Raw genomic sequence first — 72,089 nt, forward strand, 5'->3', positions numbered from 1 at the left:
TACATGCTTTTCCTTCTGCTTCTTTCCAAAATAGACTTAATGTTCCAAGCTGAAACATCTGCTTTCAATAAAATCCTTGTGTATTTGTCCCATCAAATGCACTTGTAATATGTAATTTCTCTTTTGTTTGCAGCTATTTCCATATTTTTTCCGTGTTGTTGTTTCAGACTTATAAAAAAGGAAGTTAAATCCTTTGTCCATCTGAGTCATTTTGTCATTTTCCTTGGGATGGTGAAACTCAAAGTTTGGAGTAAAGTGCAATAAACATTTATGACCTGGTCCGAGATGTTCACGTGGGATGCATGAAGTCTGAATGAGATCTGCCACTACAGTAGTAGGCCTGTTCCTGACAGAAGAGTGTAAAGAAGGGATTACATCCTAATTCCTTTGGCTTCACCTGGTATGGGGAAACCAGTGTGTCACTCTGAAGTTTGCCTCTGCAGGCACAGTTGTGCAATAAGAGGGCATTTGTACAACAGAAAGCAAAGACTTCAGTATAAAGCAAACATCATGGTGATTTGTTTTCCCACAGCACAGAGAAAAGACACAGATGTTCCTTTTATCTCTTCTCATTTCAGCCAATTTTGCATTTTAGGGAGAAAAATCAAGGACATCAGGTATTTTGACTTCATTAGAAGAGGAAATGGGAGAAGCTTTTTGGTAGCTCCATCTGACCACTTGCACTGGCTCAGGAGGGGTTTTGGCAAAGTTAAAAGAGGACTAGAGACATATTTCTGTCCCTTTTGCAAAGAAAAGTCTTCCAAATATTCTTTGTCTTCATATCCATGCCAAAGCTAATAAATCAGCCAGAGAGTGATAAAGGGTCAAGCTGAATGTGGTAGTGTGTACACGCAGACTTTTCAAGGGATTCCAGGAAACTTATGTATAAAGATGAGACAAAAGCAAAACGCAGCCTGCCAGACAAACAAAAATTCAATTTCAATGCCTTTTTTTTTTTTTAATTCTATACCAATTCAGCTTTCAGTGAAAGTAGCTGTGCAAATAAAGCTCAGAAATAATTTACAGTTGCACCTGAAAGTCCGATGTTTCTTTATTTTTCCTTTTTATTTCTTCATGGCTTCTACCTCCCACCAAATTATTTTAATTACGTAGTTGCAGACTAAGTAGGCAGTTGCCTGGGACTATCACAGCTTTAATACCTACATTTCCTCTGAGAAGATTGCAGATCATTTTGTTGAAAGGAACAAGGAATTATTTAGGGCATTCACTGAGCAGCAGCTGCTAATTCCCCTTCCTTCCCCTGTACAGTCCCAGAAGGATCAGCAAATTCAGTCTTTAAGCCATGTCTCCAACTTCTCTTTCCCTCCTCCCTGAACATTATCAATGATTCAACCCCACATCAACTCTGCAACCTGTCTCCCTAACTTTCCCATAGCACAGAACAATTTTAATGCAACACTCTTGGAGTAGGTAAATATAACTTTTCTCATGTTTTTGAGAAGGCAAACCAAGATCCAAATAAATATTCAGATTTCCTGAAGACTTTTAGAATCCTGGAAAGGAAAATAAAAGAGACCTTTTTCTTTTTTGTTTAATTTACCCAGTATAGATTATGTTGTCTGTTGGTCTTTTGTTCTGCACTAAGTTAGATGATTTCATTCTCCAAGGCTACACTCCAGAAACTATAAAAACCTGTAACATTTATTTAAAAATACTTTTAGTATTTCCTGCTAATCAGTCTCAAATTTGCTGGAGTTTACCTATCACTATATATTTATACTGTATAATGTGCTTGTTATGTTGATTTCATCTGTACTACTCCATGCAGCCACAGTCTTCATGGTGAATTACATTTTTTGAGACCTTTATCTGTAAACATTCCTATAACATGCTGCCATTTGCCAAGTATCTTGAATTTAGTTTTTCTGGTTTTCTTTGCATGTGTACAAACAAAATTGAAGAAATAAGACATAAAAACTGCGAATCAGCTGACAAAGAAAGGGTTAACACGAGTTTTTGTATTTTTTTTCAGTTTTCTGGAAAGAATCAGAAATTACAGTCCTGACTCTTGTTTGCATTAAAAATTAATCATAATCAACAGAAAAATTAAGATAGTTTCATTACATTATTTGAATGCTTTCCTAAATCAAAAGTCTAAACATAATTTTTTGTAACAGGCCTGTGTATAATGTGAATGGATTATCTTTACAACTCATTCATACCATGATCACCTGATCTTGTGTCACATCTAAATCTCAGGAGTTAGTGTACCCATCACTTCTGGAAGTGACCAAAATGTCATATTCCTGTGGCAAATAAGAATATAGTGAGCAAAGCTGGAGGCAGTAGCTTGTCTAGTTGATGCTTTTGATATTTTTGGTTTTCCTTATTCGTAACTGCTTTTCAGTTTTATTTTTCAATAAATTAAAAAGAATGTTTTGCAGTTATACACCACATTTCCTTCCAATGTTACTCTCTTTTAGTGTGATTAGAATTTTACATTGTGTTAATGCTTTTTACTAAGAAGCACATTAATTGTATCATCTAGTTTCAATTAGCTCTAATAGAGTGCATGTATAACTGCAAAGTCTATTGTGCATATCCTCACATAGATGGAGAAATGGAGTAAAAGCTATTATTTTGGTGTCCTGATAAATTATGTTCCATATTATGTTAGATTAACAAAATGCATGACTAATGTCCCATGTACACATGAGCTGTGACAGCATTTCTGAGTGTTAATAAGTCTGAGCACTGGCTGATGTCCAGTTTCTTTTTTTATGGTAAATGCAAATTAAGCCCACATCTTCTCATTATATTTTGTAATTTAGTTCTAAATGCTCAAATCTAGTCATTGTTGTTGACAACTTTTGTACTGTAGCTCTCCAGATTGAATTAAAAGTAATAATAAAAATAAAGTAATGATTATATCTAGATTGGAGCCTGAAGATAGTTGTTCTTTCTGAAAGCACATTGCAAAATTGCGCATAAACAAATTAGTTGCTGAAGGCAGCACTTGTTTGAAGCACAGTGGACTTAGAGATACTGAATTTTTTTGCAAACTTCACCAGTATTCAAACCAACAAAGAGATTTCTCTGTGCAATAGAACATGAGTATCAGAAAATTGTTACCATTTTGTTATACAAAGAAAAACCTTGGTTTTTGCATCTGTGGGGTACTACTGAGACTAACAACATGGAAGCGTGCTGAGAGCACTGACATCAGAATAAGGATATGGTTGGCTGTGACCCTGCAAGACACATCAAATAGCAATTGCAAGAACCATTTAGAGACCCTCAGATAGCGCAAACTGATCCATTCCCTACCACCAGTACTAGGAGGACCATGATGCTTTTCTTAGACATAAAGCAGCTGAAAACTTTGCTTCTTTTTCTTGTGAATCTGAGATCATAACATCATAGAATCATCGAATGGCCTGGATTGGAAGGCACCTTAAAGATCATACAGTTACACCCTGCCTGCCATGGACAGGGATACCTTTCACTAGACCAGATTTCTCAGAGCTCCATCCAGCTTCACCTTGAACACTTGAACAGGAATGGGGCATCCACAGTTTCTCTGAGAAACCTGTTCCAGTGCCTCATCACCCTCACAGTAAAAAATTTTTGCTTTCTTCCAAACCTGGATGGTACTTGATTTGCAGAAGCATTGCGTAATGCCGGTTCATAAAATAGTTGTCATAGCTTGGGCTGCTCAGGTCAACTCTGGACACAGACATGATGTACGTACAAATATGACTAGTACAAGGTATACACCGGACATGGTGTCTGGAATATTTGGTTTCTGGACAGAAAATAGTACTGTCCTTAGCATGTGCCATTGATTTCAGGTTCATGTTTTAATGGCATTCTTTTGTTTTTCTAATGTGACTACAATCTTAGACAGATGTTCTTAAAATATTTACTGACTCCTGGAGTCCCTGTGCAGTAAAGAAGTGGGACCAAAGGACAACCTCATTTGTTTGAGAGGCAGACCAGTTCTTGGATTGACCGGAGACTGTAGTGAATCTTTACATGCAGAGAACAAGCATTTAGGTCTTTAACCTGGTGCAAATAAATATATGAAGCTGGGCATTTTACACAAGTTGAAAACTGTGCTTTGAATCTATAGCTGAAGCCATCCTAAGTACAATGTAGATGAGAGGCAGATGCAGTGGGTACAGTAAGACTGGGAAGCAGTGCACCTATGATTGTGGTATAGGATACAGAAGTTATTAATTTTGCACTGTATTTTGTAATCCAGCATTGTGTGATGCAAAATACTGCTTCCTTTATAGTGCAATAGACATGCTCAGGCTGCTTCAAAGTATATTTGTGATCCAAAATTCTAGGCGTGCCACGTATGAAAGGCATAAAAAATCATAGTGCTTTTCCTTGAGTTTCCTTGATTTGGCAATGGTTTTTCCTTGGTTTGGCAATGCTTAAAAAGACTATGTCTAATGGTAAGGCCAGAGCCAGCCCTACAAGCCACCCCGGTAAGACTGTTCAACCCATGTCTAAATATTTGACAGCTGGGCCATAACATACAGTGACTTATTATTTATTATTAGTCTGTACCTATCTGACATTAGTGAACATTGCAAACAACCCAAAGAATGAGGTCAATTATACACATATGTCCCCAAAAGGCTCATCTTTGAAACGTCTTCACAGTTGATTGGTGAATGATGAACAAATTAGCAAATTGAATCTGATAGAGTAATACTTCACTAGCAATTCTTAACCATTTTTTCATGTCAATATGATTTGAAAGAATATAGAACAGTAAGGGGGAAAAAGGATAGAAATACAGGTTATTCTATGGGCAAGTATTCCCAGCTACTTAAAGGACAAGTCAAAGATAGAAATAACTGTTTTAATAATAAAGAGATACTGCACATTGTAGAGGTAGCAAATTATTTCAGAGACAATACAGTTGTTGGAATTTAACTATTTGACAGAGAACAGAATCTCTGAAGGGCTTCTGTGTGTCTGTTGGTGGAACTATAATTGAAGCAATGAATAGGCCAGAGCTTACTGAGACTAATTAACCACATCACCTGTCCTGCATTAATGTTACCGCTCTTAAGGCTTTTAACTGTGAATGTTTTCCTCAAGAGGAACATATATAGTTTTCCAAGAACTCTTTTCTTCCCAGTCTGCTTAAGTGTCTAAATATTACCTAAGAGTAGACTCATCACCTTTATCTAGGGAAAAATAAGCCTCTGGAGGGACTGTTTCAACTCCTCCTAAAATGGATCTAAGATTAACTGGTCTCATCATGGCTAGGCTTCACGAACGAAGATTTGGGATTAACTGGTCTATAAAAGTGTCATTTCTCATCACTGGCTTTAGGAGAAAGCTAGGGTGATTAATGACTTATATGTCTTTTGAGATAAAACTTACCATTGGTATATTTTCATTTAAGAATAGTACACAAACAGTCCCAAATAATGGCAGAAGTAATGGCTCTATTTGTATTCTAGGAAATTGTCGTTGAGATAAGAATGGACAGATCTGCTCTATTTTCTTTTAGACTGTTCTGCGAAAGAATACTTTCCTGTGATTAAGTTCTGGTCTGTTTCTAAGTAAAAATACTAACTATTATGTTTTATGACAGATCTATTATGTTTTATGACAGATTCATTCATGGAGAGACCACCTTTTTTTTTTTCCTTACATTGTAAGTTGTCTTAAATATGTAGCAGAGACTTTAGCATTCTAGTAATGAACATTTCTGATTTGAACAGTTGTGATAGAATCTGAATATATGGACTGGGATTATCTATAAAGGTGAAAAGGAGGGCCATGTTTTCTTCCTCGAAGATTACAGACCCTTTGCTTATGGTGGACAAAGTTTTTGGAAGTAATCACTGTAATTAAATCGAGAAATCATACACAGGTTTCACTTTATACCAGGAACCTATTCCAGCTAAACATCCAAAGTTAGTTGTTCCTATTGAAAATCACATCTAAATAGACCAAATCTGAAAACATCTAGCTGAAATACACGTCTCTGTTATCTAGTTCACCTATAACATATAGGTTATCATACATAATATTTATTATTTTAGAGATGCATCCCCTGCTAAAAATTCAATGTTTCTTTCTATCAACTAGCCACAAGACATAGGCTCTGATTAATCAGTGGGTATCTTTGCATGTGAATCCACATGACATTCCTTGAAATAATTTTGAATACTTCTATTTTATTCCTGTATTACATTTCTATAATGCTCCAAATCTATTAATTTTATGAACTTCCCTCCCTCTTTTCAAAAACATTTTTGCTTATTTTATTACAGAACCTACCTTCATAGTTAAACATCAAAGAACTATCACAGCAAATATATAAATGCTTAATAATCATAGTCTAGAGCTATAAATATTAATGAGATCATTAATCTGAATTCAAGCACTGCTTTGTGTTTCTTCCTTTCCTTTTCACTGTAAAATCTTATTGGAGTCAGAATTTTCTAAATCCTGGTCTACAATCCTTTTTTTACTATTTAAAATTACATATTGCACTCTATGTTGCTAATCCTATTTTACAGTATTATGCTTTTTATAGGAGCAAGTGATTGTGATTTAAAGAGCATTGAAATTCTGATTATGTTAAAAGTTGTGACATATCAAGTAAGGAGATGAAAAGGGAAGTCTTCAGGGCAGAAAGGGCAGTCTTATCTGATGTAGGTGAACCAGATAGAAAAAAATATTTCATGGTTTTTTAATAGAATGATTTCACAGTCATATAAGAACACTTGCACTGGAAGTCCTTCATTAAAAGCAGTCCTGTATGACTTATGTTTTAAAACTCTAGAGTCTGAGAAGTGATAGCTTCCCACCACAACCAGAAGAAAATTATTTTATTTTACTGAAATAATTAACTCAAATCCTATTTAAATTTATGAAATGGAAATGGAGGACTCCAAGTCAATTGGCAGCATATTTTGTTTAGCATCAAAACTAGCAAATCAAGGAAAACAGTTGCAAATTCTGTATCTGTAATGACATTTTCTTTTATCTGCCTTTTCTGTTTGGGTGCATAGGTCTTCTGAGCAAGAACTGCCTGTGCCTGCATATTGATATAGTACCTAACTCAAAGTATCTTCTAAGTGGTGCTTTTAATAAAAATAGTAAACTGTTGTCTGAAAACCTGTTTTGAAGTAAAAGTTTGGATCAAAAACTTTTCCTGATTATATCCTAGAGTAAACTTTGATTTTGGAAATTTCTAGAGTAATTTTTTAATAGATTGAGAAAGGTAAGGTTTCTATCTTGCATTTGAGCATACGCAGTTACACAAACCCTTGTGTGGGTCTTAGATTATTTTTTCTTCTATTGTCAGAAGAATATTAATGTTCAATATTTTAATTGTCAGCTGAATACTACCTTATTTTAGTTATACATATGCTCCATGAAAAGAAGCATCCATCCTTTTAAGTATGGGCTCTCCCTGATATGAGTTAGAAATATATTAAAATAATATCTTTCCTCAGTTATTGTCCTGAATCACCCCCTATGACTGAAGGCCTATTTCTGATCTCTTTGGAATTCTTCCTGTTTCTATCAGCTCAGGAAACACGTCTCACCACTCATTCTCTCAAGATCAGTAACCTAGGCCATTTTACCATTCAGTTGTCTGAGAAGAACTGAAGCTGCTAGACACAACTGAGTGGGAGGGATTCTAATGCTGGTGAAGTGTTTTCCTATATTTTGCTAGAGTTAGAAGCTCAGTTTTCTCAGACAAGCCACAGGCAGCAGTTGGGTTTACATAGATTCATTTCCACTTATCCTTTGTAACATATTGTTATTGCCAGCTTTGTCTTTTCTGATAATAAGTAACTTGAGATCCTCATGTTAATTTTTTGGAGTGGTATAGAGTAGAGGTAATTTTGAGTCTGCTTCTTTTTTAGGTTCCCACAAACAGATGTCCTTTATGCTTTATTAGTTTCTCTCTGGGAACTGTGCTGATGAAATGAATTAGCAGTTTATTGCATGTTAGCATTGTCATCACATACAAGTTTGTTAGTGTGTGATATCCACCATGTGCATTGATCCAGGACAACATGCAGTACCATGCTTGCTTTTTTTTATTAATTCATACTCTGTAGAAGGGAACATGGCAAAGATTGCAGCAATGTGGAAGGTTTGAAAGGGCTGGCATGAACTAAACGGTAATAAAGGAATAACCCTGGCAATTAAGAGGACAGGAAAAAGGCAGGAAAGTAATTTTTGTCCCTGTCTGCAAAATTTCTGAATTTCTATTCAAAACCAAATGAAATTAAGTTTCTAGAGCATTTTTGTCATTTGCCTTCATAGTGGAAAAAACCTGTATCACCAAAAATTATGCTCCTGCAAGGCCAAAACCCGTGATCAAGAAGCTATGGAGCTGTGTGCGATTATATCCCTGGTCATTTTACCCAATGAAAGGATTATATGTCATCATCCTACATGTCATATTCATGCCCTGCTTATTTCCTTCATCCTTATTTCAAGAATAAGTCAGAAATCTCTCCTGAACTTAAGAGAAAAGTCAAAAGAGCAAAATTTGATGTTGATCAAGCTTGTGAGTAAAAAGCATTTGGATTCTGAAAAAAATTGTATTTCTGCAATGAAAACATTTTGTTGAAAATTCTCTGCATCTCATAAAGTCCTTACTTCAGAGCTATATGTCATTGCTGAATTCTGTATTGAAAGAATGAAACAAATGAAAATATATATTAACACCCTCCTCTAACCAACTGAGCTAATCTCAGGGTCCCATGTACACAGTGTCACGTTCACTTTGTGAGAACACAAGCCAAATTCAAAGAAGCTGAATATTCATATTTTATAAGGTAAACAAAATAGAAACTGCATTATATCTGAACAGCTTACATCAAGAGAGTCTGTAAAGTATTTGTGTGTTAGCTGGCACTTGAACTGTCTGGTTCTAATTACTTGCACTCTGTAACATTTTACCTTCATATTTGCAGTAACATTTCTTCCTTCAGTATGGAATCATAGAATCATAAAATATCTTGAGTTGGAAGGATCATCCAAGTCCAACTCCAGGCCTTGCACAGGACAGCTCCCAGAATCACATCACGTGCCTGAGAGCATTGTCCAGGCGCTTCTTGAACTCTGTCAGGCGTGGTGCTGTGACCACTTCCCTGGGGAGCCTGTTTCAGTGCCCAAACACTCTGTGGCTGAAGAAGCTTTCCTTAACCTATCCTAAACCTCCTCTGGCACAGCTTCTTTCTGTTCCCTCAGGTCCTGTCACTGGTCACCAGAGAGAAGAGATCAGTGCCTGCCCCTCCACTTCCCCTCATGTAGGCTGCTATGAGGTCTCCCCTCAGCCTCCTCTTGTCCAAGTTGAACAAACCAAGCCAGCACAGTGGCTCCTCATATGGCTTCCCCTCAGGGCCCTTCACCATCTTTGTTGCCCTCCTTTGGACACTCTCTAATAGCTTTATGTCTTTCTTATGTTGTGGCATCCAAAACTGCACACAGTGCTCAAGGTGAACCACTACAGTATCAATTCTGAGTATGAACTGGAGATTTTGTTTAACTTCTTGTGCCTATACATAGTAAGATCCTTACTGTAGTGGATTCATTAATTTGAAAAGAAAATTATGTTATATTTTAAAGGTAGATTCAAACAGTTATATTAAAAATAAAGCAATGGCTAACGACAATTAAATATAAGTTAATCCAATCTCAGAACTTTTACTTTTTGTTATAAAGCCTCACTATGCTTGAGTTCCAGGACATGACACAACTATGTCTAAGAATTTATTGCTCCTAAGCAAGAATTGTGTCAAGGACACCCACAAGTCCATATTAGCACAGACTGTTCAGTAGTTGATTGATCATTCTTATGTGATAGGTTGATTCTTTGTATGTTCTTGGGGTTTTTTGAGTTATATAATGTGTATAACGTATATAATGTGCCATTCGGCAAAATTTGTAAGGTTTATTTAAATGTTGAACTCCTGGGAAACTCTCCCATTTCATTATTCTTCTCCAGAAACTAATGTCAATGGAAAACTAAAAAACCATTTTGGTCATGTGTAGCCCCGTAAATAATTTAAAGATGCTCATTTAAATTGTGGCCATAACAGCTAATACTTACTGTAAGTGAAACCAGTCTTATGAAGGGACCAGTTAGACCACACTTTAACACAAAATTTCCTGGTTTTTGTTATCTCACTGCAATCTTAAGAATTAAGAGAAGAATCTTCTTCATGGCTTTGATATTCAAATAGTCACAGCCATTTAGAGCATGTGCACCTTCTGAAACATCATTTCTTATTTAATAAAAAAATTGAAATGTTTTTGTTTGGGTTTTTGTTTGTTTTGTTTTGTGTTTTTTAATATACAAAGAAATGCATTAGCACTAGTACTGAACAGTTTTCTAGGAAATAAAAATATTTTTATTAATCACTCATAGAACATTTATGGAATTCTTTATAATGATATTGCGTTTATGAAGGATTTTCTCAAAACATGCACATGTGAATAAACAAACATGGGTAGTAGCACATAAACAATTGCAAAATTATAATTGGTGTTCAATTATCAGTGAAAGTGGCGTTAATTTCCTAGGATGACCATTACTGAGGTAATACATGACAATCCAATTATAACTTTACATTTATGTCTTCCTTATAGGTTGTCACACTAAAAATAAAAAGTGTTAGATATTTATATAAATTAATTTAAAGTAAATTCTGTCATGGTGACTAGGAAAACAGACATGCTTTGTCTTTCATTGGAAATTTAACAACAAAAGCTGCAACTCACATGAAAATAGTTATTTCCTTCAAATATTCCTGTAATATCAAAAAGTATTTGAGCCAACAGAAATTAGAGATATTAAACCTAAATCATTGCCTTGGTTTTTGCAACACAAATTCTCTTCTGGGCACATTTAAAATGGTATATTGTATTTCCTCCAAATTGTATTAGATAAAGTCATGGACTATTACACTGTTGTCATTCAGCTCATTTCAGTGAAAAAGCAATTACTTATGGCAGATTAATGCAAAAACTGCCCATAATCACAGTAGGTTAGGTTGAGAGTTTATTAGAAAAACACAAGCCATTTAAATTAACCCAAATGACCAGCATGTCAGTTCAAAAGAAACATGTGCTTTAATTTGTTAAACTGTAACCTTTGCTATATTAGAAAAATACTTTGACACAAACACTTTACAAATGTCAGCAGAAAATCCATACTCCATTTCTTCACATCGGTTTTGTGACACGGTGTTTGCTGATATTCGTCAAGGGATAAGTTAGGATTGATTTCCTTCCACCCTTACTCTTTTCTCTTGTATTATGGGGAATTAAAGGGCAAAAATTACCTGTTTTTTTCACAGACCATTCATATGGATATGCTACAGTAGATAAACTTAACTGCTGGCTAGAACTTAAAGGTCAATAAAATCTCTCAAAAAAGGTTTCAGTTAGAGAAGGCCAGAGCTTCCTAAGACTGAAAAGCAAAAGTAATGCAGAAAACTGAAGAATGCACCAAAATAGACTTGCTGAAAATAGCTTGATTTAAAGAATCAGTGTTATTATTTGCTTTAGGATAAAATCTCTTAATTTTCCTAACTGTTTCCATCCATCTCTCTCAAAAAAATCTTGTCAACATAACATTTAAAGATTTATACACTGGAGGTTTGTTCCCCTGTTGAAATAATATTACCTTTTGCTAATGCATTTTGAATTGGATGGGAAGGTGTGATAAAGACACTCTTTGAATACCATTAAAACCAGATCCTACGAATGATTCAAGCATATGAGTTGCTTCGTTTCCATGCCTATAGTTTCAAGTATCTGACCATGAGCTGCTAGCATACCTGACAAATAAACATGCATATGTTATGACCCAGCCTTGAAGCAGAGTAGCTGAGGTTCTTGTTGATTGGTCCCTTGGCACAGGTAAGAGTGAAACAACACCGAATGACCATATATACATGGCAGGTTTATTTTAGAACAATTTGGTTGTGATGGAAAGGGTTATTATCTATAAAAATATAGCAATATAAAAATATAAAAGTATCACTTACGAAAATTTATAAGGAAAAGAAAGAAAGAGAAATAAAGGATAAGAAAAGATGCTGGAAAGGAAAGATATCACCACCCACGAATCCAGCGATTGTTGCAATTTAGATGTCTATTGGTTGAAGTGATGGTCACAGTCTTTATCTGTCAGGTGTGTAGGAAGTCCATGAAACAAAAAGTTCAGTGGTCTAATATACATTCAGTTTCGGGTGGTAATGCCCAGGTATCTCCCCTGGGGGGCAGGACAGAGTTTTACACTGTAGGATGCAACACTGTGGATCATGGGCAGTCATCTGATAGAAGGCCTCAGAAATTTGTTAGTGGGCACTTTGGGGGTTTATAATCTCTTCTAAGACATGACAGCTGTTTCTCATACCACCATAGTTGACTCAGTTATGCCTTATCAGAAAGGATGAACACCTTCAGGCCCACATGTGAGTGTCCCAGTACCTCCCCTGGGGGGGTGGGGGAGTTTTACACCCGAGTCTCGTTGGAAGGGAGGACATTGGCATGACTGTTTCACAAATATTTTTCTTGGAGAAAACTTTTAAGAAACATTAAATAGTTTTGTTCAAGAAACAAATCAAGAAACTGCAATGAAGAAAATGACTGTCTTTCACAGCATAACAGATACAAACCAACAAAGCCATGTATTTCATGTGAATGTGGGTCTTGCGTATTTACCTCTTTATGGTCCTTTAGTGACAAGGAAGCAACAAAGCTTCATTGATTCAAATGGAATTATATGTAATTATTCCAGGAGAATTTCTGGAATGTTTACATAGAGATTCTCTCTCAAGGATGGTTTTTTTTTCTTCTATTGATAAGGATGGGTATTATGAGCATTCTGAGCAAGAGACGAGGTAGATGGAGAAGTAAGCCTTTAATCCAAACATAAAAGGAATATAGGTGTACTAAAAAAAAAATAGGCTAACAAAATAATGCTGTATATATGTCTAAAATAACTATTAAGAATGAGGACCAAAATCAGTTAGAAGGCAGTTATGCTGAGATATGTTATGTTCTGCAAATTTGAAGGGAAAGGGGGAATGATTACTTGTTTCTAAAAATTGCCAGAAATTAGTATCACAGGTTCTGCACTAGTCTTTCCTGACACACGAATCTCATGTTACTATGTATGTCCCTTACTGGTTGTAGAGAAAGCTGTAATATACTTGTATTTTTTTATGAAATTTAATGAAAGATTTGACTGTGTTGAACATGGACTACAATTAGGAAACAAAAGAATTTTCTTCTGCTGAGGTACACATATTAAATGAATGAAGCCTCCAAAGCCATCTGTGATAGGATAAACCATAGAGATTCCCACTTCTTGCATGGAATACTTTTTCTATGCAGGATTGAAAAGAAGAAAATGTAATTTAAGGGATAAAGATTGTAAAGGGTATAGAGATAGACAGTACACTAGTTCAGGTGACTACTGCACTATTGAATTCAGCTGGTTTCAGTTCAAAAAAATGTGACCCACTGGTTTTCAAAACCATAAAGATAATAACAGTCTTACTTGAGACATCATTCTGCACTTTTGCTTTTTGAATGCCATGATTCTTAATGTAAAATGATGAGGAACTCAAGAAAATGAAGAAATCCTCACTGAAAAGAGAGAAAAAATTTGTTTCTTTCCTTGCAATAGAAAATGACATAAGTTTCAGTGCCCTTTCAAGAGGGCAATGGACCTTTGTAAAAAGTTTACTTTGATGGAAAGACCAAGCAGCTTAAGAATTTATTTCCCAGGATGCGTATTACCATATTGCTTAATAGATGTCAGTGATGTGATACTTGAACCTTTTTGATTAAGCTCCTGTTGAACTTCAGGCTGCAATAATCAACAGTCTGTACAATTAAAATTTTAGATTATTTAAGAAGTCTTGAGAAGCACAGATATTATAATATGAGATGATTATTGTCGTTGTTATGAAAGAGTCTGCTGAATCCGGTGGGAATGTTCATCAGCATCCTGTAATCAGCAGCTACGGAGAATGCTTAATTACAGTTATTTAGGTGACACGTTGATGCGGTAGTAGTGGTGTTGAAAGCAGAAAAGTTGCATGAATTAGTGCTTGTAGCCATGTGAGAGGATATTAAAAGGCATCAATATCAATGGAGAATGTCTGATTATGTGGCTGCTTTTACTAATTTGTCTTACTATTAAACCACCGTGCTCAGCATAAAAGACCATTTGGTTTACATTTTTTCTATCTCTGATATTTATTCAGAAAACAAATCATTACATTGTATTTGGTTGTCCGTATTTAAATGTTCATGGTCTATCTAAATAGTTTTGATGGATAAACTATACAAAAGAAAATGAAGTACAAATATGGATAATTCTTGTAACTCTAAGATTGTTTTTTAACATAATTTTCCTGACTGGATTAGGTGTCAAAACTGGACTGTAAGAAATTATGAATGCATGTTTTTATATACTCATGAATGTTATGTAGTTAAATTCATATAACTTAGCAAGAATAGTTTTGGGTTACTAGTTAATTGCTTCTGGACTTGTGATATTTTAAGAATTAGGCTCATCAGACAGTACTAAGTTTTGCTTTGACTTAGGAAATTCTTATAACTTACATATTGCATCCATAAATGAACAAAAATGTCTATATTCCACCTTTTATGCAACAGAAACACGTTTTCTAGTCTGATAAATACTAATCTTTTACTATAAAATTTGGGGTCTATGTGAAACCAGTGTTAAATATACACAATCTAAGAACTTTTTCTTTTTATGTACTTTTCAGAATCCCATTTCATTATTTAAATTTTTATAAAGTATATCTTCAATTTTATAATAAACTGTACATATAGTTTAAAAGGAACTGACAATTGAATCTGAAATTTCCTGACAGTCATAAATATTAGTACTATTTATTCATCAGCCTGATTTTATGTGTACATTACACAGCATTTTGCAAGAATTAAAACATTTCTTGACTCTAAAGTAAGTTGAAACACTGCAAATGTCATGATCCTCTAGTACTTTCCTTTACATTAAACGAAGTGGAGATATTTTGCGAGAGACTTACTGAAATCTTAAGCTTTTTCTGTAATTTTTCCTTAGAGCAAAAAGGTTTCCATTGAAAAGGAAACTTTTCCCATATCTACATAGTCAACTCAGTTTCTAGGAGGATGTTGTTTATCTCCCATCATATGATCAACTTTACAAAGGTCTCAATCTACCATCTGCATGCAGACTATCTGAGCATCTGAAACTGAGAATCCAAAGTGACATTTTCTCAAAAGGTACTAATTGCGTGCAACGTATTGCAGGAGAAACAGGAAAAGCTTCAACCTCTTCCTGCCATTTTGAGTATCTACCTACTCAGGAACTATAATTAGAAAAAGTACCAGAGTAGTTTAATAATTTTGACTAATCAGAATATTTAACGTTATTCTTTAACACTAGACTTTATTTTTTTTCCATTGAAATACAAATATATAGTAGCTTATTGCATTTATATTGCATTTTGAATTAAAAATTTCTTATCTAAAATTAAAATTAAATTGTTTCTTCATATAGAAGTTATTCATGTATAAAAAAATGGGAAGTAGGGAGTAAATAAAGGATTTCTTTCTTTGCTGTATGTGTTCATTCTTTATGTTGAAAAAAGCACTAATGAAAAAACTTTAGGACAAGGATGGAACAATGAAGGTATGGTACATGTGTGTAGTGATAGATATGATTTGTTCCTCTGTCTGTTCCAATAGAGAGAGAAAGCTTCTCCATACATCACAAAATCACGTAAGTACAGAATTGCTGAGGTTGGAAGGGTCTTGTGGAGGCAAGCTGGTCCAACCCCTTACTCAAGAAGGGTCATATGGAGTCAATTTCCCATGATTTTGTCCAGGTGGCTTTTGAATAATTCCATGAATGGAGACTCCATAACCCCTCTGAGCAACCCGTGCTAGTGTTCAGTCACCTTCACAGTAAAAAAAAATAATGTCTTCAAGTGTTCAGAGGGAACCTCCAGTATTCAATTTGTGCCCTTCGACTCTTGTCCTGTCACAGGGTACAACTGAAAAGATCCTGGCTCTGTCCTCTTTGCACACTCCCTTCAGATATTTATATACATTGGTGATACCCCCCATGACCCTTCTCTTCTCGAGGCTGAACAGTCTCAATACTCCCAGCATTTTCCTCATAGGAAAGATGCTCCAGTTCCTTAATCATTTTTGTGCCCCTTCACTGAATTATCTCTAGTATGTCTGAGCCTCTTTTGTACTGGGGAGCCCAGAACCTGATGCCTTACTCCAAGTACCTCAGCAGTGAGAATGGAAGGGGTTGACCTGCTGACAACACTTCTAATGCAGCCCAGGACACCACTAGGCTTCTTTGCTGCAAGGACACATTGGTAGCTCATGTTCCATTTGGTATCTACCAGGACTCCCTGAGTCCTTTTCTGACAAGATGCTTATAGGCTGAGTGGCCCCCAACATGTATTGGCTCATAGTGTTTTTCCTCCCAGGTAAATGACTATTTTACTTTTCTTTGTGACTTTCATGAGCTTCCTTCCTGTCTACCAATTTCTCCAGCTTCTTGAGGACCCTCTGGATGGCAGCACAACCGTCTGGTAAATCAGTCACTCCTCCTAGTTATGGGTCATTAGCAAACTTGTTGAGGGTACACTCTGTCTTCCCATCCCCACCATTAATGAAGACGTTAAACAGGATGCTAAACTCGCTATTGACCCCTGGGTACATCACTAGTTACTGACTTCCAACTAGACTTTGTACTACTGATCACCATCCATTTTGTTGATTTTGTAATCACTCACTCAGAGAACTGCTGGTTACTCTGTCTCTTCTCTATCATTCTTAGTTTAAATCCCTGCTGATGTCAACCATGTTCTTGGTGAAAATAGCTTTTCCCTCCTTTGTGAGAAGGATCCCATCTCTCCAAACATTGATCTGTAAATAGGTCATATAGCCCAAAACCTGGTGGACCATAGCAGTTCTTCAGCCAATTATTGACTTGTCTTATTAATCCACTTCTCATACCCTTTATTGTTGATGTCAGGATTGAGGAAAACACCACCTGAGCTCTCAAGCCCTTGACTACTGGTCACAGATCTCTGTGGTCACTTTCGATACTGTCCAGTTTTTCTCTGGCAGTATCGTTTGTACTCACATGGAATAGGAGCAGTGTATAATAATCAAAGGAATTTCCCCAGGCAGGCAACAAACCTTCAGATATTTGATTGAGTTGACAAATGGGTGCCTCTGTCCCCTACAGCAGGGAGTCAAATGTCTGACTCTTCTTCAAATTTGAGAGCAGTAAATCTTTTTGGTGATGCTTGAGTAGATAGATTGAGTGTAGTTCAAATTTTGCTTGTGCATAAAGAAGTAAATAAAAATATATAAAAATACATAAAAATATTCTAAGGTCTCTTAAAAATTACCTTTGTGTCCTGTTATCCCACTTTTCCCATGTGTTATAACTCTTTTTAGGGAGCTGTAGTGATACAGGGAACTTAATGAACATTTGAGACCAAATATTCTTATCCTTTCTCTCTCTCTATGGTCTCTCGGGCTATGGGACCAATGCTACTGAAGGGTCAGAGTAGAAAAAAAATGTTTCGAGTAAACTCAGTCTAAATCTATGTATAAGGGAGTAAAAGCACCAGAAAAAGGCTGGAACTTTCTCCTTGTTTGGTACATTTATTTTTGAGAGATACAGTATGATTCTGCTGCTGGGAGGGTTAAAGGTTCAGCTCACTGCCAAGAAGTATGAATCATTGTACATTTTTGCATTTGGGATGAAGGTTTAAAATCACAATTCCCATTTCCCATCTAGTTATGGAACATCCTTCTCAGAGAATATATCAATAGAAAGGGAGTCTTGCAATGTAACTGACTGATCAGGGGAGAAAACCCTCTGTTCCAGCTCTTGATTCACTTTTTTTTTTTCAGTTTTGTATCTCGGATTATAGATACTGCAAGGAGAAGGAAACAGATTCTCTCAGCACTGCCATAAATACTAGGGAAGGCAAGATCTGTTCATTAATTTTAGAAGTTGTGCATCACATAGGTGAAGATATACGATCAAAAAGCAACCAAGTTGCAATGAAGTTTTAGACCTCCTAGAGGACCTTATCTTTCTAGACCAGTGGGCATCCAGGAGACTTCCATTCAGACCAGGAAAAACTCAGTGAGTTCCATCAAAGTAAGATGACACCATAGACCTTTCAGATTACAGTCCCAGCTGGAAATATCTAAATATCAGTGCTGGGTTCAAGGAGACTTTTGAAGCCTCAGGCTGTTAAAACAAAAAGTAGGTCACAGGAATACGGGAAATCCAGTTATGCTATCATTAGAGATTGCAGGAGTCTGTGTTGGTAACCTAGATCCTTTCAGGAGTATTTGTTTTGTAGTAATCTTTCTTCCCCCTATCTTTATGCTTTTATGTCATAGTGGAGATATAACAGGTTTTTTCTCTTTATTTTAAATAATTATGTAATTGCAATTTTATACAGGACCAAGGGAAATCATTCAAGCATTTAGGCTGAACGATATTTTTATTATCAGACAACCAGAAAACATATGAAAACTTAAAGAAATGACAGACCACAACTTCCTTTGGCAGTTGTTTGCAATGGCTAACTGGAAATTTTTTGTTGTACTTTCTGTCCTCACCATGGCTGAATGTTTGTCTGAAGACTTTTGAGCCTTCTTTCTAGCAGCTTCCAAATGACTTTGGTGTTTAGTATGTTTCTGCAGACTTTCTTTCAGTAAATAGTAGATAATGTAATCATAATGTTAAATTGAGTCTCTGAGACTTCTCATCACAAATTTTATTGTCTTTCTCTGCTGGTATTATTTAGTTGGGTCTGAAAATGTCAAAAGCAAAAGCTAAAATGATCAATGAAGAATAAATAAGAGATAGTGATCTATCAGGCACATTTTTAAGGGGAAGCATCACTAGTATAAAGCATAATTAAAATATAATGGACTCCAGATGCTACACAATCACAATATGTTTACTTTCAAAGCAGAAGACAATCAGACTGAGGAAGAATACAATTGAAATGTCCTATTTCTCCTTTGTAAAATTACTTTGGTACATATAATCAACTTGTTGAAGGACGTTACTCATGGTTGCTCCTTCTAAACTACTGAGTCAAAGTATTCAGAGTGGTTTGTATATCAAATCCACTGTGTATCTAAGCTAATTAAATATCTGATCATATGTAAAATACAAGTTGATAATTGCTTATGATTTTTGATAGGTAATCTCCATAATGTGCTAAATTCACATTTTTCAATATTGAGGCTGGATATTTAACTCTGTATTAAGGTACAGGTATTCCCTCAAATTCATCAAAAGGAGTCTACCTTTTTAGATTTGTATTGGTATTTAGGTTCAGACATACTGTTTCTTCTCCAGAGTCATATGTAATGACTGTTGTCAAACCATATAAATTGTTTCCATAGATTCCATTAGGGATTTTAAAGTGTAATCAAATGTTCTGAGATGGCACTATGTTCATAAATTACTAGAGATTCCCCTGTATATACACACTGCAAACATACAACTATTTTGTATTTTTGTTTTAATTCCTTCTCTGTGGTTGTGATCCAGTAGAGAAAAAATAAGAAATATACGCACACAAAAGCTGTGGAACTCTGTGGAACTGCAGTAGCACTACCAACATGGAACTAACAAGCTCAATCAAGTTGAATAAAATGTTGAATATAAATTATTTTTTATAATTGTTTAATCTATTTTCATTCTGCTTTGCAGATATGATCAGGATGACTCGGTGATTGCAAAGATGTTTGTTGTATTACAATTTCTTTTGGCTCTTTTTTGATCCTATTTTCTAGCCCAAGGGAGACCTACATGTCTGTCAAACATGAGGCAGAATTTGATGCTTACCTCATTACCCTGAAGAGAGAGTTTTTAAGGGAGAACCAGCAAACAAAATACTGCAAATCCTACCCTGCATGCCTTCTGAGCTTCAGCTGAACCTACAGTCACTAGCACATTTCCACCCCCAAGCTCTTTGACTAGCTCTCTAAGGATATCATTAAAAGTATGCTGTATACTGTGTATAGAAAAGTGAAAAAGCATAAGATATAGTCTGCAGTAGCCTGTATGCCTTATTTATGTAATAAACTAAGTTCAATGATGTGTTGTGGTGGGTTTTTGTGGCTGGGTTTTGGTAGCGGGGGGGGGGTACAGGGGTGGCTTCTGTTAGAAGCTGCTAGAAGCTCCCCCTTTCCAGTGGAGCCAATGCTAGCTGGCTCCAGGATGGACTTCCAGCTGCTAGCCAAGGCCAAGCCAATCAGGAGTAATAGTAACACCTCTGTGATAACATATTTAAGAACAGAAGGTTGTGGCGCAGAAAGAATTCCAGCCAGGGAAGGGCGGAGTGAGAACATGGGAACAACAATGTAGACACCAAGGTCAATGCAGAAGGAGGGTCAGGAGGTGCTCCAAGTGCCAGAGCTGAGGCCCCTGCAGCCCGTGGTGCAGACCATGGTGGAGTAGCTGTGCCCCTGCAGCCCATGGAGGACCATCGGGGTGCAGAGACCCACCTGCAGCCCATGGAGGAGCCCATGCTGGAGCAGGTGGATGCATGAAGGAGGCTGTGACCCCATGAGAAGCCCAGGATGGAGCAAGGTCCTGCTGGAGACCTGCAGCCCATGGAGAGGGAAGCCCACACTGGAGCAGGGTTTTCCCAGGTAGGACTTGTGGCTCCTGTGGGGGACCCATGTCGGTACAGCTCATTCGTGAGGGGCTGCACTCTATGGAGGAGTGACCCACGGGACAGCAGTTTGGGAATAACTGCTGCCCAAGGGAGAGATTCACGCTGGAGAAATCCATCAAGGACTATCTCCTGTGAGAGGGACCCCACGGGAGCAGAGGAAGGACTCCTCTGCCTGAGCAGTGGCAGAAACAACAACTGACCATAACCCCCATTCCCTGTTCCCCTGCACCATTGGGGAAGAGTAGGGAGAACATGGGAGGAAGGAGGGGTGGGGGGAAGGTGTTTTTAAGACTATTTTATTTCTCACTTTTGGGCTCTTACCCTGTTAGCAATGAATTTGAGTAATATCCCCACGTTGAGTCTGTTTTGCCCATGAAGATAATCAGCAAGTGACCTCTCCCAGCTGTTATCTCAACTCATGAATCCTTAGCTGTTTGTTTTTTTTTCTCTCCTCTGTCCAGTTGCAGAGGGATAGTGAGAGAGCGGCTTTAGTGGGTACCTGACATCAGGCCAGGATCAACCCACTCACTACACATGTGATGTGAGAAAGCATCTGCAGTTACACAAAAAATAAAAGTCAATAAAACGTCAAAGGCAGGTTAGAGAGCAATAATTTTGGTCTTTTCAGATAATACAGTGTTATATCAGAGTTACAAGAATCCAAAATTACAAAAAGAAAATCTGTTCCTATTAATTAGATTGAATTGTAAACGGTGTTTTGGTTAAACATGGTGGCCTGATGCAGCCTCACCTTGAATGTTGTCTGCAGTTTCGGTCACTGCAATGTAAAAAAGACATTAATATATTAGAGAGCATCCAAAGGAGGGCAACGAAGATGGTGAAGAGCCTTGATGGGAAGCCATATGAGGAGTGGCTGAGGTCACTTGGTCTGTTTAGCCTGGAGGAGACTGAGGTGTCACATTGCAATCTACAACTTCCTTGTGAGGGGAAGAGGACAGGCAGGTACTGATCTCTTCTCTGTGATGACCAGTGACAGAACTGAGGAAATGGCCTGAAGTTGGTTTAGAGGAGGTTTAGGTTGGATATTAGAAAACCCAGAGGGTGGCTGTGCATCAGGGGAAGTAGTTACAACCTGACAGAGTTCAAGTAGTATTTGGATAATACTCTCAGGCACTTGGTATGACTCTTGGGGATGGTCCTGTGCAGGACCAGGAGTTTAACTTGATGATCCCTGTGGGCCCCTTCCAACTCAGCATATTCTGTGATTCTGTGAACTCCCCCCTTTAAATTCTTAGTTCACCAGGTAATTTGTTTTTGTAATAAATACAAACCCCTTCTTTTTGAACTAAGAACTTGAAAATTTTTTGCTTACCGTTGTGTCACTATACCACAATCAGCTTTTGGATAATATAGGTTTTGCATTATGAAAAAACTCAAAGCAGGTCAGTCATTGTGTAAAAATACATACTGATATTACTTGTAATGGGAGAAGTTATTTGTATCATTTTTCTAAAACTTTTAAATGGTATTTTCTTAAGAAGAAAAAAAAACAATAGTGCTAAGGTCAATAAACTTGTTAGATAAAAATTTAATTTGAAATAATACTTGATGCATATGTTGATTTTCATGCCAAGCTTGTGAAATCATCATCATCATGGCTGGGCTTCGCGAACGAAGATTTGGGAAAGGCTCTATCCACATTTGTTACAAGCACGTTGCTGGCTAAAAAGGCCAATGCGAGATAGACATGTCCGATTGCAAAAGGCACAACAGAAAGACTCCTTAGGTGGTATATTCTGCAAGACACGATTCTTTCTGCGTTGTCTTTTCTCCTTGAGAGTGATCCTGCGTGCGTTCTCAAAGGAAGCAGCAGTGTTATAGATGGTATGTCTCCAGGCCTCCCGATTTGAGGCCAGAGTAGACCAGTTATGGTGATCAATATGGCCTAGGCTGAGATGTTGTTTCAGGGAGTCCTTGAATCATTTCTTCAGGGCTCCTCTCTTGCGGCAGCCGGTGGCAAGTTCACCATAGAGCAAGATCTTAGGGAGGCGGTGGTCCTTCATCCTTGAGACATGTCCTGCCCAACGCAGCTGTGTTCTCAGCAACGTGGCCTCTACACTTGTGACTGCTGCTTGTTCTAGAACAGATGTATTGGTCACATAATCTGACCAGTGGATGTTTAGGATTGTACGGAGACAGCGTTGATGGAAGCGTTCTAAGAGACACAGATGGTGGCGGTAGATGACCCATGATTCGGAACCATATAAAAGAGTAGACAGCACAATGGCTTTGTAAACACTGATCTTTGTACTTTTCTTCAAGTGTTTATTGTGCCATACTCTTTTATGGAGTTTTCCGAAAGCACTATATGCCTTTGCTAACCTGTTGTCTATCTCTCCGTCAATCTTACCATCTGAGGAGATGAGGCTACCTAGGTAATTAAACTGCTGAACTGATTTGAGCTCTGATTGGCCAATGGTGATATGGGGATGATGGAAGACTTCCTGAGGTGCCGGTTGATAGAGAATTTCTGTCTTCTTTAAGCTGCCTTCCAGCCCAAAGAGCTCAGCAGCGTCTGCAAAGCAGGATGTTAAACGCTGCAGAGCTGCTTCTGTGTGGGCCACAAGAGCGGCATCATCAGCATAAAGCAGCTCCTGGACAAGATGATTTAAGGTCTTAGTGTGGGCCTTCAGTTGCCTTAGGTTGAAAAGGCTTCCATCCGTATGGAATTAAATGTAGATACTGTCCTGATCATCGAGGTCTGCCCTGGCCCTTTGGAGCATCATACTGAAAAAGACTGTGAATAGAGTTGGTGCAAGAATGCAGCCTTGTTTCACACCATTGGTTATTAGAAAGGGCTCAGAAAGTGCATCACCATAACTGACTTGGCCGTGCTGATCCTCGTGGAGTGAAAGAATCATTTTAAGGAACTTGGGGGGACAACCTAAACGTTCCAAAATCTGCCACAAACCTTTTCTGCTCACAGTATTGAAAGCCTTGGTGACATCAACAAAGGTTACATAGAGACCTTTATTCTGTTCCCTACACTTCTCTTGCAGTTGTCTGAAAACAAATACCATGTCTGTGGTACTCCTGTTGGCTCTGAAATCACATTGGCTTTCAGGTAGAATTCCTTCTGCTATAGCAGGTATTAGTCTGTTCAAGAGTATTCTTGCCAGGATTTTGTCGGCAATGGAGAGCAGAGTAATACCGTGGTAATTTGAACAGTCTGATTTAACTCCTTTCTTCTTATACAAAGTGATGATGACTGCATCACGAAGGTCTGATGGGAGTTCGCCTAGTTCCCAACAGCACACCACAAACTCGTGAAATTTAGCATGGAGTGCAAAGCCCCCATGTTTCCAAATTTCAGGTGGAATTCCATCAACCCCAGCTGCCTTGCCAATTTTCACCTGCTGTATGGCCTTAAGAGTTTCTCCCAAAGTGGGAGCAATATCCAATTCATTCTTCACTGGTTGTTGTGAGATGGGCTGAATTGCTAAGTCTTGAACTACATGATTGGTACTGAAGAGAGTCTGAAAGTGTTCAGACCATCGATTCAGAATGGAGGTTTTATCTGTCAGAAGCGTTTGACCATCTGCGCTGAGTAGGGGGCTTTGGACCTGGTATGTAGGCCCCTATGCTCTTTTCAAGGCCTCATAGAATCCTTTGTGATCACCTGTATCTGCGCATAATTGAGTTTTCTCAGCTAGATTGATCCACCACTTGTTCTGGATGTCACGGAGTTTCTGTTGGAGCTTGCTGCATGCAAGACGAAAGGCTGCTTTTCTTACGTGACAGGAAGGCAGTGCAAGGTGTGCTTGATGAGCAGTTCTCTTCTTCCTCAATAATTCCTGGACCTCTTGATTGTTTTCATCAAACTAGTCCTTGTTCTTCTTGAGGGAGAACCCTAAAAATTCTTCAGAGGACTACAGGCTGCTGTTTTTAATATGGTGCCAGAGTGTTACAGGAGAGGGGTCTAAAGAATCTATAGAATGATTTTTGAGCCTAGTTTGAAGATTTGCCTGGAATCTGTCTCTCACTGTGGCTGATTGGAGATTGTTAACTTGGAGTCTCCTCTTTGGGATACTGCCCCTTTTTGGTTTGAACTTAAGATTGAAGTTAAGTTTGCAGCGCACAAGTCGATGGTCTGTTTGGCATTCTGCACTAGGCATCCCGCAGGTATGGTGGACGTTGCGAACATCTCTCTGTCACACCAAGACATAATCAATGAGGTGCCAATGCTTAGACCTAGGATGCGTCCAGGTTGTCTTCAGGCTGTTTTTCTGTTGAAAGATATTATTAGTGATGGTGAGTTGTTGCTCTGCACAGAATTCTAGCAGAAGGTGACCATTATCGTTGCAGTTTCCAACACCATGCCTTCCTAATACTCCTTTCCAGGCTTCAAAGTTCTTACCTACTCTAGTGTTGAAATCACCAAGGATAATGATCTTATCACCTGCAGGAACCATTTGGGTAAGGCAGTAAGGTCGGTGTAAAATTTATCTATTTTGACAAGGTCAGCTTGGAGAGTTGGGGCATATATACTAAAGAGGACTACATGTTGCTTGTTGTGTAGTGAAAGGCGTAGGGAGATCATGCGGTCAGAATGACCTGTTGGCAGATTTTTGAGTTTAGGAACAGTAGAGTTTTTGATCATGAAGCCAACCCCTGAGAGATGCCTTTTAGTTCTGGACTTACCTGACCAAAAGAATGTGTAACAGGCACCATGTTCTCTAAGGCTGCCTTCCTCATGAAGACGGACTTCACTGAGAGCAGCTATGTTGATGCTGAGATATGATAGTTCGTGAGCGATTAGGGCAGAGCGACGCTTAGGATGACCATTATTTGCAGAATCAAGCATGGTTCTGATGTTCCAGCATGCTAGAGTCAGTTTGGTTACACCTTTGGAGGCAGGTGTATGCCTTTGTCTTTTGATCTTTGTGTGACAACATTGGAAGATGATGCCCGTTGGCCTGCAGTTAACCAACCAGGTGAAGGAGGAGATGAGCTTTGTTTAGGCCACCTTTTCTAGGCCCCTCTCCGAGTGGAGCAAGCAGTGCTGTCCTTGAAAAGGCTGCTTGGTCATTCAGGGTGCTGCCCCAAGAGACTGTCATCTCCAGTCAGTCTCAAATGACCAATATCCTGAACCACCTGCATGCAGGGTTGGGTCTGTGGCTTCCAGTGCACCTTTCACCTACCGTTTTGACCCTCACCCATCGCTACAGGGCTTTGTGAGTGTGATAAAGCCTTTGAGCCTGCGCAGTGGATTTTTTTAGGTGAGACGCAGTATGCGCTGAACTGGGCCCACCCTTTAATCCTAAGGTTCATCTACCAGGGCCGAGCAAGCTTGGACGGTGGCAGCGAGGTCCTCAGGATGTAGGTTTGATTAGAGTGACCTTCTCTTAGGTGGATGGCCTTACAGGGCTAAGCGAGCTCCATCAGCCCCGGTTTGGGATCAAAGTTGTCCTTCTCCTAGGATGACTGCCAGAAGGCTAACGAGCTCATCCTGCTGAAGGATGTATTGTGTCTGACCCTACGGTTTTGACCTGTCTGGCATGGGCAACCCTACCGAAGGCATGTACCATCGCCAGCATAGCTCGCAACCACATAGAATTACACAGGTTACATTACTATTAAAACGATTAGGGTAAGTCTTTCACTTCCTACTTTTTCTGCCACCTATCTATATTCAATTCCAAGGAAATGCGTAGGAACAACCCTTTGTCCTGACCGTCCTTGCAAGATGTAACAAATATATCCAGAACGTACTGAGCCCGGGCAGTAACTGCAGGTGAGCCAAAAAGAAACTAACGAACAAAACCGTTCTGGCCCTCGTACCCACCCAGGGCTCGAGTACTTCTCAAGGCCCTAGCCTGGTCGATATCCCCAGCCCCCCAGAAGAAACCATTATCCACCCTGACCTTTTCCTCCCTCCCCCATGTTACCTCATATCTTCCCATGAACCGCTTACCTGTGACATTTCATGCAGGGCTGCCCCATCTGCCCTCCTGCCCGCCCGCCAGTCCAAAGGAACCCTGCGGCCCTCCCACAGCCTGCCTGGCACCCTTCCCCTCCCCCAAACCGGGCTGGCAAACCTCTGTGTGCCCCGAGGTCTCCCCTCTTCTCTCCCACGGGGGCGCAAAGCCACACTGGCGAGGCTCCCCCTCTCCTTTCCTGCGCTGGGGGTGGCCCCGTGTGGGCCCAGGGGTGGCCCCAGGCTGTGCGGTTCTGATGGGGCCGGGGGGGGCGACCCCTCCTCCCTGGGCTGCGCGGTTCTGGTGGGGGGGGGCGGCAACCCCTCCTCCAAGCTTGTGAAATAGGGTGAGATTAATCCAGTATTACCTTATCCTTCTAGAAGGTAAATGTCTTAACCTGAATTAGTTGTTTAGGCTGTCTCTGAAATCAACACAGAAAGATTTTATGGGACAATTCACCTCAGCCTATGATAACTACATAAAACAAATATAGGCATGTTCTCTGGAGCAGCCTCTTTGTCTAGGTTATTAATAACTAATTTCTCATCCTTCAAAGACTCTTTAAAAGCATAGATATTTTTCATACTGTTACATGGGCCGGTCAAGTGCGTATACATTTGATTTTGAGCATGAAATGTGCTCATAGGTTGGAACATCTAATTTTATAGATCAGCATTATCAGAGTGAGATTCTTGTAACAAACTATTAATCTTGAAAGACTTTATCCAAATGCTTGGATAAAGATACTTTCAGCCACAATTACTACTCTTGATTCAAAATGTTACTCACACAGAAAATAGGATGTTTTCAGACATTTAACAGATTCTCACAGAATCACAGAATCACAGAATATGCCAAGTGTGAAGGGACACACAAGGATCACTGAGTCCATATCCTGGCCCTGCACAGGACCGTACCCAAGGGTCACACCACGTAAGATTATCCAAATGCTTCTTGAGCTCTATCAGGCTTGATGCTGTGACCACTTCCCTGGGGAGCCTGTTCCAGTGCCTGACCATCCTCTGGGCAAAGAACCTCTTTCTAATATCCAAGCTAAACCTCCCCTGACATATTTTGACTCTTTCCACAAGCAAAGTTACAGCAAATGTCCTGAATTAGACATAAGATTGGACAACCGAAATTAAAAGCATTGATATTTATTCCTTTCATGCTCAATATGACATTGTAGAAGAGAAGGCTCCAGGGACACCTTGTTGCAGCCTTTCAATACTTATAAGAAAGATGGGAGCAGACTTTTTAATAAGGCCTATAGTGATATGACAAGGGATAATGGCTTTAAAACAAAAGAGGGTAGATTTAAACTAGGTATAAGGAAGAATTTTTTTATGATGAGGGTGGTGAGCCACTGAAATAGGTTACCCAGAGAGCTGGTAGATGTCCCATCCCTGTGAACAGTCAAAGTCAAGTTGGATGTGACTTCATTCAACCTGGTCTACTTGAAAATGTGCTCATTGCAGGGATTTTGGGCTAGATGTCTTTTAAAGGTCCTTTTCAATCCAAACCATTTCATGATTCTATGAGTCATTCACATGTAATGTTTAACACAATCTTGAAATCTGAGAAACTAGGAAGAGAAGACTCATATGTGTAGGTAACTAGATATTACTACTACTAACAGCTCAGTATTACCCTAGGTTGAGCTGGATAAATAGTAAGAGTTGAATCTCTATTTCAGTTGACCAATTATTAAGAATCTTCTAAGCCAGTTGTTAGTGATATGAAGACAGATCTTCTATTGTTTGTAAAAATAAGGAAAACAAGAAATTTTAAATAATCAGATATGTTTGTCAGATGCTCTAAATTCACAAGATTGTTTCCATTGAACTGTTAAAATAATTTATTGTGGCATTAAAAATGCCAAGGCATACCTATTATGGGCTTGAAAAATCAATATATGTGCTGATATAAGTGTTTAAAGACTTACAGGCTAAATAATAGTTTAGAACTTTGTATGTCATATTAGTATATCACATACACTATACTGAATAATGGTTCTGTTTGGAATTATCCACTTTCCAAGTGAAACAGAATGCACCAAATTGGCAAAATATCAAGAACGAGTGAAAGTCTGAAAGTTTGCCTAAAATTTTTGGAAAAAGAGAATAAAAACTTTTATGCCAAAAAAAAAAATGTACAAAATTGTTCCTCAATCTAATGGATTACTACTAGACATACATTTTTAGAATATTCCTATATAATCATATTCCAAAGTATAGAGAGTCTTGAACTGGAATTGGAATTAAACCAAGAAATCAGAATAATTATATATAATACTGCTAGTTCAGCTGAATCAGTGTCTTTAACATAAATTTAATTCACTGGAGCAAATGCTTGACTATGGGAGTAACCTTTTTGTTGTTTACTGTGGGAAAGAGGAGAACAAGTGTATCCTGCAACAAGGTAGTTAATTTTGATAATGAATTTGAATGGACAGGTTTAGGATGGACTTGTTTAAACTACTAAATATATTGTATTCTTCCTAGTGACAGAGAACTACACTGCACATTCTCTGCAGCTACTGCAAACACTTATATTTCATTCCTGTAAATGGTAGTTTTTTCATACATGGAAGAATTAAGAAAAACTTAGCTGAACTTCAGAATAAAATTGGAGCTGGTATAGCTGGAGTGAAACTGTACAGACTAGTGTTAGCACTATAAATGATATTATTAACTGAACTGCATAATTAAAACTCAATTGAAATACCTCTTGATTTTAAAATTTAAGAAAAGGATATGCTTATTTACATAATGCTTTACAGCAAGATGGCCATGTATTACCACTAATGTTCACTTGCTACTCTTATAACAGCAATTTCAATAATATATGATCTTTAAAATTGCAAGAAAAGAAATTGTAAACATTAAATGATAAACTATAATTCTACGGGGCATTAATTAATATGTAATTGAATGAAAAGTTAAGACAAAGAATGGCTAACATTTTTGCTAACTTAAAAACAAAGTACTGTATTAATTTATGATTTAAGATAAAGTTTGCAAGTCTTATGCTATTTTAAGGAGAAAGTTTCTCTTTAATTGGATGATAAGTTCTACAATATAATACTAGCTAGAAAAAGATAATTTGAAGTTGGCATTTTCATTTAAATAACAAAATACATCCAATTCAGAAGATTTATTTAGTCATGTTGTTTTTTAATTCTGCTTAAAATTGTACCGAAGAACAAGATTATTTTTTCTTTTCAGTGGGAGAAAAGTTGTGACAGTGAATTAAGAGTACTGTTTATTCTTATGTTTATAAACAGGGGAATTTATTCTGATTTCCACTGAGGATGAGTTCATCAATTTTTATCCTTCAGTTACAGCAGAGTGAATAAGAGAAACACAGGAGTAGAAGCATTACATTTGTTTAAATCAGAATGGGGGGTATTTATTTCCATTAGTTTTCAAAATTTAAATGGAGTATATGTATAAACAGTTTTAAGCACACTAAATAGCCAATAAATAAATAAACAAACAGTACAGCCTATTAAAGAACATAACACATAAATTATCATAAATATTGTAATATATATAATTAGATAAAAGATATGTATATAATATATAAAACAACATAAGACATAAATCATCAATTATGGCTTCCTTTCTGTTACACAACATCTTAGAAGATGGTAAGGGTGATCTTATGCCTAGGATTGCACTGTTATATATAATATAATATCATATTCAGATTATATAAAAAATACAGTGCATAAAATTTTGCCTGAACAGTAAAAAGACTACTGAAACCTGATATGTTCCAAATATCCTGAATATCATGGACAAAGTGTGATCCAGGCCGATTAATTATGCAGCAGATATCCACTTAGGCAATGCAATTGAGATAAGCAAAATACACTGTGCAGGTGAAGATTTTCTGTGCAGCATGTGTCCTGTAGGTATGATATATATACACCATTTGCACACATACTTCACAGAGGGAAATCCTATGAAAAATTAGGCCAAGCTGCCTGTGATTTAATGAACGTTAGAACTCAGCAACTACTAAGAGCTCTTTTCGTTAATTAAAATCAAAATAAAATAGACTCACTTTAACTCAGATGTTGTCAAAAAGTTCCAAATTGCCATGATTTTTCCAGGGGTTCTTCTTTCCCAGCTTATTCCTTGCTGTCTGTGGCTGGTGAAATGTTTTGGCAGCTGTGATGGAGGTGACACCAGGGTGCAGGTCTTCACTGCCTTTTGCAATGACATGTCTTCCTGATATGTCATTTTTTCTGACTTTGCCTCTCAACTTCTCTTTCTTACCCCTAATTTTCAATAAACTATTTTATGACACTTTATAGTGCTTGGTTTTGTGCTTCATTTTAGTGTTTCTGCTTATACTGGAGGTACAAGAGAAAATGCACCACGGCTTTGTGTTTCTGTGTTTAACATAGGATAGGACTACTGCTACTTCCGTATGAAACCTGTTCAAAACTAAGAAATCCTGCTGAGGACAGCAACTGAAATAGTCAGAATCTCAGTACTTTATTTTAGAGAGTGAAAAGTTTCTGGTGCTTGAAAAGTGTATGAAAAAATTTCACAGCTGGAAAATGTGGGGTAACTGATTTTTATTTTAGATCTCTAATTTTTTAGTCAGTGACTTTAACCTGAAACAGGAGAGATGCTGTTTTATATGTCTTCTGCTTTCTGATCTTTGAAAAAGTGACACTTTCCTCTAAGATATTTTTAATTTGTATTTTTGTGAGCTCTTTGTTATGCTAGTTGATAGAAATTTGCTGGGGACTTGTGGAATCTGAAAATGAAATGAGTCATTCAATTATGGTGTAGGTGTTTTAGGGAAATGTGAATCACAATTTAATGAAAATTAAATGTTTACAGATCCAAGTCTTGTTTATAGTCTGGACTTTAATTATACACATTTATAAACCAGGAAACCAAAAGTTTTATAATAATTTTTCTATCAATTACTAACTTAGTAGAAACATTGATTTAATTTTTGTTCTGGAAGAATAATTTTGTAGGGTTTTTTGTGGGCTTTTGTGGGTTGGTTTTTTTTTTTGTTTGTTTTGTTTTTTATTAGTTTTTCACTGTTATTGACTAGGTCAATAGAAACATGAAGAGTTTTACATAGCATATTTCAATGTGAATGTCAAGCCTTATACAGTGCTTTTAGTGACTAATGCAGAGATGCAATCCAAAACTTATTTTTAGCATTACAATAAATAAAAAAGAAAAAGAAAAAAATATTTCACAACCTTTTCACTTTCATAGTACTAGGCCTGTGAGATGACAGGTTTCTAACTATCTTAGTATTAAATCTGAGAATGGTCTGGAGGTACCAACCTGAAGCAAATTTGAATTAAAAAAAAATGTATTTTTATTCCTTCTATCTTTGCATGTAAAATATTCTGTTTAAACAAACACAATGAAAGATTTAACACAAAAACACTGACTCAAAAATGTCAGAACAGTCACTCACTTGAAAAAGTTAAAGTATTTTGCATTCTCAAAAAGTGTAATTGAATTTTTGTTCTTGTAAACTCTCTAAATGGTACAATATTAAACTTCATTTTCTGATGAGAGGGGCTAACTTTTAAGGTTCTTTGTCTCTGTGTAGGAAGATTTCTGCATGATGGTTCATTTGCCATGAACTAGATAGCATTATCTTCAGAAATCAGCAAAGGAGAGCTAATTCTCTAGGGTTCTACCCCAAGTCTTGCACTGACTTTATTGTCAGTGACAGAGGAAATGCTGCTTAATACTGAACTGACACAAAAGGAAATTTCTGGATCAGTTGCACTGTGATTGGACTTTAACAAGTCAAAACTAAAAGCTTAGGGTTTGTGGTGGATTAGTTTTAATTCTTTATAAAAGGAATACAAAAAATATTTACTAGCAAAATAAAACTTCTTGTGAGAACTAACTGTTCTTACCAAAAAACCACTTAGACCATGCATTCTATACTCGTGATACAGATTCAGGTTTTTAATGTCTCCTTAACAGGCTTCTGAAACAGCAGTTTGCCTATTTTCTGTCCATTACTTAGGTACTGGGAAGGAATCAGGCACTTTGACTTTAATAGGACTTCATTCATTTTATTGGCTATGCTCTAGCCACTCAAGCCCAGGAATGTTCTCCACCTGCTCTGTTTCGCATTTAAGATAGCAGGTAGTTAATACACTTTCTTCCTACACCTGACTTTTTTTTTTTTTTAAAGTATCAGAGATGTTTTCAAGGAAATTAGAAAGAGAGATCAGAGGAAATGCTCTAGCATAACATTGCTACCTTAACGTAGCAGTTGATATAGTATTTTACAGGATTTATTGCATATAAAAATTTGAAGCTGAGCAGGTATGTATTTTGTACACTAAGCTGAGATCTTGCTGTCAGCTGCTGTGAATTAGTATCAATAGTGCAATAAAAGTAACATAAATTTCTGTTTACATGTGTTGCTATACAATATTTAAAGTGTAAAGAATTTGAAAGGTTGTTAATGAATGGAAATGTTTATGCTAGAGGAGACGGAAAAATGGAATAAGGAGTAGGAGGCATATGGTAACTCAGATGACAAACATTTCATACTGGGAGAGCCATTCCTCTTCTATGGTGTGTTGAATAATCTGGTGTGGGTGTTTTTCTTTGTTTATATGATGTCCTAAGAGCAAAATAGCTCCTGTGAATTAATGAGTATTTTTATGAATTTTAGACAGTCTTGCCTGAAAGAAGTATGTATCTAGCTATAAAATATGCAAATACAGTCTCAAACAATGATGACTTTATTTTTAATGTTCTGTATTTATTGTATTAATATTTTAAATAACTCAGTCAAGGTGGGGAGCTTCCACTTACATTTGTATAGATGCATATTTTTAACTGACTTGTAGTTTCTCTAGGACAGGATTTAAATTAATGAAAAATCTTTAAAAACAGATTGTAATATGAGCTTTTTGCCTATGTCTCAAAGTTGTGTGTGTCAATTAGGGAAAAAATAATGAAATAACATGAGTACAGTTTAAATCTTGTTCAAATGAAGGGACTGTAGTGTTATGACGTGGCATGCAACAGCCCTAAACTCAGTTCCTGTCTCTAAAAACAGAATTTGCAAAGCTAATTTTGGTTTGGAGCAAGGTGAGATTGACGACTACCAGTACACTAAGTGCTGAGGTGCCCAAACCAGTCAATAGGAAATGTGGAAGAGAAGAACATTCCTTAAATGCTGTCTCCTGCAGGAACTGCACTCCCCAAGCTGGAGTTCTGTTTTGTGCACATTTGCCTCATAAAAGCACTTGCCCAGTAAATGGTGTTCTGCTTCCTGGGATGCTTATGGAGTTTTTATTTGCTACTTGTTGGATGAAGGAACAAAAACAAACCAGGAATAATTCTGAGAGCAGCCGCTCAAGACAGTACCTCTCCCATCGGAGAAGCTGAACTGCTAACATCTGCTCTCCTCTGGCCTGTGTGGCTTTTGTACTTCTTGCACACAATGCCACAGTTATCCACAAAACCAATAAAAGGCAGTTACCTCCCACAGTTTTGTGATTAGTACAGTCTGTTATGATGGGCCAGCTCCAATCCTAACCTTCCTTGTCCTTGGTGGGAGAGGTCTCAAAATGGATATCCTGGAGCAGACGTTCTAACAAACCAACCATGGGAAATAACAGTTTAAGTAAACTTTTTGTGTTCTGTGAACTAGAGATTGGTGGAGGAATGCCTGTTTTATGGACTTTGGAAGAGGGCAGATCTTGAGGAGACATACATAGCAAGCAGCTCAGGCATAATATAGTCCTTGTTCCGATGTTTTGAGAACCTACTGTTCAAAACACTAGTGTGTCTCAGAGGTCTGCAGATCTCAATTCTTTCTGTTCCCCATCTGATCTCTGAACTTCAGCATCTCTTCTTGTTTGGGTGAGACTCAGAAAGCTCTTCATTGTGATGTGTATAATTTGTCCAAATCCTCTAGTTAACCAGAAAATGGACTCGCAGTGTTATTTGCCATTGATGCAGACATGTAAAAATGTAAATAGTTTTTCTCAAAAATGAATGCTGTGATTTATTTCAGGTAACTTCAGATGTACTGTATTTAAACAAGTGATCTTGAGATAAAAGTTCTTCTATTACTTTTCCATATTATATCCATCTCCAAAAGTTCCCCTTGAAACATGTCAATAGGAGCCTTTTTCTTGCTTAGAGCATTCAGGGAGACATAGTACAAGCTGCAAAATACACTCACCTCTTAATAATTCCTCCTCTTAGACTTGAAACAATGTTAAAATAAAACCCTGTAGATAACTGACAAGTCTAGAGATAACATCGCCCCCAGCAACAGACCAGCAATTGATTGATGGGTTATATATTAGCTAAAAATAATGACGGTCCTCACATTTTTCCTCCTACAGCATAGTTGTTAATCTTAGCTGCATTCCAACGTAGCCTCCTCTCACAGAAATATTCCAGAATTATTTAAAAATTAGGTAACAATCTTCTATTCTGTTCTTATTAGTAGCAGAATGTCAGACTGCCCTGAACTGGTGAAATATATATTTCTGTCATACAATTTTTTGCAAGAAAAGAGGATACATCTGAAAGAAAGCAGAAGCAAGAATGTATTACATTTATTTTGCAAGAAAAACTATGTAATTTATGACTTGATTTATGTATACAATGCTGAAGATTTTAAAAATGTTATTATTTATTTATTTATTTATTTATTTGCTCTTTGCCTGACAGTTTCTAAATGAAAACTTCAGTTCCAAATTTTATTTAAAACTACAATGTCCAGGGAAGTAACTTTGTTTATCTGAATCTGTATAGTGTTCATATTTCTTTTTTCTGTCTCTGCTTAAAGTTTGAATCCCTGGTGAGTAGCTTTCTGGCGCTGCAGTGAATATGCTGTGACTGTATGGAATAACATTAGGACACCACTGACATTTTGTTGATAAGATTTGCTTTAAAATGTATTCACAGACAACCTGTCTTGCAAGTATACATTACTGTAGAACCTTTATCAATTTCAGACACACACAGCCTCTATCATGCATAAAACTCACAGAAACTTTTGCCAAGAACAGTTCTTTAAAAAGATGGAGAGAAAGAAGGGGAAGCATTTTATAACATTTCAGTTCCTTGTTATGTCAAGATGGAGAATAGAATAAAAAACCACAGTAATAAATTCTTGGTTTATTCATCTATGTCTATTTCTCTGCAAATGTCTGATGCAAACATAGACCATTAGCATGCTCTTTCTAGACAGGCTGGCTCATACATCTAGATATTTTCTCCTAATCTTTCCATTTCTTTTCTTCTGAGAAAATAACTGCAGAAATGTCTTTTCAGTCATTTTTGGTTTTTCCTGTTCCCTTTAGAGTCAATTATTTTGTTTCCTGGATTATGCAAAGCACACCAGAAGCTACGATTTATCATTTTTATTTGTCAGTTCTGGGGTGTCACTTCGTTTTACAGAGGAGATGTATAACTGTGGACAAACATACTTATACAAAGGTGATCAGATATTAGTTAGATATCACCCCATTGATTACATTGAGGAAACTTAATCTCATATAATTCAATAGTAAAAGTGTCATTTGCCTCCACTGAAATGCGGTCTATTTTACCAAGAAGCATTATCCAGGTTGCTAACTAAGTGACAAGCTAGCTATTGGCAGTTGTAAGCATGCTTCAGCTGGTGATGTAGTGCTACACAATCCTACATGTTTGAGGAAGGGTGGCTGTTAGACACTAGATCCATATTATTGGGTCAGAATCACCTCGTGGGGAGAGTGTGTATGTGTGTGGAGGGGGAAGGGGTGGGTCAAACCTCATAGAGGTGGGATGGTGTTGTATCCCTCATGGCAGGCCCCTGGAGCCCACATGGGGAAAGCCCTGGAGTAGCTGTCAGTCACAAATAGCCTAGGATAACTATAACACACTACACCTCCTGGAGCCCCTAAGCCAGGCTCAGATTGGCAGGGATGGTGAGAACACTGCCCCTCACCTTGGCCTCGAACCCCAGAGTGGCTGGTGGGTCAGAGACCCCACCTGGAGGGGTTGGTCATAGAGACCAGAGCTGATAAACCACAGTCAAGTGTTTGCCTTGTGTTGTGGCCCTGCCACCTGGATGTGTGAGAGCTGATCTTCCAAAAGTTTTCAGTTGTACCTATCTCTCTCTCTTCTTCTCTTTTCTTGCTCCCTCTGCTTCTCTTTCTCTGCTCCTTTCTTGATGCTTAAGGTGGCTTAGGATGACTTGGAGCTGGAGTGGTTGGATCTTGAGTAAAGTGTTGTGGATTTATTGGATCTTGACTTAAGTGTTGTGGAATTCGTTGGATATTGACTTAATGGTTGTGGATTAATAGTTTATGCTGAGTCAGTATTATTGTGGAACATTTTTGTCTAGCTTGTGTGGTGTCCTTTTGAACTTTGGCCAAGTTCCCTTATTTACTCCCCTAAATTAATAAAGAAATCCTTTGGGAATAAGTCCATGGCTTATTCTCATGACACTATCTTGAGGTATTAAAGAATCCTATATCTATATATTAAAATAAAATTCCTAGCCAGCTGGTGAGCCCGCAGTTCCCAGGGCTGGAGTCTTACAGTGGCTGGAAAGTTACTGATGGGAAAGGAACTGAGGATGCTGGTTAATAGCTGGCTGAATGTGAGCCAACAGTGTGCCCAGGTGGCCAAGAAGGCCAGTGGCTTCCCGGCTTATATCAGAAATAGTGTGGCCAGCAGGATGAGGGAAGTGATTCTTACCCTGTACTCGGCACTGGTGAGGCCACACCTCCTGTCCTGTGTCCAGTTTTGGGTCCCTCACTGCAAAAAGGACTCAGATGCTGGAGTGAGTCCAGAACTGGTGAAAGGTCTGAAGCACAGGTCTTATGAGGAACAGCTGAGGAAGCTGGGGTTGTTTAGACTGGAAAAAAGGGTGGGACCTTTTGCTCTCTGCCTGAAAGGAGGTTGTGGCAAGGTGAGGGTTGGCCTGTTCCAGGCAAAAAGTGACAGCACAAGATTACATGGCCTCAAGTTGCATTGAGGGAGGTTTAGGTTGGATATTAGGAAAAAAACCTTCATGGAAAGAGTTGTCCAACATTGGCACAGGCTGTCAAGGTAAGTGGTTGATTTACTATCCCTGGAAGTAAATGTGGCAGTTGGGGACACAGTTTAGAATTGGGCTAGTCAGGGCTATGTTAATGATTGGACTTAACAATCATCTTTTCCAATCTAAACGATCCTCTGAAGTCTAGGTACAGATTGTGAATCATTTCAATCTGTCCTCTGCTTCCTCTTTAGACCAAGCAGCAAATAAAGGACTGAAAAACTTCCAGATGGTGCAGACAAGAAGTCTGGATCTTGTTGCCATTATTAAGTTGCCACATGAGCCACCAGAACCTCATATAATGGTATTATTTTCTTTTGTAGTTTTCTACTCTGTAGTTTTCCATTTGTGTAAGAAAGAAAACCTGCATGACAGTTTTTTGGTAAGTGATAAATGGAGTGGCTACTCCTAGAAATGCTGCCTGTACACTGGCACTCAATATTTTTGAGTTCAATATATGATATTTTGTGGTGCTTTTGTACATTCAGCTGAACAACCTAGCTCTGAACTTCCCAGTGCTCAAATCTGCATTTTACCTTCTCTTGAGCCAGCTCAAATCCTGAAATAATACAGCTGTGTTGATGCATTTCTGAACTGAAGTGAAGGTCCTAGGGAAATTGTTAGCTAGCTTATGGGGAAACTTGGTTTCAATCTTTTGCATCTGCATGTTACTTTGATGTATTACATTAACTCTCAGGATCAGATCATCACTGGTTTAGAGATCTCTTCAGAGTATGCTGAGACACAGTGTAGGTGTTGCTCAGTGGTGGTGTTCCTGCAGAAAACAGCTCTGCACTGGTACTGTCTCTACAATAGCAGATGGGAGTGTTCCTGGAACCACTGGCTGACACTGATGACAGCTACAAGAGAACTGTTTGAATCAGTATGAAAGGATTCTTGCCTTATGAAACAGGGCTGCTGAAGGCAAACTTCCTATCGAGAACTGCCCCTGACCATGTTAACTGCTGAACTGCACTCCTGGGTTGTTGGGGACTGCTATTTGTCACTGCCCAAAAGCATGCTAGGGGCAATTCTAATAAGCTACTAATGGAGAGAGCTGAGCTATTGTGTCCAGAAATGTTTCCTCTCTCTAGTATATATCTATACTTGGATCACAGACTGCACTCCAGCCTGGCCCACTTTTACCCTCAGCCTGTTGCTGCTCCTCAGCTCCTCACTGGGGGAGAAAAGGGATTTTTTTTTTCCTTTCTCTCTTCTTTGAGTTCAAGGCAAGGTATCATACAAACTTTTAACCAACCTTTTGAGTCTTTCTGTATTTTATTTTATGTCCCCCCAGGCACTATTTTCCTTTCCTATGCATATGTACTGCAGTTTGATGCTAATAATCACGGTATCACTGCCTATTTTCAATGTAAAGAAACTGATGGTCTTGAGGTCCTGCTTTTGTGTCTCCCAAATGTACTCCAAGGACTTCTAAGCCATAAATTGCCTGGGTTTTGTGGATTTAATTCTTTTATTTGAGCATAAAAGTTTTCTGCTTATTAAAAGCATAAAAGCTATGTCTACAATTACCAAAAGCTTTAATAATCATGGAAGTGTTTAAAAAAGCTCCAAAGTAATTATATCTTGCAATTATTAAAAAAAAAGTTTCCAACTCTTTCTTAGTGAATCATAACATTTACCAGTTTGGAGCCTGCAGCTATATGGATGAGATTAGCTGCTAATTGGAGGAAGGGGAAAAAAAAGACTGAATAGAAAATTAATTTTATATTTTAAAATAGCTTGGACTTGTATCTGATTTGCAATGAGAGAGTCTCTTTTGTGTGGATTGCTTTTTATTTTTCTTCTCCAGGACTAGGAAAGAAGCCTAAGTGTGCCGTTCTGTGTGCAATAAAGTGATTGCAAATCACAGATATTTTTTGAAAAGGAAAAGTGGAGAAGGTTGTCTAAGGCCTGTCTGCTGCTTGCAAGGACCCTGGCATAATAATTCCTCTTCATACATGCTATGTTCTTGGCAGTCTCATAAAAGTGAAACATCATGGAGACTAGAGAACATCAAAAGAAGTAGGAGATATAAGATGGTTGAGCGGGGCTTAAGTCTTTCACTAGTACTAAATCCCTTGAAATTCTTTCCTCAACTGTACAAACTGTTCTCAGGCATCTCCAAAGGTCACATTTATGACATGGACAGATAGTTAGTTTCAGGAGTGTGAGTATATCTCTCAGATATCATGCAGTTCCAGATCTTGATCCCAACCAAAATTCTCTTATAATGTACAGTGTCAACAGAGAAAGCCTGTGTAGCTTGTACAGGCTGCAGTTGGTATATTCACAGAGTTATGCAGTAACTGTAAAGCTCAGTTCAGATGCTGAAGGTGATTGAGGCATGATCTCACAGCACTAGCCCAAGGTAAAATGATGTACTTCTAAATAGCCTCAGTGCCACTGATTGTTTTCATTCTGGTACTAGTGAAATCTTCACTGAATCTGGGTGGTGGAGTGGACAGGGGGATATTTCTGTACTGATCTCTATTGAATTGTATTGGTCTACTAAAAAGTGTAATTAACACAAAATTAAAGGTTTTTTAGAAGGATCTGTCCCGTGCTGTTGATTTGTTTCTTTGTAACACTTTGCAATATTAATTTAACAAATTTTGTATGTTTAGATGTTCACAGCTTGAGGTTTGATTCATCAATCCCTCTTCCTTTCAGCAAAAGCAGTGACTAATTAACAATCATCTGCCATGCTGTAAAGTTGATTAAGATGGTGGATGATATTTTAACTGATTGTCATGCAGTGGAAATGACAGAAATAGCAATATCTGGGGCTAACTGGAATTTGAAATTTCTTCCAAGTTTGAAAAATCTTATCTAGATCATGCCTAAGGAGAAGTGCAGTAACATATTTCACAGAAGATAAGATTATGCTGCAGAAGAGGAGATATAAACAGGTGGTCTTGGCAACTGCTAGATTTTAAATCTAAGCCTGCATGGCTCTCTAAGATTGAGCCAAAAATTTCTGCACAAATAAAAGTAATTTCTTAAATGAATTGTTTCTAGTACGAGTCATTTTCCTACCAAAGCTGGTAAAGTAACAGAAATATAGGTAGGTGGGTTTTTTGGGGAGGGGTATTTAGTTACTGAGTAATATGATCAAAGTATTAAATTTCCAGCATCCACAAATACTTTATGTGCTATTTCTGTCTAGGGACCTGATACATGTAAACAAGGGGGAATATTTCTTATTGAGGTCCTGAGGAAAAACGAGGTGTCCATGAGCCAGCAGTGTGCTCTTGTGACCAAGAAGGCCAATGTTATCCTGGGGTGCATTAAGAAGAGCAATGCCAGCAAGCTGAACGAAGTGATCCTGCCCCTCTTGTTCCCTGGTGTATGAATTGATACGCACACAGGTAACCCCAAGCCATGGCTAAGGTATTAAGGAAAAGTTCATTCCAAAGTCAAAAACCCTAAAATACACTGCTAAATCACAGCAAGGGTAAAGAGTGCATGCAGCCTGTACCCTGGGTGCTTTTATATCAACACCTTTTGCATGTACATAACTTCAAGGCTATGTTCTTCCCCTGTCCTTTTATGGTCTCCCTATCTCCCAGCAAGGGTCTCAGGGTTGTCTGTGAGAACTTTATCTCTTCTTGCAACAGGGGAGTTAACTTCTCAAACAGACAGGCAGAGAAATATATAAAGTGCTATTCATGGGAAAGAATCTTATCCCATGATGGGCCTTTCCCAGCAGCGAAAAATTCCTTGAACAAAAATTCTTTATCCTCCTTGACTAAATCTTCTGTATACCATTTTTCCATTCCTACAACTGATGCGGCCTCAGCTGCAGTACTGAGTCTAATTCTGGACTCCCCAGAAAAAGAGAGACATGGAGGTTCTGGAGTAGGTCCAGTGGAGGGCTACAAAGATGACTGGAGGAGTGGAGGATCCCTCTAATGAGGAAATACTAAGAGAGTTGGGCCTATTCAGCCTGGAGAAGAAAAGACTCAGAGGGGACCTTATCAATTCCTACAAGTGTCTGAAGGGAGGGTGTTTAAGAGGATGGAGCCAGGCTCTTCTCAGTGGTGCCAAGCAATTGGATGAGAGGCAATGGCAGAAACTGGAACACAGGAAATTCCACCTGAAAATGAGAAAGAGCTTCTTTACAATGCAGGTGACTGAGCACTGGAACAGGTTGGCCATAAAGGTGGTGGAATTCACTGGAGAAATTCATAGAATCATAAAATATCCTGAGTTGGAAGGAACCCACGAGGATCATTGAAGTCCAACTCCTGGCCCTGCATAGGACCACTCCAAGGATCATGCCATGTGCCTGAGACATTGTCCAAACACTTCTTAAACTATGTAAGGCTTGGTGCTGTGAGTTGTAAACAGTTCAAGTGTAAAGAAATCCTGATCAGAGTAGACATTTCTGTTGTCCACTAGTTTGACTAGTTGAGTCATTTTCAGATAGCCTGCATCTTCTCTATACTAAAACGATGTTGATAGTAAATATGTTCCATTTAGAGTCTACTTTAAAAGCACCAGAAACACAACTGAACTTATCTGACTTTTTTGCCATATAGATGGAGCCTTATAAATATCTGAAGAAAGGCAAGTACTTTTTCCCCTCTAATATAAATTCCAGTATGTTTGAATATGTAGGAAGTTTTGCTTCATTACTTTGCATCTCCCCTCTAGGCAAGGGGAGAGCATTGGTTTCAGGAAATGACAGGAAGTTTTATGAAAGAGAAGATGAAATTTAGGCATCTCATTTCAATATATCCTTTGAAACTTTCAGACCAAATATCTAAGAGAGATCTGGTAGTACTCTCAGAATCCTCTTAGTACTTTTGGTAAATTATTAGTACTCGGAATAAGATTTGTTCATCACAGCTACTTTCTGCAGTGCTGTTACTAAATAATAATTAATTAATCAAGAAAAATGGCCAACTATCATAATCAGAATATTCTGAAATTGAAATTTTCTATTAAAATAGGATCAGTAGGTCATACAACTTTGAAAATATGTTAATCATTATTTTCATTACTGAAATGTTCAGCCAGATTTAGCTTTCTAGAAGATAATTGTGTCTGTTTTATACAATATTTTGTTCTGATTTTGTTCTTGTTCAGTTCAAAAGTAGGTCATCACTTTTCAGGACATCATTCTGTATCACTCAGGTTTTTAGGTAAATTTAAACTTCATCAATATTGTATGGTGATCATCTTAGTGTTCCTTGTATCACTGTAGCTTAGGCCCTGTTGCATCATTTTAGATATGATTGAAGAGACAGGGGCATGAAGCATTATTCTGAAACATTCCCCATGTTACTAAATTCATGCAATTATTCTCCTTTATTGATTTCTGTAATATGTTTGTGTGTTTTATATATGCATATGCATTATGACAAACAGTGTTTGGAAATGCCAAGAAATATCACTAGTGTTAGCTTTTTAGCCATGACATGTTAACTTTCTGTCCAAAATGATGCTGACAAATGAAGAGCTTCTCTAATTCAGGGTATGCCAGCTAGATGGATTTGTGCCTGTTACCTGCCTCAATATGAAGCCTGGAGGGATGGGGGTGAAATTAATGCCAGGGTATGTGGTATTTAAAAGCAACATAGTTATTCTATCACCACATCAACTGACAGTGAAATTCATGAATTATTTGAAGCCTTTATGAATAGCCACTTGAAATATCTCTGGAGGTTTCTACCATAAGGCTGTCTATTACTCTTATTTGGTTCTAAGACATCAATTAAGCTTGATAAAGCAGAAAAAATGAATGTCACATTTGGTATACTTCTGGCTGACTGCATTGATTTTTGGCTTCTGAATAGATTCAATTACATGGTGTAATTCAAGCTTGTCGTGAGTGTAATTTTGTTGGATCTCCTCCTCCAATAACTTTTCCATTTTCTAATTTCCCATGGGAGATAAAAGGTCACTATAAAAGCTACATTTTAAAAATAGTTGGGCATAAGATTTGTTAAAAACACTTAGTAAAACTAATGAGTTAATAAATGCTCTTACACACAGTTGTCAAAAATCTGAAAATGTAAGAAACAGCAGGTCTCCAAGACACCTTCAGTGCTGGAGAACATTGGCTTTAAACAGCAATCTGTCATAATTTTTTGGAAATCCAGGCTTTAAATTAACGATGTTCAAGGTTTTATTCTCCTTGCAGATTCTTGATGTGTGGATCTGGCTTTATTCTGCTGATATTCAAGATTTTTCCTTCATGACCATTTTCCACCTGTCTCTTACATTACAAATCACTCCAGTTACTGTATATGAAAGATGAAGCAAGAGATTAAGCATAATTATTTACCTTAAGGTACTATTGTTCAATTCACTTTATTACTCTAGTGATGCTATCTTTGATATGGAAACACTGACGTGATTCCAAGTTTTAATGAGTATTTTCTTGAATATGAGGGTAGCTGATACAGTTCCTTTATCTTATCCAGCTTTACAGGCCAAGTGCTTCAAAACAGTATTTTCTGTATGTCTATTAAAACAGGCAAACACTGTTTCCTGTCAAATTAATAGAATCACAAATAGGCAGTGAAATAAGGATATATTTTCTTATGAGAAGAGAAGAAAGTTAAAAGTTTCATTTATAGATAAAAATATGATTTTTTTTCATTTATTTTAATGCTGGTGTTGGTGGTCCTGAGAGAAAAAGTACAGACAAGGAGTCGATAATATTTTTACTTTTCAGTGAGAGTAAATGATGTAATAAAATTGTGTGCTTGACCAATGGTTCCTTATTCATAATTCTATTTGTTTGTTTGTTTTCACTCTATTTAACATTTCGAAAGACTTTAAAGTTCAGGGAGTAATTGTACTGAACATTACGGTTTCTGTTTTCTCTGTGTTGAAAAAAAACGGAAGAACAGAAAAAGAGAAGAAAAATCAGTCTCATTCAGTTTGACTAACTTTATTCCTTAATATCCCTGTGTGATTTTAATACTTATTAAGTAAATATACAAATGATCATATTTTGCTACACTACAAATTTCCAGTTTGCTTTAATAAGTCACATTGAACTGTGTGATAAACTGTATTGAAACTAAAGAGGGTATTGAAAGAGATATAAGTTATATCAGTGAGAAGAAAAAAAACACCAAAAAGCAGAGTAGTATCGTTGTCTAAATCTGGAAATGTGGGTTTAATGCCAATGTGATGCAAAAATTCATATTAACATATCACTTCAGTCCACATCCTCAGCTGCCTTTTTGACTGTAATGAAGTGCAGTGCCCTCCTCTGAGACTCATACCTTACTTCCTCATCTTCATGAAAGGAAAAATTTCAAAGTTACCCATGACTGAAGATTTATGTTGGGCAGGAGTGAAAAGGGGAAGCATGAAGCTTTTAAGGAGCCAGCTGGCTAGAGAGTGATAAGTTTCCCTTTTGCCAGAGAATTCCCTCATCTGCTAGAAAATGGAGCTCTGAGCTTTCTCTGGGAGTTGAACAGCTTAACCCCGTCATCCAGTAAAAGACCTGGTTGCCAAACCTTGTCTGAGAGACAAGAACAGATACAGAGAAGGTGACATCAGGAGGAAATACTTCCACTGGTGTGGAGAGGGGGGCACGGGGGAAGGGCCATGCTGTTAGGACTGTGCATTACAGAAAAAGTGTATTTTAAGGGGGTTATAAAAACTGTAACTGGCAAGGGAAAGGTAAATGTGGATCAATTCTTTAATATCCTTTTCAGTAGATTGACAATTGAATATAATCAAAGAAGGTGAATATTTATGCAATGGAATTTGGCACTGTAGGGCACAGCAAACGTGATATATTCACTGTCAGCCACTGCCAAAGGCAGAAAACTGTAATGGGCTGTTAGATTTTTTCAGTATAACTCATTACAGGGTTCTTATGATCATATATGAGCAGGTTTACTATCTCCAAAATACAAGAAAATTATGAACACCTTAGATACAGTCTGCTGAATATGTATATGTTGCCTTTGCATGGGTTGCAAAAGGGGAAATGTATAGTAAAGTTTCATGAAGCTGACCCAGGTGATACTCATACACTTCTTAACTACCATATTAACTTGGTTGAGTGGCAGCACACAGTTTTTGTAAGGTGTATGTGCATTAGGAGAACCCTAGACAACAGCATACCCACTTGTGAAAAGGCCTTACAAGCACTGTGCCTGCTTGGGTAAGTTTCCCACTTTAGATCCTATAATGCCTTGCAGTAATGTTACATGATTGCCTTCAGTTAATGGGGCTGTTTCTTAGAAAGGTCTTTACAACCAATTTTGAAAGACTAATTAAGTTAGGACAACGTCTTCTGGGTTCATTTGTAGTATGCTCCTTGGGGTTGTCTCTTCACTCACAGCTCACTCACAACAGATTGTCAAGTGTAGCAGATTATGTAACAGCAAATCACCCGTGTCCTTGGGTTGTGCTGTCTGCCCTTGTTTCATTAAAATAAATCTTGATTAATAGGGGTATTTTAATGGAAAGTATTTGGATAACATGGAATTCATTTACTTAAGAGACTTTGATGTTGTAGGCCAAACCTAATGAAAACCATATTAGTCTTAGCAGTGCAACACAGGTGACACTTTAATACAGGTATTTGGTTCAATATTGTACATTTGTGGGGAAAATCTTATGAGATTAGCTGGCAGACAAAAAGGTTAATCTTTTAATTTTAAGGTGTAATAATTGTTTTAAATGAAAATAAATTAATGTTATTGAATCTAACTAGTTCCTTATCCACGGAACTTAATTTAATCCAAGAATGGCATGGAGAAGGGGAAGTTTATTCACTATTTCTTGTACTAGAACTAAGATTTTTTTTAAATTGACCTGCAGTGAGTTTTAAAATAAAAAAAGGAATGATTTCGCATACAAGACACGACTGCATAAAGGAGATCACTGCTACAATATATTTTGGATACCTAAAATACAAATTGAAAAAAATAAGAGAAATTCAAGAGAAACTGCTTTGTCTGTTTGAGGCTATTAAACACTGTGATCCAGCTGAAACCACAAATTAAAGAAAGTAAAACTGTTGCAGGGGAGGGTCACTTGATCTTTTTCCTGTTTCTTCTTACCTTCCTACCTTAAGCATTGCTGGGGATTTCCATCACAGACATACCAAGCTAAATTAATTTTGTAGTCGGGCATTCGAGTATTAATCCTTTATAATCATAGCAGTGGCATCCCACATAGTCCTACTGTATTTCTGCCAATGACTGAAACACAGCTCCGGGAAAGAATTCAAGGAGTCTTTGAATTCAAGGAGTACTGACGGTACCACTGCTGTTGGGTGATTGACTTGCTCCTCATCTCCCCTTTGCTGATCCTGCAAGATCCTGTAGGCTCTCCTGAACCAGCTCCCTGGAGCTTTCATGGCCATATTGTCAGTCAGGTAATCTTACTTATTTGACTCAAAAAAAATTTTATTCCTACCCTTCAGATTAATTTTCAGAAAAACTACTGAGTTGATCTGATTTGTAGTATGGTGACACAGACTTCAGGGCTGATAAAAAGGGTAATGGGGACAGAGAGTCGATCTTTTCACAGACTATCAATCTTTAAATCACATATTCCTTTAAAATATATATTTACTGCAACAACATTTTATTGTCCCTGTCCTTTTAAATCTCATCTAGGAAAGAAATATCTCTTAGATTGGAACTCTTAGCTGTGTGTATTCTGACTGGGATCTTTTCTTCAGAAGTAGATTTTACAGTTCTGTCAACAGCTTTTTTAGCACCAGAGAGAGTTTCATTTCTTGTGACTAAATTTTTGTATACAATTTCTAAATCTGGACTCTGTCTGAAGTACACTTAAAAGTGGAGTCTTCAAGAGAATGTCTGCAATCAGCACACCTCACATGTTAGTATTCAGTTTGCGAATCTGATATGATAGTATTGTCAATAAATGATAAACTGTTAAGCTAATCATGTTGTTTCATCTGATTGTTTTAATATTCTCAAATTCAATATTCAGTTGTCTTTTCCTCTAATGGTTTGACAATACTTACAGCGTATTCTGAGTTCCATTTCAAAAGTAATATTAGAAAATACATTTTTTTTAATATAAAATTTTCACACAATTCAGTTACTCTTTAGTGTAGATAAGAACAGGGAAAGTTGGAGTTCAGTGCATTTACTTCTACCTGAAAGTTTCTCTGTTATATTTTCTGTCATTACTTTGGGTCATTTACTTTTACTCATTTTGAAAAGAAGAACTATTTCCTGTGCTTTCAGGTTGGTAGTTTGTTTGTTTCTGATAAAATTTAGTATGTTTTAACTAAACATTGTTCCATCACTCTGTCACCGTTCTCCTGTATAGTGTGTGCACAGAGTTGGTATTTTAAAACTCTGAAGTAATGTAAGTCACTTTTTTCACCTTGTGTCCCTATCTTGACTTACTTGGAGCAGCCTGGATAACTGTCATTGCATCCTTAGTGACATGTCAGTTAGGTGCTCTCTGGGCTCTGGATATGGAGCAACTGCTTGAGCACATGAAAAATGTCATATGTTAGACAGCAGACCTGTCATACTGCAAATGCATTCTAAGGACAAGTAGATGATCTCAAAGGACAGTATACACCTATTTGGAGTATATTGTATTTCTTTCTGTGTAATCCTTCCTTTCCCCACAAATCATGTAATTTCAGATCTGCTTGTATCTCATACTGTTAGCTTAGTAATTGTTAAATAATTCATATGGTTGCCAGAACAAACATTTATAGATAGAAGTGAGCAAGTGAAAGCACCTGGAACAAAGAAAGGGAGGGACAACAGCCAGAAGTGTTTTATTTGCATATTCTCCTTTCCCTTGGAGTGTATTCTGTTGTACCTTTGAGTGTTACTTACTGAAAGGACTGGAGTTTTAATGCTCTGATTTTCTAGCAGCTGGGTGGCTACCCAGGACACATGGGAAACGAAAATGATTTGTGTATCTAGCCATAAGTGATTTGCCTGAGGTTATTTGAGAACACTATGGATAGGAGCTGAAGCATGCATGACCTAATCTAGTACTCTAACCACTTGTTTGTTCTTCCTCTGCACATATGTGCTGAAATTATATTTATTAAAAATGTTCATTATTGTCAAAGAACTGCTCAACACTTGGATCTAAGTGACATCTCTGTAGGGTAACTTGAAGTTTAACCTCCTTTCTTTATAAATTCAAATATAAATTCATGTTGTCTAATCAACACTTTCCAAGACTACATGAATACCAAATGTACAGACCGTGCACCTTCTTCTGATTGCAGTGATATTTTTAAAATTCATATAAATAATTATGTTAATTAAGTCATTCAATACCAGCCTCTTATCGGAAAGCCTGAACATATCTGAATAATTGCCTGGCAGGCATACATAAGACAGCTCAGGGTGACCAAACTGTTTTGTTATTATTTGTAATGTCCATGTATCATTTACCACACAGCATGTGTAGTACATGGTTACAGTCTCTAATAATGTAAAATCTGTATACCTTTCCATGGGGATTTAGGAATTAAGAGCAGTGCCTCTGAAATACCTGGTACAAAGAAAAACATGTCAGTTTTGTTGCACAGTTGATCAGAAAATTTACCATTTATAAGACAACAAGAACAAAAACATATTAATCTGTTTATTCCATTATGTAATGCCATTCTGATAATGGGATACAGTTGACAAGAGACAGAGTAGAGTATTTTCTCCATCTGTTCATCTATCAATCTTTCCTTGGCATGAAATATGAAAAATTTTGTCCTTACATAGTACCACAAAGACAAATATTAATGTGATTTATATTTATCTTAAAATATGGTACCACTTAGGCGTTGGATATATGTAAACAACATTATGCATAATAAGTGTTAGTTACCCAAAGTATGTAGACAATATTTAACACTTCTGTTTCTTATGCTTATCCTGTTCTCACCTACTTTAGAAATATGGCCTTTAATGCTGTTTCTATTTTTGAATGCAGAAAAACTGATAAGAAAGGAAAACCAGCAACTTTTTCTCCATGTCAGTAGGGGTTTGTTTGGTTGAGCCTGCTGTGTTTTTTTGTGAAGGATGAATAATTCTGGTTGAGAATCAGAGCAGAGGGAGTTGTTATTTTGTACTTGCCAGTAGGTGAAAAATGTAATGGATGATTGCATCCAAGAACATAACAAGAACTCTGGAGATAGGGGTTCAAGTCACTTACTTTCTCTCTCTATCAGTACTCTATGTGTATGAAAGGAGAAGGAACATTTTCCTTTCTCATAGAAATGTTGCAAGGGTAAATGTGATGCTATGGGTGATGAGCCCTGTATTAAGGTAGGGACCAGTAAATGCAGCTTGCCTGACAGAATCTTATAAAAATATTCTTTTGTCCTTCTTTTCTCTACTTCCCAGTCTTTGAGGGTATATGAGTAAGGGCACTGAATAATTGAAAACATGAATCAAGTACACCCATGATAGTAACAGTTGCTCGTGGTTAACATATGAAACTACTCTCCCACCCTACCCAACTTAACGACCTACTTAAAGCTGTAGTCAGGTGCTCTAGATGGGGAATGAGGAGGAACAAACTCATTAATACTTCCTATTAATACTTCCTAAACAGGTTTTTGTGGGAAAGGTCTCCATGTTTTACCATTTTGCCATGATTTCACAACTGACTCTAAATCCTATTCAGTTAGGACTGAACATTTTTACAAAATAAATGGTTCTACTTTAAGAGAGATTTTCCGCCTTGTCCTGGACAAACTTTAGTAGTTTATTTTATTGTAACAGTCAGAAATAAGTAAATAAGAAACTTTAGTCAATGTATCATATCGCCTTCACTTCAAAAGAGCACAAAGAAAAGGTCAAAAAATATTTACAATCTGAAATTTCTTTGTTCTTTCTTTTTGGAGAAAGTATCTTGCACAATGGAGAAATGTATTCTGACAGCAACCATTTTGACAAAGATTTCTGCTCTAGGCATGTGGTTAGACATGAGCTCCCAAGGAGAAACTTTTTTTTTCTTTACTTCTTAATGATATGGGGAAGGATTGAATTAGAACGGGATTGCTGTGGAAAATCTGGTAGTGATATTTTAATTACTTTTCCCCAAGTTGAGTCTGTGTTGCTTGTGACAGTAACTGGTGAGAAGTCTCCTCCTTTTTATTTCAACCCTTGAGCTTTCTATTCTGATTCTGCCCCCCTGAGGAGGCAGAGTGAGTGAGCAGGTGAGTGAACATTTGGCTCTTTGCAAAGGATAGTACACCACAGGACTGTGTAAGCTTTTGGAGAGCTTTCTTTGGCCCAGGGCTTGTTACCAATTCACTAAGTGGATAGTACAATAAAACAAAGCTCCTGTTATGAAGGAGGTCAGACTTGATGGCAGAGTCATCCCTTTGGCTTTAAGTTTTGAAACCATGAAACCTATTAAAACTTTTTGCACAGTCAGAAAGGAGGACAAGGTTTGACCTATGACCTCAACTATATCAAAGTTTTACAAGATTAGAGCTGTTTATGGTTTAGTAAGAAACTTGTTTAACTTGACAATTTTGTGCAGATTCACTAAAACAGCTGTCCTTGCTACGGGTAAAAAAGGCTAAGTGGTTTAAAGGGTCAGTCTTAATGAGGATATGTGTATGTAGAAAACCTCTTTGAGAATGGACTTTCTGCTCTATATTTGTACACTGATTAAGCAAATGGGAATCTGACCTGTGGCTAAGGTTTTGACTGCTTTTGCCGTGCCAGCTGCTAGTTCTGTAAGCAGTGATCTAATGAAGTCTGGTTTATTATGGATTTATTATCTTTTAGTTAATTGTGTGCTTCAGTGGAAGCTATGCCTGTGATCAGAACACCAATAAGGCTTTTGTCACAGAACCTCTGGCATCTAATTTTAGTCTTTCTCTGTAGAAATCATTTTGTGACAACTACTGAGAGTCATAAGGTCTTTCCAACATCAGCTGTCTATTTTTCACTAAGACCTTATACACTTTAAATTGTCTTTATATTTCACCTCCTCTGTTATATCTGGCTGAAATCAGACTAGGTATTCAGAAGTTATTAGAGAAACACTTTTTCTTTCTCATGTACATACCCAGACTCAGTGACTGAGCAGAATAAGCTATAGTTTCTTTGGAAACTAGGCTAATAAATAGCAACAGTGAAAGATTGCCTCATTCAGTGTTTTTGGAGTCTACAGTGAATGCAAAGTGTACTCTTACTGTAAGCAAAAGAATATAAATAAAAACCACCTAGGTGTGCACAACAGCACAGTGGAAACTGTTTTACCACAGATGCTCATCGCTCTTGAGCAGGACCAAGAAATCTGTCAGCGTTTTGGGTCAGTATGAGAAGAGAGGCAAATATTGAGTGTTGCTGAAGGCTTGCTCCCTCTGTCTATTGATCAGAGCAATGCAGATGTGCTCTTGAACGTCCTCATGACTCTAAGAGTAAATATATAAACAAGAGGGAGGAAGTGTGTGTAGGGAAGGAGGAGTGGAAATGTCACAGGGCACAGAAAGAGGAGAGAAAGTCTGAAACAAAAAGTCTTATGGTTAACTGTGCTGAGTCTCTATACATATGAAAACATCCTGACATCTCTGGACCACGAGGAACTTGCAGACCCTAGAATATATATTTCTGATACAGGAGGAAATTAAGGGCTTCGAGTGATACAGTGATATTTTCAGAGGAAGATTTTGCTTTTTGCCAAAACCACAATACCTTCTGTCCTTTGTGTCTAAAACTGGGGCTTGTAAAGGAAGTATGCAGGAAATTAGGAATACTTGTAAATAGAATAATCCATTGGCACCAGAAGAGAAAGAAAATGTGAGACACCACCTATTGGAAAAGGAGTTTCCTGTTAGGTAGTGTAAGTGTTATTTTCACCACCTCATTACAGACTTTTAATGTAGTCTTGATAAAAATGTAATACTCATTGCAATCTTCATCTCACTTGGAAGTTTGAAGATACATTCATCCTCCTGAACTCCTAGACCATAGCAAAGATTCTGATGGGTACCACTGTGGTGATATCCATCAGAGATTACAATGGTGTAGACAAGGCTGAGGAATAAAGGTATTGGAGCCCTATCATTCTCAGGTGCTTCTATAACTGCAACTATCAGAACAACTGAAAATAGTACCATGTCTGAACTGACTTATTTTCTTTCTTTTCTTATATATTTACCTTTTTAGCTTTCTTTTCAAATTCAATAAAACAGGAAGACAAAAGAAGAGATCAATCTTTCCTAGTTCTGAAGCTAATCAAGGCTGAATTTAAAGATCTTGATAAATCTGTTGCACCGAAGCTATTCTATAATCTACATTTAGAATTTGAGAATTGACCTGTTTATACAATACAAAACCAAAAAATAGGATTAGTAGTAAGGAAAACCTGTTATTTATTATTTGTGATGTAAATTGACCAGACTCAGAACGGGAAGTTCACATCACTGTACTTAACTGTGCACTGTAGTGTAGTTAACAGCTGTAGTGTGGGAAACACAATAAAATTTGCCAGAATCTAATGTGGTGAAATAACCATATAAAACAAAAAAGGAAAACCCCAAAACAATAAAAAATGGGAAAAATTCTATTTACCATGAAAAAAACTTGATTAATCTAGTAAACATATATTATTATGATACAGATTTGACCCTTTCATTTTTTATTTTTTGATACAACCCACTATGTTAAAGAATTATTTTTTTGAGAAGAGAGCTTTCTACCATTATTCTGATTGTTACACAAGCAAGGCAATACTATGAATTCACCAGATGTCACTAGAAAAGTCAGTAGAAAACATTTCAAATTAGAGTGAGAAACCCGGGTTAAGAATCAGAAATCGTTCACACTTAAAAGTAGGAAGAAATTACCACAGGAGTTGTAACCATATGTTTTTCAACTTTGCTTTAAAACTAAAATGTTTTAAAGGAACGCTATGGAAAGTAATTTTTTTCCTGGCACAAACAGACTTTTTTCCTTTCAGATTCTCAACCCAGGCTGAGTTCTATGTGACTATTTGTTCTATATCAAACTAGATGTAACATGCTTCCAAATATAATGAAGCAGCAGGTGAAAGCTAAAGGAAAATCATGTACAGAACAGATACTTTTCGAACATCTGTTGTTCAGGATCTGAGAAATACAGTTAGAATAACCTTGCAATAATGGAAATTCAATCCATATAATACCTAGAGCAAGTAACATGAGGGTCCTTTTTCCAAATGTGCCAGTGACTTCATTCTTGTATTCCCCAAGAAAATATCCTGGAGACACTGTAGCCTATAGGAAGAAACATCCTATAGGATAAAACAATTTTTCCAGCTCCATTAAAAGATAAAATAAAAACTTGTTTTACCAGACATTATATAACACCCTATCTCAAAAAATGAACTTCAAATGCTTGAACATCTCTAAAATGCCATTTATTTGTAACAAGAACATAGTGAATACAGGGTTGACTGCAGTGACTTGCCAGACTTAATATCTAGATGGAGATCTTCTGGACTCAACAATATCTTCCTTGCCTAGGTTTAAGGCTGCAAATATCAGTAAGGCAGAAAAATGGATTTCAGTATAGCATGACGGTGATTCTACAACAGCAATATCATGCAAATTTAGTGAAGAAAATAATCACAATTGAATTTGTTCATTTGACAGGAAAGTAGGAAAGACCTGACCATTTAAAACCTCTTTTAATTAACACGTTGCAAAATGTATGGTATTGCCAGATATACTACTATAGAAAATTTACAGTAAGTGTACTAATAACACATTGCATAGATTTTTTCAACTCTAAATACAGAAGGCTATAATTGTAGGAAAGAGTTTCATGGTATGGTACTGGAAAACTTATAGTCTAGGTTCTACCTATATTCTGTCTGTACATTCTACTTATATTCAGAAGTGAAGTGCTACTTTCCTCCCTGTTTCATGAATCATCTGCTTTTACTTATTTGCAAGACTATTAGCTTCAAGTAATTTCTTCTTGTGTGCAATTTGGATGTTAAAATAGCAGATGGTTTTATATTCCTTTTTCTGAGCATACTTAGGGCCCTGTTTCAGAGGAAAATCTCAATCTTTTCTGTATTCTCCAAAGTAAGAGTTACTTTCAAAAAAATTCAATATTCTCAAAGTGTGGAAAGGTTGCTGTAGATCCTGACTGACAGATTCAGTTAGCAAAGTAATTTACTAATTGTTCCAAATGACGTTTTTACGATTCTTTGTAAAAACAAATATTTATTTTCTTTCATATTTGTTTTTTTTTCTGGAGAGAATCTTGCAGTTCAACAAGTCAAGTTCTCACTATTATAGGCTTATACCACAGGGAAAAAAGTCTCAGTTCACGTAGTTTAAACCAGATCAGGATTGAAGTGGTTTATGGATTTATCAATGACACATAATTAACTGGCAATCAGTGACCTGTACATTCAGGATTAATATCAGCCATACAACAGGTAAACCATAGCAGTAGAAGCTTAGAGAATGTTAATTTATAACTACAAGTTTCTGAACACCCGTCTCTCTATTTATTCCAAAAAAAGGCTGTTCCAGATCCATTGACCTCTCCACAGGCTATGTGGCTTACACATAGGTGCACATGGATGCGTAAACCCCTGCCTTCCTCCTGCAAACCAGCATGCATGTTCATCACTCACTCCCCCTTCCTGGTAAAGACTAGAATGCTCCAGCCCTACATGCCTCCATGCCAACTCCACAATTAGTGTGTAAGCCCCTCAGGGGACCATCCCTCGCTTCCCTGCAAGTGGCTCCCTCATGGTGTGGGGCTGCTCCTGGCACTCAGTGGAGAGGCTGAACCTTTCCAGCCTTCTTCCAGTGAGGAGAAAGGGGTCACTGTGTGAATGCTTCTCTGCTCTGTCTGCCCTCTACTATAAATCTTTTATACTATTTTCAAGCTTACACACAGCTATAGTCATTATCTAACCAAGGTCTGTCTTTAAAAATAAGGAAGGATATTTTTAAAAAAGGGGAAGGATATGGAATTTCCTCTACTTAAATTTGCATCTTTAATTTACTCATTGCCCATTTATGATGTTCTTTATCCACACTTTCTTTACTTTCATTTTACTTTTTTTTTGACAGAAATTCTCTCTATCCACCAAAAACAAGGTGGAAAGAATTAAAAAAATTTAAATATTTAACGAGAATAATTTTATTTGAATAAGATGTTTTGACTCCCAAAATCATGTTGAGAATACTGTTTCATAGAAAAAAACAAACAAACAAAAATGTCATCCTTTCTTTTTGAAATGACAAATGTTAAATTGCAGAATTTTCAGTGAAATCAGTGGTTGTTTCTCTCCTTTATTGGACTGAAGTTTCAAAAAGGCAGTAAAAGTGGACTTCATTTCCATACAAGTATCTACATTTACATGTCTAGATATAGACATACACATATGCTAATTTTCAAGGCTCCTGGTATTGTCAGTGGAGATCTAGATACATCAGTCAGTGGAGTAATTTTCAGTAGATCACGATTCAGATCATTCTGAAGAAGATATTTAAAGATCAATTCATATGCCCCACAGAGTTTTCTAGTGCCTTTTGAAATATTTTATGGTATCTGAGAAATTCATGTGAATTTCTGGAAGATATAACAAAAAACCTTTGGATAACCTGTACTTACGCTGGTAGATGGAGAACTGATGGAGCACATTAAGTGAGTTTCTCTTTTAATGAACTGAATAAATACTAGATTAGACCTTCCTACCTTGTTGTCTCAGTCTGGAGTTAATGCCCACTTTTAGCTGCGGTTTTTTCAAATTTTCATAGAAATGTGTGAATTAATAAAATAGGAAAAAAATATATAGTTTCCAAAAGAGAAGTGAAATTAAAAAGAGTGAAATCAGGTCAGAATCAGAAAAAATGTTTCAGCTTAGAAGTTTAAATTAATAGAAAATCAATATGAAAAAATTGCGAAACTGATTTATTTCACTCTGAAATATATTTTTAATTTTGTCAAAGTTCAACAGAATTCAAAGGCATTTCATGTTCAAAGAAACATTTCAGGTAGACCTGGAACAAATTTCATTTGTTGTTTTTTTGTTTAGTTTCTCCACTGAAACAGGTGCTCATTCCTTTTACAGTTCAGTGGCTCAGCAACGTACTCATTGATTTCTGTGTGCACAAACTCAGATCTCTTAACGATAATGAAGACCTTCCTGTTCACTCATTCCCAGAGAATAGAGTCCATGATTTTGCTTCCAGTGCCACCCTGTTCTCTGTATTATGTTTGTCATTTTATGAAAATCTAGAAAGTTCTAATTCTGGTTACTCACTAGTTATCAGAAGGAGAAAGTCAGAAGAGGAAACTGAAAGTCTGAGAGAGCCTTAAACAAAGCTGGATTTACTATCTGGAAGTAAATTATAATAATAGTCCCATAGAACATACAGTAGGATACCTCTTTCCTTAGTTTCTTGTGCAGCTTTGCCACTAAAAATATCTCTTTGCTTTTGGATGTTTTTGTTCTGGTACAGTAAATGAGGGAAAAAAATCCTATAAAATAAAGAAGCTTTTAAGAGATTCTGGATAAATTACTTACTTTTTTGATTTTCTTGTTTATGGGAGAGACAATCCAGTGTTTTTTATCTATCCTACTCAACTGGCTGAGTAGCTTGTGCCCAAAATTCTCAGTCCTAAGTTGGAGACTGGTTTGGAAAGACAGAGAAATATACAGCTTTTGAGTTTGGGATTCAGTGTTCAGAAGCAAACGCTATCAGCATTTGGTCAAAATTAATTCAGAGAACATCAATGAAGGATCACCAGCACAGAGGTTTTATGTCACCAGTCTTTCATGAGACTCACAGAAACAAACATGTCTAGGCATGTTTCTTCTTTGTGTATTATATATTGGAGGGGATCAGGAAACCCAGTCCAGCTCTATTACTGTTTCACGTTCTGGGTATTACAAAGCACTGAGGTCTAGGTACAATTATTTCTTGGAGTCTGTCTATGAGACACCATATGGACTGTTTAGAAGGGAGATAATTGAGGTGTTTTTCATTTCTGTCAGGATTTTGAAACCTCTTGTATTGCAGTTTAGTGCCCTAGTGAAAGACAACGATTCTCAGGAAGTCCTTCTTTCCCACAGTTAATTGAGTTTATGAAAATATTTGTCTCTGTAAATGTCTTAGCTCTAATGTACTGCCTGCTTCGTTCTGCACAGAATCACAGAATGGATAAGGTTGGAAAGGACTACAGTGGGTCATCTGGTACAACCTCCCTGGTCAAGCAGAAGTCATCCTAGAACACATTGCACAGAATTGTGTCCAGACAGTTCTTGAAAAACTCCAGTGAGGGAGAATCCACAACACCTCTGGGCAACCTCTTCCAGTGCTCAGTAACTCACGCAGTAAAAATGCTCTTCCTCATATTCAGGTGGAAATTCCTGTGCATCAGTTTCTAGCTGTTGCCTCTTGTCTTATAGTTTAGCACCACTAAGAAGAGCCAGTCTTCATGTTCTTGATACTCTCTCTTCAGATACATTCAAATACATCAATGAAGTTCCCCCTGGGTTGTCTTTTCTTGAGGCTGAACAGGCCCAGGTCTCAGCCTATTCTCATGAGAGAGGCATTCTGCCATGGGCTGACTCTTGAATAATACAGAGCAGAATATAACCCTCCTAGAGAGAATAGACATAGGTAGGCAGCAAGATAAAGGATGAAGGAAGGATAAAGTGACCCCTTATTGAAGAAAGTTGGAGGTGAAACACAGATATTAATCCTTGTACCAGTTGCCATTACAGTCAGAGGATATGAGTAATAGTCAGTTAGAACTAATGGATAACATCTGCTGGTTGTTAACCCAGAGATACAGCCTTTGCCTCAGAAATTTCAGTAATATGCTAATAAGTAATGACAGGGCTCAAGCAAGCTTTTCTTTGTTAGAGCTGCCTGCTGAATTCAAACTGTATTGGTCATGTAGAAAATAATTATTTAGTGATTTTTTTCTTTCTTTTTTTTTTTTTTTTTAAATCTAGGTGGGAGTGTTTGAGCTTGTGAACATAGTTCCCTGCATGCTGGTACAGAATGAACCTACTTTGGCTCGGTGAAGATCTGTAGTGTAGAACTATGCAGTTCTCTCCAGCCTGGTTTACAGAAAGAGTTTCCTCTGAGAGAACATTATTAGAGCAATGGGCCTGAGCATTTTTATAGTAAGAGCTTCAGCTTGGTCCAGCATTTAAACTATTACTTTTCAATTTTTTGTTCTCATCGTTATGAGGATACTCGGATATGTCCTTTATATACACGGGGTTTATATAGGCAGCCTTGTCCTTCACAGGTGGAGACTTTCTACAAGTCTTTTACTTTCTTCCCTGACTTCTAAACACCGTACAGTCTATAAAGTACCAGAAATAATTCTGATAAAAAGTGAAGGCATACCACGTTACAGTCTCTCTGCATTAACAATGCTTTTGCATATGAAGAAGTTAATGCTGAATTTGAATGAGATAATTATGGGCCAACACATCAACAGACAGGGAGATGTTTTAAAGCTTCAGACACTAATTGCCTGTTTTGTTTTGTTCTTCGTGGGTATCTTTTATTTTTGCCCTTAAAAATGTGTATGCTTGAAGAAAGATTTCTTAGATGTGTAAAATAATACATGTATCTAGATCCATTTGAGGCAGCCTAGATAAACAGGGACATCTGCAAAAAGCTGGAAGACATGATGCAGGTGCTATGAAAGTATTATTCATTTTTGGTTCTGGGACATCTCGAAATTTAAATTACCTGGTGAAATCCACCTTTTGTACTGGGACCTGAATTTTTGGTACAGTCAATGGCGAGAGAGAAAGCTGTTTGAAGGTCTTCAGACTGAAGTCTTCTCTACTTGAATGAATAGGTCCGGGAAGACTTACGGGTCACATAGACGTTTCTGGATAATTTGGCAGGTGGACAGTATGGAGGCACTGAATCCTTTTCATTAGAAAAAGATTTCATTAGACATTCAGAGTGAAGACACACTTCCTAGGGAAAGTGTTCTGCAATCTGTAATTATTTTAGTAGTAAAATAAATAATACAATAATACCAGGAATTCATACTTCATTGATGCCTCATATAACAAGAGATTTACGGGTAAAATAATGCAAGTATATGAGAATGCAACACTGAGTTAAATTCCTAACCTTCTCATTGATGATTTGTGAAGACAGGCTTTAACAGGCAATAAAACATTACATTAACAGTAAACATTAAGGACATGACTGACTTCATTAGAGAGTAGCATATGTCAGAAGTGGTAATGATCCAAGAGCAGCAGGACTGGGGTGCATGTGGAATTATAGAACAGATCTTAAGAAAAGCAATCAATAAAAAAAGGAAAAGAGTCATTGCAGGTAAGTAAGAAAACTTAAATTCTGTTAAGTAAAACACATCAAGGCTTGAAATGAAGTCTGTTCACCTCAGAATAGCAACTCATCTGAAAATGGCTACCAGTTTCAATATTTTCATTGTTCAAAGCCATTAAACTGCTAACAGAGCCTCTCCGGGTCTATCCGGCCCATTTCAGACAAACATCACTAGCCATTGGTTGCTTTCAACAGGAAAAACTCTGTTTAATATCTTTGCCTTACTGTTTTGGAAATTAATTACATTATTATCATAGTCTTATGCAAATTTTTCCTGTGGACCTTTTTATGCCAAAACTTATAGACTAGTTTTAACTCAGATATTATCAATTTTTATCCTTGCACCTCAGAACCACTACTTTCTGTAACTGTAATTCATGTTTTGTATTAAAGCATGAATCAGAGCCAGCTTTTCAAAGAGCTTGTTAATTAGTGAGCATTGACAATATCTTGTTGGTAGAATAACAACAGAATAAAACATGGAGCTTCTTCTTTTTGACCTCTCTGTAATCAATTCACAAAACTGTTTTTCTTTGAACTCCAAGAACTATTCTATCTATATTATTTTCTGTGAAGTACTGAGGGTTTGAGGTTTTTTTTCCCTCACTTCTTTCAAATAACCTGCTTTTCCTCTGTATATTTCCTAGGTTGATTCAGTTACCATAATAATTATCTCATACTAGACTTTAATTACAGTTTATGAACCGAGAATCATTGTTTGTGAGTGAGCTAATAGATTTCGCAGTGATATTGAAGAGCTTTTCTTGCTATACAAGGAGAACATACATTAGAATACAATAATATCAAATAATGGAAATCAAACAGAATAATGTAAACAGAGACATGGAAGCAACATTCTTCAAAATTATACTAAATTTCTTTCTGTATCCTGGACTACTCTGACCAGTAAGTGAATCTGATTGCATGGATTCAATGAAAAGGATTAATGGAAAATATTGTGGCCTTCTTTTGGGAGAGTTATTCTACAGGGAGAGGAAAAAAAGAAAGAGAAAGATTTTTTTTATGATGGAAAATACCAAGTGTTGTCTGAAAAGACTACATTTAAATAGAATGAGATTCTAGATTTTGGGCAAGTAAAATAAATCAGGAGAAGCCATATCATCTGTCAGTTGAAATGTATTTACAGTATACTAGTATGGAATGTTTCAAAAAAATCCCATGATATCAGAAATTCAGAGTAAAGCAGGACCAGAAGGATCAGGATCATGAAATTGATTAAGCAAAAACATATTACCTGCCTTAAGTACCAAGGAAGGACATCTGTTATATTAGACCTTTCTCTGTGTGTTTTTTATTACACAATCTATATACTTCTTGAACTAATTTTCAGTTTCAAATGTCTAAATATTATGGACCATTATACATCCAGCTTGTCTCATAAGCAGATGATTTCTACTCTTAGCAACAATTTTGTATATAGCTGACATGGAGGGCACATTATCTAAATTTAGCTAATCATGATATATAAGCTGAAAATCAGAGAAAAAGTCACCTCAGCTCTTACTCTTAGCTATTTCAGGTAGACTTTTTGATAATATTTACATAAATTCAGCCATTTTTCCTACTGTTTATTACACCTTTGTTTGAGTACCACTCATATCACAGAGATGTTTCCAGGAATACAGAAGCAGTAGGGAGTTCCCGAAGTAAAAATTTGGGGATTTTTTTCTGCCTGTTTGCCCTGAATTTATATGCCAGAACAATGGATGAATGAAAGCTGTTGGTTGTCACCAGGGACCATCTGTCTGTCCATGAAAAGAGAATTTTGGAATCAAACCACCTTTGTTTTGCTTAGGAAGAGAAGAAGAAAATATCTGTTCATCGTTCAAAATCTAGAGAAAGACAATCCAGATGGAATTGACAAGTCTCCTAAGGGAAAGTTTTAATTTTAGGTCAGGGTTAGGCAATATGGAAGCCCATCATCAGGGAAAGTTAGTGGAACATTTTTAGTACAGCTTTGGCTTTTGTATTTTGCTTTCTTATGCATATAACATGAAGATGAGATGCTTATTTTCAGGGCTCCAGTTCTGGTTCTTTTTACCCCTGTATAACATAAAGCAAAAATGCCAGAATGTTGAATGTATGACTTCTATTAGCCCTTGATACCATGGTTAAAATTCTGACTTTGAGTTTTAAATTAAAAAACCACCTTTGACTCACAGCAAATATGAGTCAAAATGTAGGTTGTATGGGTGAACCGTAGTTACAATTCAAGTCCAAGACCTGAATTAATACCCTCGTGTGAACATAGATCAAGACATTCTCTGTTAATGGAGATCCCAGGAAAAAAATGAAACATTGAGAAAGAATAACGCTTTTTCTTTCCTGAATTGTTAGGCATTTTAGGTGGTGGACTCAGTGTCTGCATGGTCTTTGTTAGCCTCTTTAGGGGTGAAGTACTGGAAATGGTGGGGAAATGCACAATCTTTTCTGCATTTATGAGGAGGAAGTAGTTGAAGTTGAAAACACTTTCGGTCTTTGTGACGAAGCCTCTCTGATTCGAACTTTACCCACCAGTTCTCAAGCCACAGCTTGAAATACTTTTGGGAATACTCAGGAAGAGAAAATCCCAGGGAAAACCTGTTTTCCTCATGTAACTTTTTTGCCAGACATTTTCAGTTTGCAATTTGGATTTTGTCACTATCCCTTAGGAAAGTGTTCTCTGGAGGAACAGGAGAGAGTCAAACTCCACAGGGATATGTAGGATTAAGCCATAAATGCTGGCTGACTGGTGTCCTTGAGTCTACTCCTGAGATCACTTTTATTCTTCATAGTATTATTTTAGTATAGTTTTTAACAATGCTTCACAACAAGATAGAACCTTTTCTTCCAGTTTACTTCAACAAATTTTGTTGTGTGCCTTTCCCTGATTGCAACATCAACAACTTCTTACAAGCAGATACTCACAATTTCTAGCTTAATTCCAGCTGGGTGCAAAGTCTTAGTGACCTACATGCTTATGTAAGTGACAATTGCTACATGCTAATGTAGCAAATCAAAGTTTAAACTGAATAATGTAGAATGAAGAATGCAGTTTCATACTGAAAACATCTTGACTGTAAATTAAAAGGAAAAAAATATTTTTTCTATAGTTTCTATTATTCTAAGCTAATTTTTTACTGCTCAAGTAAAATTATTGAAGTTTTTCTATGAAAACTAAAATAAAATTCTCTATCATTGAATAAACAGATCTTTGATATTGTAAGAAATTTTAAAAATAGAATATTTTATCAATTCAATACTCAGTTACAATGCTTTGTTATTAAATTTTTGTGCAAAAAATTTCAGCTGAGAAATTTTATACACTCTAAAGACAAAAATATATGTTGATAACGTGCTAATGTTAATGAAACTATCAAATTCTTGGATACTTCTGTTCTTTCCCAGGGTTGAGTATGCTGTTTTTGTGACTAATGTCATATTTGGTGCTCTAGTGACAGGAAGAAAGTATGGAAAACTAATGTCATAAACTTTAAAGATATATTCTGTGTCTTAAGGGAATTGTCATTGGCTGTCAGAAATGATAATTTAGTGTTGACAAGTTGTTCATAATTTACCCTGTTTGACAAATTGACAGTGAAAGATATATTTTATTTCCTAATAGTGTTGGGTTTGGATTCCTTTGGTTGGGCTTTTTTTGTTGTTGTTGTTGTTGCTGCTTTTTTTGTTTGGCTGTGTTTGATTTTTTTTTTTTTGGGGGGGGGGAGTGTTTGTTTGTTTTACAAAAACTATTACTTTTTATAGCCAGATTACAAAATATTCAAAAGGAGACATTATCTCTGCTGATATCTTCCATTTTTTTTTTTTTTTAATTACTGGATAATTTAGGCTGGAATGTATTGTTTGGAAGTCATATATGCTAACCTGTTCCTCAAAGCAGAGCTATCACTAGAGCTGATGGATCAAGTTGCTAGTCAAGCTTTGTAAGTCTTCAAGGACAGAGATTCCACAACAGCTCTGGACAACCATTTCTAGTGCTTCAGCACATTTAGTATGACTTGATTTAAAATATCTCCAGCCAGAAATAGATCAGTTTCTTTTTTTTCTTACATTACAGTCAGCTTTCTAATTTTTTTTTCCTATATATTTTTCAGGTCACCTAACTTACCTTATGGGGTCTCAGCCAGTCAAGATGATCTTGTGAGATACAGGCACAGTGCAGAGTAGAACTAATATTACCAAAGCTATTTGCAGTTTAAATTTGGAGATAGTAAGGTCTGCAGAATGCTAAGACAAAGAATAATATTTCAGATGAAGTCTTTTATATTTGTGTTACAGGCTTTGAAAAATATTCCATTTTTGAAACTTTTCTTTGAAAATTTCCTGATAATCTGAATGAAGAGCTGAGGACATCTAAGGCTCCTTCACTTGCCAGCTTACACGGGATAATAAAAAATAGCACAACCGGAATAACACACAGTGAAGCATCATCTATATATGTCACTAGAGAAATGAAATGGCAATATCAGAGGATACAGGGAACTTAAAGGAATTTGTCCCCTTGTTTCTTATTTTGGCAGCAGTTGGTTTTCTCTTTATTTCCTGGTTTTTTTTAGAATCATAGAATATTCTGAGTTGGAAGGGTCCCACCAAGATCAAGTGCAACTCCTGGCCCTGCACAGGACGCTCCAAGATTTACACCATGTGCCTGCGAGTGTTGTCCATATGCTTCTTGAACTCAGACAGGCTTTGTGTTGTGATTACTTTCCTGGAGAGCCTGTTTCAGTGCTCAGCCGCCTTCTAGGTGAAGAACTTTTTCCTGATATCTGACCTAAACCTTCCCCAACTCAACTTCATGCCATTTCCTCAAGTCCTGGCACTGGTCATGAGAGTGAAGAGATCAGTACCTGCTCCCCCGCTTCTCCTCATGAGGAAGTTGTAGACTGCAATGAGGTCTCCCCTCAGTCTAATCTTCTCCAGGTAGAACAAAACAGCTGCTCCTCATAAGTCTTCCCCCTAAGACCCTTCACCATCTTCGTGGTCCTGCTTTGGATGTTGTCTAATGTCTTAGTATCTTTCTTATATTGCAGTGCCCAAAACTGCACACAGTATTCAAGGTGAGGCTGCACAAATGCAGAGTAGAGTAGGACAATCACCTCCGTCGACCGGCTGGTGATACTTTGCCTGATGCCCCCCAGGACACAGTTGGCCCTCCTGGCTGGCAGGGCACACTATTGACTTATATTCATCTTGTCAATGACCAGGACTCCCAGGTCCCTTTCCACAGTGCTGCTCTTCAACCTTTCATTCTCCAGTCTATACACACAACCAGGTTTGACCCATCCTAGACACAGAATCCTTCTCTTCCCCTTGTTGAACTTCATATGACTGGTGATTTCCCATCTCTCTAATTTGTCAAGGTCTCTCTGCAGGACCTCTCTTCCCTTGAGGGAGTCAACAGCTCCTCCCAATTTAGTGTCATTAGCAAACTTAGCATTCCTTCAAGCCCTGTGTCCAAGTCATTAATAAAGATGTTGAAGAAAACTGGGCCTAAGATAAAGCCCTGTGGAACCCCAATAACGACTGGATGCCAGCCTGATATTACCCCATTCACTATAACTATTTGTGCCCAACCTGTGAGCCAGTTGCTCGCTCACTGCTGTTACATGATTATTCAGCTATTTGGGTTTGTTTCAGGCATTAGTCTCTGAGTTGATTCTGAGTGGATTCAAGTTCACTTTTGGGCTACTTAAAATTAAGATTTGCAAAGCAGTTGTGAATGTCTGCATGTGAGTATTTGTATGTATGTGAGAGAGAAAATATATGCACAGTTCTGTGCAATAACAGACAGAGTTAAAAGGAACATCATAATCCTAGTAGATAGAACAATTGATTGTCACAGATTTCTTGCTCTGAAAGAGTTGCTTTGGATATCTTTTCAGAATTCAGCTATGCTGACATCTCAGATAGAACTTGAAAAAAACATTCCAAACATTTCTAGTACTCTGGTGGAAATATATGAGAGACATCATGAAGCCTAGAGGCCTTGCTACCACTTCTGATTTTATGTGAAAGGCACAGAGGTTTTTTCTTGCTTTCTCTTATCTTTACTAGTAGCTGTAGTGATATTTACTGTAATTAAGCTTTTGCAGTATGTGATTTGAATATTCATAGTTATGAGGATTCTCCCTCTTAAAAAATATCCTTTCTCCTAGAAAACATCTTAAAACATCACACATTTAAGTTCCAAAATCTTACACACTAACAATTCCCCTCTGGACAGAAATAATTTTTGGTTTACTATGGGGATGCAATTACTATGGGAATAACATTCAATGTGGAAAATCACCATAACTATAAGATATTTTTTAAGAAAAAAAAAGATGTGATTCTTATTCAGTCATGTGTTTTTGTAATGATTGTATCAATCAATTAAATATTTAATACAGAAAAGAATGCCAGATAACATTTTGGTCTGATGTATGGCTAGCCCAAACATACTGCAAATCATATAATCAAAACATTCTCCCATGATTATTGTCTCCTACAAGACACAGAGGAAGAACCAGGAGAAGGCAGAGACATCCCTCATGACATGGTAGCCTACTTTCCCCTACATATCTGTAAATATCTAAAGAAAAAAGGGCAAGGCTGTGGTAAATGATATCTTCAGGCCCAGAGCAGGAGGTGAGTTCAAGAGAGGGGGGAAACTGATTCAATGTATTTTTTCAGCAGTTTAGTAGTTCATGCACTGACTCAAATACAGAGCAGTGCCTTAAGGCAATGCCAATTGCCACTAGGTCTAGTTTAATTTTCTACTATCAAAGATGTTTGAGGTTACAAAAATGTTACTGTTTTACTGTTCCTGGAACATGCTGCTTGTTGGGGAAAAGTATGTTTTATCAATATAGTTTAAAAGTTTATTTATGTGGCTAATATTACACAGGCATTATGACCTAGTCTGGAGTTAGGCTTTTTTAAGGAAAAGGAGCAGAGAAATTGTAAATATTCTGGCTAAACCTGCACAGCTGATTCTCAGTACCCAGGATTACATTCCAGTAAGCTGTTTGGCTTACTAATATTTATGTATCCATAAGCATTCTTTTAGATGGTGTAGCTGCTTTTATCCCACAACAACTTAGGGGATTCTGTATTCCCCAGTGTCTGTGTTGCTCGCAGTCACCCATTTACATTGAATGTACTGAGTTTGAAGACATTCAGTAATGTAATACTTTTTGGACAGAGTTCTGAATTCTCCATTCATTTATTTCTATCTATTCTCTCTTTCTTTTCACTCTCCTCTGGAAACTGGCAATGTCTCCAAAGACAAATGGGGTTGTTTTGAATGCTTTTTGGTCAGTCTGTAGTCTCCAGGGTGATGCTGCTGTTACACAAAGAAGCAACCAGTCAAACACAAGATACACTCCACTTAATTTTATTTAAAGTACCCAACTGAAGCACACGGAAAAGATATGCCCAGCTCAGGGGAAAACGCTCAAAGACACAAAATGAGAAAGATATAGATATTGGATGCTCAGCTGGCCCCACCAAAAGGTCCTCTTAGGGTGATGGTGTCTGGGTAGCTGAGACACAGTTTGTGCAGCCCAACTTACCTTTCAGGAAGCCTTTGGTGTTGCCCTACCAAGGCTTCTGGGGCTTAAGCCACATCCCTGCTGTAAGCCTCTGCGGCTGCCAGGCCATGTCGCCCCTAGAAATTGGCACCCTGGCCCACCAACCTGGCCCAGAGGGGCTTTATGGCCTGGGTCCGCATTTTCCTTTGCTAGGGCATTCCAAACACTTTTCTGCTACTCTTTGCTGACTTATTGCAGCCTTGTCCAGTTTTCACTCATATACCCTGTAAGCTACCAGAATTTACCTGAGGCTCAACAGCAGCACTAGGAGTTACTATCTGCTAATGTCTACCAAAAGCATTTGACTTCCTCTATAGTTCAGAGAGAATTGGGTATTTTTTTCTGCCTTTCTTAAATACAAATTAAAATGAGATTGGTACTATCCTAAGAGTGTGTTACTCTTACTGTAAAAAAAAGCTTGTAAAAATAGCTCAGCCACAGGTATTTATGTTCAGGTGTCTACATGGGATGAGGAAAGCCCACAAGAGCCTCTTCAGAAATCATCTGTGGTTCACAAAATTTGGTGAGTGATGTGTTAGAATACATAATATATCAAGAAATTACCTAAGTCATTCATTGTTTGTTATTCTGAGACACTGTCCTCCTGAAATCTATATTTAGAAAGTCCATATAACTGATTTTTCCTACTACCTTTTTCAACCTTTTCTCCTTCAGCTGTCTCAAAATTAAGCTGAAAGATTCACGCTTGTGCAAAGATCATGGTCATTAGGAAACTGGGCCCTATTCACCTGGGTACTTAAACCTGTGCATTTGTAGTTTTAATATCTCTCATATCAGGGTTCATTCCACAAGAGCAAAGGAAAATAGAGGAGAAAGGATTCACACTATGACTTTCTTGTATTCTGCTTTATAGTTATGAAGAAAAGAAAGGGAAGGGTCAATATATTTGCTTTAAAACATTTTCTTATTATTTTTGTTTCCTGTGGCTGCCATACAAGATAAAAGCCACAGAAGACTCTGGCTGTATTACTCATAGTCATATGGAGAGAAATAACTTCTCTCTGTGGATTAATTTTTTTCAATGCTAGTATATAGAAGCTTCACTTTCATGAAGTTGTTTTTTGTATTTCCTGTGTATTTTACTGTTCAGCTCTTTTTCTGCATTACTAAAATAAATAAAAAATAAAGCTGAAAAGTCAATTTGAAGTATGTTTCGCATTTTAAAGCAAATGACTAAGTTTGTCCTTGCATTAGAATTAATTAGACATGTCTCTATTTTTGTGAAGCATTTTCAGGGGAATGGTAGTTGCTAGACATTTTGAATGAAAACAGTTCATAACAAGATCAATAACACGACTTTCTAATTAAGAAGTTCTTGCTATTAGTCAAGTACTCACTATAATCATTTTAACTCATTTACCAGCAGGGGGCTCACGATTAAAATTTGGAGGGTTTGAAATGCAAGAGCCAACTGCTGTCTCCTTGTTACAAAAAAAATATTGCTAGGTTGCTTGACATTTTAATACAGTAGACTGTCAAAAGACATCCAGCAATACTGCTGTTACACCAAAGGCTGTTAAAATGAATTGCTAAATGTCCCTCTAGGAGCCTCTCTGATTACAGATATTAGATGATTTTCAGCTTAAATATAAACCTAACAGATTTAACATGTAACAGATAAAACAGCATGAGAGATACTACTAGCACCAGGCTGTTTATAGTCCGTCACTGTAGGTACTCTACTCATACGGTGCTGATTCTCTAGCACCCACTGCCTAAGGTTTCCCAGGGCATGGGCCATTTTCCAGTTAACTATAAAACCGGAATATGTTCAGCTACTGCAGAAAAAAATTTTCTGGAGTGATGGTAAAAATTTATATGTCATTATTATGGGAAAGAACTGTTTCTCGATTTTTTTAGTACAGATGGGTCTTTTTCATGGACCGTGGATGGAAAGCTTCCAATCTCTTTGGATCTGTCTTGGTAAAACACAATTTAGTGCTGCTATGTTGGCAACGTAGTAATTAGCATCACACACAGAGTGAGCCTATTTGTCTCTCTGTGATAAATATAGTGTACACAAACAGAGGATACTCACATGAACATAAATATATGTTGACAGCCCTATAATAAAGATAAATTACTTTTATAAGTCCAGTAGCATGCAAAGTTTTTCTGACCAACTTAGAAGCATTGGTATATGAAGTAAATTGTAAAGCATTTGCGATTAAAAGGAAAATGTAAGAAAATATATAGAAGAAAGTTTAGTAACATAAAAATAGTTTTATTTTGAATATTTATTAAAATAAAAGGGAAATACCAGTCCATTTCAGTGTGTTCTAATTTTGTGATAGATTATCCCGTTCAAATCAAACCAATATTTCGTTGTTTGAGCTGTGGACTGGAAAAAGGATAAACTCAGGCTCAGTCAGAACTACTTTTTTTGTCTTTTTGCAGTTAAGTGTGTGTGTGTGTGTGTGTGTGTGTGTGTGTGTGTGTGTGTGTGTGTGTGAAGAATGGAAAACGCTTGCAGATATTAAAATACAATTATTTAAATATGATTTTGAATTTCTGAAATTTTCCAATAGTTATATAATAAAAGTAAAGGTAATGAAAAAGTGAATTTAGAAGCTGCAATGGGTAGTGGAAATATTTCCTACACTATTTAGTACGGTAGTAGTCAGAAAGCTTAAGCAAGATGTAGAATCCATCTTTATGGAATTAATCTGATTTTTTTTTCTTTGAGAGTAAAGGAAGAGAGAGAAGATTTCAGTTTTTCTGCCATAGCCGTAATGCATTTCCAATAACATACATTTTAAGACAAACCTTAGTCTCTGCTGTTGATATTGTTCCTCTCTACAGTAAATATTAAAGTGTTCTTTAAAACATCAAGGAAAAGCTTAGGTCTGTAGTTCAGTTGTCTAGATCTACACTCATCTTCCAGATCTTACTAGAATGTCTATTAAATATTTAGTAAAGGTAGAGCAGAGGCCCTAGGAGAGACTGACAACATCTTTTCTCCAAGAACACTATAGGATAGTTGAGTATTCTCGCTGTATATCATGGCTGAGATCCTTGCACGAAAGCAAAGCACTTTTGTCATGAGCTTTAGATGAGTGCCCTAGTCACTAGGTTACAGGATAAAAAACCAGTCAGAGCCTGTGCTATAGGATTGCAACTCCTCTCTTGTTGGTTTTGCCTTAGAGCTGGGGTGGCTTTTGTTACAAATCCTTCCAAAACAGATCATTCCAAAATAGGAAAGCGATTCATTCAGTTCCCTATACATCTCACTGCTTCAAGAAGAATTTTCATTAGAAGGGCATTTTTTTTCGAAGTAATTATAGATTAAACATACAGAAAATAGTATCTGATCATTAAACAAGCCTCCTGTTGACTCAGATTTAAGTATTTCATTTGTTTGTCTTGGTATGAAAAGCAATAATTTGTGCTTGTCAAAAAATTCTTCCCAGCCCAAGGAGCAGTATTGGATTTTTTTAACATTATTTACAATGCAAAATAAATTAAAAAAAAAAAAATCTGTTTCTTCTGGCAATTACTTCAATAGGTAACACTTAAGGTGAGCTAGAAAGAAAAATAAGTATGGAATTTTTCAAAAAAATCTAGGAACTTTGACATTTGTTTTAATGTTATTATAGAATGAAATTAATGTCTTTCAAAATCTCTAAAAATACAGGTATAATGAAAGTATGAAAGGCTCCAATTCCTGCTTGGACAACAGTCCATCTGTAAGGGCTCTTATGATTCTTTTTTTTCTTCCTCACAGCCAGACTAGAAAGTGAAGTTCTTATATCACCCAAGGATGATCTGTGTGTGCAGGAATCCATGTTGCCTATGGTGGAAATGGCATTCAGGAACTGAAGAACACTTCATGTCACAAAGAAAGTTCAGAGTTCAGGGTTTCCACAAAGAAACATGTATTTGAAAAGAAAAAAAGGAAGTAAGAATACTCTATACTAGTCACTGTCAGTGTCGATGTTTTCCTTTCTTTTAGATTTTAGTTTCTTTGATACTTTCAGCTAGTGTCATTAAGCTATGTCTCAGCACTTTCCTTGCTAAGCTATAGAAATAGATGTCTCAAAGCTTCCTGACTGCATTTAGTCTTCTAAGTATTTAGTCATGTTTTTCTTCATTTATGTATTTGTACTTGCATTTGACAATAGCCATATTTAAGTGTATACACACAGCTGACACTCTAAATTAAAACAAACAAACAAACAAACAAACAAAGAACCAGTTTCCACAAGTTAAAGCAAAAATAAAATTATTTCTATTCTCACTGACAGTAAGATTTTCTTTTTTAATAAAAGAACAGCTATCTTATGTCACAACTGTAATGGATACTATCATTTAGTGTTGTTTTTAGCAGTCCCTAGATGTAGCAATTTATATTACAGGAAGAGTGCTGCAAGGTATCATGGGACTTGTAGTCCTTCAGTACTCTGTTGCACATGCT

This window comes from Chiroxiphia lanceolata, chromosome 3 (genome assembly GCF_009829145.1).
Source record: "Chiroxiphia lanceolata isolate bChiLan1 chromosome 3, bChiLan1.pri, whole genome shotgun sequence".
NCBI lineage: Eukaryota > Metazoa > Chordata > Aves > Passeriformes > Pipridae > Chiroxiphia > Chiroxiphia lanceolata.